The sequence below is a fragment of the Triticum urartu genome, chromosome 3, assembly GCF_003073215.2.
Source record: "Triticum urartu cultivar G1812 chromosome 3, Tu2.1, whole genome shotgun sequence".
NCBI lineage: Eukaryota > Viridiplantae > Streptophyta > Magnoliopsida > Poales > Poaceae > Triticum > Triticum urartu.
The window spans coordinates 154019311-154091399 of NC_053024.1; positions in this window are offsets into that span (position 1 = coordinate 154019311).

Below are 72089 nucleotides of genomic sequence, written 5' to 3' on the forward strand. Positions count from 1 at the left end.
TAAAATTACGATACATAATTAGGCCGTCATGCAATCACGATGTAGGTTGGGCCTGAAACGTGCCGATCAGCTCACAGGCCCGCAGCAGCCCGAAATGAACCCCGACCCATGGTTGTGCGAATCAAATCACGGGCTTTTAACAAGCCAAAAAATTGTCTCGGTCCTTGTTTGGCCCAATCAGATATCGGCTGCGAGCAGGCCGGATGCAAACCGGGCCGTAGTTAGGCCCAACTATATGACGGGCTTTTAACAGGCTGAAATTAATATAGGGCCGAAATGTTAAACGGGCCCTTAACACGCGAAAACTAATATCAGGCCAATTACTAAGTGGGCCTTTAGCAAGTGGGCCCAAAAGCATAGTGTCCAGTTGACGGGCCGAATTTGATATGGTCCATAATTAGGCCCAAAAACTCTTAAAGGGTCGGACCTGATCTGGGCCGTAATTTGGCCCAGAACATGGTAGGCTTTTAACGGGCCGGATCTCATATGGGCCACTATTAGGCCCGGAGCGTGGCAGGCCATTAATAGACCGTATCAAATATGGGCCGGCATTTGGCCCAAAACATGACAGCTAGTTAACGGGCCGGCCTACTAGGCTCCTCAAAATCTTGTGGGCCTACAGCTGGGTCAGCCCATTAATGTCGGCGAAATCTTGTGGGCCTTTAGCTGGGCCGGCCCATTATGATCCGCAAGAATTTTGTGGGCCTTTACCTGGGCCGGCCTATTATGGCACACAAAAATCTTGTGGGCCTGTACCTGGGCCGGCCCATTATGGCCCGCGAAATCTTGTGGGCCTTTAGCTGGGCTAGCCCATTATGGTTCGCAAAATCTTGTGGGCCTTTAGCTGGACCGGCCCATTATGGTCCGCAAAATCTTATGGGCCTTTAGTTGGGCCGGCCCATTTAAACTTGTTGGGCCGTGCCACATGTCGACGTATCATAGGCGCCTTCTGTCCAGTGGGTGGATGACATCTATCCCGACGATGAGCCGACACGTGTTTCCTCTAGCCAATGATGATTTTACACATGGAAAATCCCCATTGGTCGGGGCTGTTAATGGGTTATCGGATCCAAAACCCGACCCGATAGCTTAACGACGTTCCGTTACGGTGGATGCCACGTGTTGGTCACCCTTGACGAAAGCACTTCTGTGATGCGCGATTTATCGTCATGGAAGTGGACACTTCCGTGATGATAATTTTGGTAATGTCATGGAACACTTCTACGACAGCACAGGTATGACTATCTTGATTCTGTCATAAATTTGTCATGGATGTACATGCATGACAAAAAAGCGACCTACTGTGACAAACACGTATCATCACGGAAGTGCATTTTTTTTGTAGTGCCGTTCGGCCCCCCCGCCACAACTGGCGTCATGGGTCAACAAGGGGCTGGACTGGGGGACAGTTAATGACATGCCGACATTGCAGAGTCACATTCGAGATCTCCTCAGGAGGGATGTCAGTCTTGTCAAGGTAATGCAAGTTATGCTAGTTCGCCGGGTCCTGCCATGCCAACGTCGATCTCTCCGTATGTGGGTGTTCAACCTGGAAGGACCGTGAGCTATTCAGCAATTCTTCGGCATGACGCTCGAAGGGATGTATGGATTATTCTTCGGATCACGAATAAAGTGTTCGGACACCACCGAGGATGCGGGTCTAAACTGCAATCATCCAGATACCCATGTAAGTAATTCTGCGGCCGAACACGTCGTTTTTTCATTTGTCATAATATCATTTTGAAAACATTGCTCTTGGCCAAGACTGGGTAAGAAAGGCGAAGATGATCAGGTGTTCCGCCCCCCTTCCCGAAGGCTCACCGGATCCTGTGCTAGCCAGGATGCTCGAGCACGGACTTTATCAAGTGCCATCGGGGGAAGATAAAGGGAGAGATAAAGAAGCCGAAAGAGGGCCTCACACATTACTCATCCAAACTGGGGGAATTAGTGTCTTCGCGAAGGGGATAATCGGGGAGAAGAATCTAGAATCCCCTCTCCCCAAGGAAGGAAAAGGACTGCCTCTGATGACTCGGAAACAAAAGTTTCCAAACGAGGGAAGAAACCTTTGCCAGGGGCCCCTGCCCCGGAGGGCATCCTTACCGCACAGTGCCCGCAAGGGGGCCAGCCCTCCACCGAGCTATAAGTGAATCAAGAGTACTCCTGGTAAATATATCCTACTTTATCTCTGAGGACAATAACCGAGACATATATCTTGCAGTCCGGCTCATAGCCCTTCTCAAAAGACTTTGTCTTCGGGGGATCTTCTTTCGGAGATGATGGAGAGCGAAACGCCTCCCCCTGCCTCCCCGCCTCCCGGGGCGGACGACCCTGAGGTGTCATCACGGAGGGTTTCTCCTGACCCGCCAAGGCCAGAAGGTAACCCTTCGGCCACTCGAAGTCCGGAATAGTCGTCTCGTACAGAGAGCAACAAAAAGAGTCTGGGACTGTTTGGTGCGCAACCGGACGCACTGATGAGTCTTTTGGAGAAAGCGGCTATCTCAGAGACGCATCGTACTTTAATGGGTACGGTGGTTGAGAGGATTTCATCTGCCAAAAGTGGGTTGCATCAAGCTTTTGTGAGTCTGCTAAGAGGCTTTGAGGTACGCAAAGTAATATATAATTTTTTTGATAGTACTGCACATGCTAGGTGTGCTCTATACAGATAGTAGCCCCTGAGACTCTGGTTGCTATCCGGAGGCGGCAAACAGAGGATCGTTGTCCCAGGTAATGATCGCGCTGCCTTCATGTGCAGGCGGCTGACAGTCCGGTGGCTGGCCGGACTGCTAAATTTGCCGGACTTAGCCGGCAACTTGACGCGGCAGATGCTGACATCACGCTTGTGAACAAGCGGCTTGACGAGGCACAGGGTATGTATTTTCGGGTGGTCAACAAATATTAAGAGGAGCATGATGCTAGTATCTATAATATGCTATGATTGTAGATGGAGCTGCCGCTGTGGAGACCCTTCGGGTGGAACTTGCCCAAGCCAAGGAACAAGCCAGGAGGAGTGATGCGGCCGCCCTAAAGGCGACCGAAGAGTTAAGAGCCGAACAGGCCGCTCGTCGCCAGAGCGAGGATAAAATAGCCAAGATGGCCGTTGAGCTGAAGGATGCCGCCGACCGGTAGAAGCTTCTTGAAAAGGAAAGCCAAGCAAAAGTGGAGGACCTGGAGAAAACCATGGTAGCAGCCAAGGAGACCCGCTCTAAAATCAGAGCAGCGAAGGAGGAGCTTCATCAAGCCGGAGATATCACGGCTGGGAAGCCCTTTCTGTTGCGGGCGAAGTTCGGAGATCCGAAGTATGCCCCTCTGGATCAATTATGGAGTGCTGCAGACGCGTATTCGGACCTGGCAATGAGTGCTGCTGATGTGACTGAGTTTTTCAAAGATCAAAAAGATCACGAAGTGGAAAAGTTGTTCTGGTCGCAATTTAGTGCTCCAACACGTCCGCTTCTGTTAAATGAGCAAATGGTCGAGTGGGCTAAGCTCCATAGGTTGTCCGGGCTTGCCATGAGGTCTGTCGTGGATCATCTTTGGCCGGAAGGACCAAGGCCGAATAGTTATTTTGGTTTAGTGCAATGATTCCTTGGTGTTGTGCCGCATATCGACGCTGCAAAGAGGTCGGCATGCATAGAGGGTGCGCGGATGGCTCTTGCCCGTATTAAGACATACTGGACAGAGATGGATGCCACCGCTATTGTCACCCAGGGTCCGGCCGTAGGCCAGGTCTCGGCCGAGCACTATTTTGAAGAAGTCCTAGAAGGCGCTCGTTTAATAGAGGCTCAATGCTCGAAGAGTATGATGTTCGAGTGACATGTATCCCAATTGTAAAAACAATGCTATTTTGATAATAATGGCTGTGTTTATATTTTTGCCTGAAAGTATTGTGATACCTCTTGTGCGGCCGTTTATGTATGTATGTAACCTGAAAGTTTGCAGTCGTCGGCTTCAGCCCCCACACATATAATGCGGGGGTGTTCGAAAAAACACGTATTCACACTTGATCCAACGTCTTGGTCCATTAAGGAGGTGATAGTGCGGCGAACAAGGCAATCAGACTATATTGGTTTAACACTTTCACTTAGCCACAGGAGTTTGACAGTGGGGCTACTATATAGCCCTTGGTACTTCCGCGCTTATCCAAATACGGTGCGCGTACATACATGACCGAAAAACCGGTCCTTCATTAATGCGGAGGAATCGCAAAGATTCCGCTGAGTCCTCAAGTGGTTGACCAGTCTCGCGCTTTATCATGACAGTCAGTTTTCGACTTTCTCTACTAAGGTGCTCATCCAGATGAACCGGGGGACAATCGCAGTAGTTCTCCCGGTGCCACCTTAGCCGATAGAGCGGAACGTAAAGTAGCAAAACACGGGAGCCGGGCAAACCCAACTATTGACCAAAGACATGATTCGGAGCTGACGCATATAAGGCCAAACTCGCGACGCCGAACACTCCCTAAGGTATTCGGTCTTTACAACGTATACTGGGCTGAGTAACGCCCTCGATAATAAGCCCTAAATTTCTAGGTACGTGCATTAGTCTGACGTGACAAAATGTTAATAACGCCAGCATCCCTCCTGGTTATGTTCAGTATCCTGAGGGTGTGAAGCAACAAGAGATAGTAAAAAAGGTTTACACAGGGTCTTAATCTAAAAAGAAACCTTTGAGCGGGGCCCTGTTGCACGTCTGCGCCTGTGTCTCCGTTGTGTCGTATCCTGGAAGGGTGTAGCACGATTATCATCCATAAAAGAGAGAAACCCAGGTGAAAGTTATCGTGTGAAAAATTGGTTATTCTTAATAAACCATTAAAATTCAATCTAAATAATGTCAAGCAGAACTGTAGGCCTTTGTACATGCAAGAAGCCCCTAGCGCCACCTATGGGGTTATATCCCTTGACCCAATCTCAGGTTTATTTGGGCTGTTACAGCTAGGGGTGCGCCAGACTCGTCCAGCCGTGTCCGCGGCATTGACGACCGATCATTTATTCTGGTTGTAGAGGCCGTTCAGTGTTCGGATGCTAAAGCCGCCACACATTCTTCCGTACGTAAGGAACGCTATGTGTTTCTGCTGACTGTGATGATGCCACATGGACCAGGCATCTTAAGCATAAGATAAGCATAATGCGGTATTGCATTAAAACGAGCGAAGGCCGTTCTTCCGAGTAGTGCTTGATAGCTGCCTTGGAATGGAGCGATGTCGAAGGTTAACTTTTCACTTCGGAATTTGCCGGCAGAACCAAATACAACCTCTAGTACTAGAGAGCCCGTGCAGCGGGCCTCTGTGCCAGGTATTACTCCTTTAAAGGTAGTATTTCTTTGGCTGATTCTTGTCGGGTCTATCCCCATTTTGGGGACTATGTCCTGATATATCAGATTAAGACCACTGCCGTCATCCATAAGGACTCAGGTGAGATGGTATCCGTCAATTATTGGGTCTAGTACCAAGGCAGCCGATCCTTCGTGCCGGATACTAATCGGGTGATCCCTGCGATCAAAAGTGATCGGGCAGGCCGACCAAGGGTTGAACTTGGGGGTGACGGGCTCCACTGCGCATACGTCTCGGAGTGCATGTTTGCTCCTCCTCGTTACGTGAATCATGTTCATTATTTTGACCTCTGGTGGGAATTTTTTCTGTCCCCCAGTGTTCGGCTGGCGAGGCTCATCCTCGTCTTCGCTTGGTGTCTCCCCCCCTTATGTTCGGTGTTTAGCTTGCCGGCCTGCTTGAAGACCCAGCATTCTCTATTGGTGTGATTTGCCGGTTTGTCGGAGGTGCCATGAATCTGACATAATCTGTCTAGAATCTTGTTTAGGCTGGACGTTCCATCTCTACTGCCTTTGAATGGCTTTTTCCGTCGACCGGGTCGAGAGCCCCTAAATCCGGCATTTACCGCCGTGTTGTCTGGGTTGTCTTCATTTTTTTGACGCTTGCTTTTATTTTGTCGTGGTTTTCCATTGCCATCCCTGACTTCGGATGTGTCTGGGTCGCTGGTGCCGCTACGGGCCAGCCAGCTGTCTTCACCCACGCAAAAGCGGGTCATAAGGCTTGTTAGGGCTGCCATTGTCCTCGGTTTTTCCTGGGCGAGGTGTCTGGTGAGTCATTCGTCCCGGGCCCTATGTTTGAAGAGCTTGAAGATGCTTTTCGGGCTTTGGCGTCTGGGAAGTCGACAATTTGATTCTTCTTAGTGAGGAATCTGTTCCAAAGCTTTCAGGCTGACTCTCCGGGCTGTTGAATTATATGACTTAAATCGTCTGCATCCAAAGGTCGGACATAGGTCCCTTGAAAATTAGCCCGAAAAGCATCTTCAAGCTCTTCCCAACTTCCAATTGAGTTTTCGGCAAGGCTCTTCAGCCAGTGACGAGTTGGTCCTTTCAACTTGAGGGGTAAGTATTTGATGGCGTGGAGATCATCTCCGCGAGACATGTGGATATGAAGGATAAAGTCCTCAATCCAGACCCCAGGGTCTGTCGTTCCGTCGTATGCTTCTATGTTCATGGGTTTGAATCCTTCTGGAAATTCGTGATCCAGAACCTCATCGGTGAAGCATAGGGGGTGCACGGCACCCCTGTATTTGGATGTGTCATGGCATTCTGAGGTTGTAGTGTTCGGTTTTGATTCTGTGTCTGAGCGCGCTTCCTAGATCCGTAGATGGACCTGGTCATACCGCCTTTTTGGTGCAAGTCCTCACATAAATCGTGTGCTGACTTATGTGCGACATCGTTAGCCGCCCTATCGCGGCCACAGGGTGGTCGATCCGGCTGATCGGTCGTTTATTTTTCGGCCGTATAGGCTCTAAGGCCTCGTCGTCGAATTCGGGCAGCAGCTTGCGCTTTGGATAGCTCTTTGTGTGGCGGCTTCTATCGGTGTCAAAACCGGCAGATCTCGGGTAGGGGGGTCCCGAACTGTGCATCTAAGGCGGATGGTAACAGGAGGCGGGGGACATGATGTTTACCCAGGTTCGGGCCCTCTCGATGGAGGTAATACCCTACTTCCTGCTTGATTGATCTTGATGATATGAGTATTACAAGAGTTGATCTACCACAAGATCGTAGAGGCTAAACCCTAGAAGCTAGCCTATGGTATGATTGTTGTTGTCCTACGGACTAAACCCTCCAGTTTATATAGACACCGGAGGGGGCTAGGGTTACACAGAGTCGGTTACAAGGGAGGAGATCTACATATCCGTATTGCCAAGATTGCCTTCCACGTGAAGGAGAGTCCCATCCGGACATGGAACGAAGTCTTCAATCCTGTATCTTTAGAGTCCAACAGTGCGGCCAAAGGATATAGTCCGGCTGTCCGGAGACCCCCTAATCCATGACTCCCTCAGTAGCCCCTGAACCAGGCTTCAATGATGATGAGTCCGGCGCGCAGATTTGTCTTTGGCATTGCAAGGCGGGTTCTTCCTCCGAATACTCCATATAAGATTTTGAACACAAGGATAGTGTCCGGCTCTGCAAAACAAGTTCCACATACCACCGTAGAGAGAATAATATTTCCACAAATCTAATTTGCTGACACGTTTGACAGCATGACATCATACCACAGCCTGGTCATTATTCGAACCGTTTTTCTCAACCAGCACTGCACATATCGCGAGGCGGTTTTCTTGACACGTCTTGTCGAAGCAGAGATCGTGTCCCCTTATTACGGGATTCTCATCAATATGGGTATGGGTAACCCAACAACGCCATCAATTACGGCATTCGGGGAATAAGCGATTTTACCAGGTAAGTGGGGAGGCGCATCGCCTCTTCCGCCGTTATAAAGGGACAAAGATTCCCCCTTTTTACCCACGCCTTCTTCCTCCTTGCTTATCCATTCTCGCACACTCGAGCTCCAGTGCCCAGGTTCGAGTCCTTCTCCTTAAACCACTCCAAGCATGTCCGGAGAAGGAGGCAAGTGGATGGTCTCCTCCGTCACGGAGGAGAACATCACAAAGCTACGGGAAGCCGGATAACTGGCCGCAGACATCGCGCACCGGCTGCCAGATGCAGGGCAGATCATCCCTACGCCCGAACCCCATGGGAGGGTAGTTTTCCTTACCCACTTTGTTCGCGGACTGGGATTTCCCCTTCACCCATTTGTCCGCGGGCTCATGTTCTACTACGGGCTGGATTTTCTTGATCTGGCCCCCAATTTCATCCTCAACATCTTGGTGTTTATCGTCGTGTGCGAGGCCTTCCTCCGCATCGGGCCCCACTTCGGCCTGTGGCTGAAGACCTTCAATGTTAAACCGAAGGTGGTGGTCGGCCAGCAAGCAGAGTGCGGAGGCGCCATGGTGGGCAAAATGCCTAACGTCACCTGGCTTGAAGGCTCCTGTGTGGAGACCATAAAGGGGTGGCAATCGGGGTGGTTCTACATCACCGAGCCGCGCGACACCAACTGGGTGGCGGCCCCCGAATTTCGATCCGGAATCCCCACGCGGCTCACTTCCTGGAAAGAGAAGGGAATGTCCCGGGGTTCCCCGGTAGAGCTGACCGGACTCCAGACCTGCATCAAGAACATGATGAGCAAGAAAATCAAGCTCGTCAACATGGTCCAGGTCATGCTCTTCCACCGGATCCTCCCGTGTCAACAACGGGTGTCGGTGTCAAAACCGGCGGATCTCGGGTAGGGGGTCCCGAACTGTGCGTCTAGGCTGGATGGTAACAGGAGGCAGGGGACACGAAGTTTTACCCAGGTTCGGGCCCTCTCGATGGAGGTAAAACCCTACGTCCTGCTTGATTAATATTGATGATATGGGTAATACAAGAGTTGATCTACCACGAGATCAGAGAGGCTAAACCCTAGAAGCTAGCCTATGGTATGATTGTAGATGTGTATGTTGTCCTACGGACTAGAACCCTCCGGTTTATATAGACACCGGATAGGGTTAGGGTTACATAGAGTCGGTTTCAATGGTAGGAGATCTGAACATCCGTATCGCCAAGCTTGCCTTCCACGCCAAGGAAAATCCCTTCCGGACACGGGATGGAGTCTTCAATCTTGTATCTTCATAGTCCAGGAGTCCGGCTGAAGGTATAATTCGGCTATCCGAACACCCCCTAATCCAGGACTCCCTCAGTAGCCCCTGAACCAGGCTTCAATGACGACGAGTCCGGCGCGCAAATTGTCTTTGGCATTGCAAGGCGGGTTCCTCCTCCAAGCACTTCATAGAAGATTTTGAACACAAAGATAGTGTCCTTATTTCCACATATTGCCATAGAGAGAATAATAATATTAACACAAATCTAATCTGCTGACATATTTCGTGGTGCGACACGCCACGACCAAGCCTTTATCCAAATCGTTTCATTGTCCCACCTCAGCACATTATGCGAGGCGGTTTCCTTGGCACGTCTTGTGAAAGCAGAGATCGTGTCCCTTTATTCTGGGATTCTCATCAATACGGGCATGGGTAACCCAACCACGCCTTTGATTACGACGCTTGGAGATAAGCAAGTTTTACCAGGCTGGTGGGGGCATGTAGTCGCGCCCACCCATATAAGGGGATAAGGATCCACCTTTTCACCCACGCCTTCTTCCTCCTTTGCCTATCCATTCTTGCACACTCGAGCTCCAGCGCCCAAGTCCGCACTACCACCTCGACCTTCTCCAGTCATGTCCGGAGCGGGAGGCAAGTGGATGGTCTCCTCCGTCACGGAGGGACACATAAAAAAGCTAAGGAAGGCCGGATATCTGGCCAGCGACATCGTGCACCGACTCCCCGAGAAGGGGCAGCTCATCCCCACTCCTAGGCCCCATGAGAGGGTGGTATTTCTCCCCCATTTCCTCCGCGGACTGGGCTTCCCTCTGCATCCATTTGTCCGGGGGCTCATGTTCTACTACGGCCTGGATTTCCACGATCTGGCGCCGAACTTCGTCCTCAACATCTCGGCGTTTATCGTTGTGTGTGAGGCTTTCCTCCGCATCCGCCCTCATTTTAGCTTATGGCTAAAGACCTTCAACATCAAGCCGAAGGTGGTGCGCGGCAGCCAGGCGGAGTGCGGCGCTGCCATGGTTGGCAAGATGGCCAACGTCCTGTGGCTCGAGGGCTCCTTTGTGGAGACCTTGAAGGGGTGGCAATTGGGGTGGTTTTACATCACCGAGCCGTGCGACTCCAAATGGGTCACAGCCCCCGAGTTTCGGTCCGGACCCCCTATGCGGCTCACCTCCTGGAAGGAGACCGGCCTGTCGTGGGATAAAAAAGGAGAGCTGACCGGACTCCAAACATGCATCCAAACCCTGGTGGACAAGAAGCTCAAGCTTGTCAACGTAGTCCAGGTTATGCTCATCCGCCTGATCCTCCCGTACGACACGACGTACGAAGATGCCTGGAGGGTGCTTTTGAAGGGCGCCGAGGCTCCCGCATCCGCTGCCGAGGATTGCAGATTCAGTACTCAGCATCACGCTCATGCGGTAAGCCGTTTTTGTCCTTTTATAGGGTATCAGTTTTTCATAGTTTGACTCTATGCGGGATCTGAGTTCCCTTATCTTTGATATGATTGGGTGGCGACATCCGGACAGATCAACTGTCCGGTTCCTCTGCCCGAAGGCCCAGCGGACGCTCGCTTGGCGAAGCTGCTGGTTCCGGCGCCCTATGTGGTGCCGGAGAAGAAGGCCACGAAAAGGGCCACGGGGACTCGAAAGAGTGCCCGGCGCCAGGAGGTGTCGGATTCGTCATCCGACGGTCCCGAAGCGCCTTCCTCTCATGAAGACGAGGAGGAAGAAGAAGAGACCTCTCCCCCTCCAGCGGGAGGAGAGAAGGAAAGGAAGGTCGCCCTCTCCGAGGAGGCCGGAGGGTCCAAGAAGGGGAAAACCCTTCCTCCGGACTGCTCCATCGACGCCGACGACGACGAAGAGGAGTGGCAGCCCAGGGCCAAGCCCCTGGCGAAATCGTAAGTGTCCGGATACCGGGGTAATTCATAGTATTCATTTTTCGCACAGCTTTTACTTATGTCGAATATGTTTATGCAGCCCACCCAAGGACCGGCTCGACGCATCGTCGAGCGGCTCACTGGACCCGTCGGAGGTGAACTCGCTTACGGCGGCTTCATCCCCCCGCCCTGCAGACAACACCGAAGTGTTGTCCCAACAGGTTCGAAGCCGGGAGGAGGTGGTCCTGGAGGCGCCGCAAGGCGACCTCCCGGACTCCAGGAGTAAAGGGGATGAAACCCCCCAGGGCTCCAAGTCCGGCTTAAGGCCGGACACAGCTCCGGAATCTTCAAGGGTTCCAGAGTCTGGCGGGCGACCTCCTTCCAAGAGGAGCAAGCCTACCGTGCCGGTGACCTCTGTCCAACCGGAGGCGCCGGACAATATGTTGGAGGCGCTCCAAGGTGCCTCCATCGACGAGGGGCACCGCACTATTATGAGTGCGGTGATCCTGAAAGTTCAGTCCTCCAAAAGCAGACTGACTAAAGCTTGTACAAGCCTTTTAACAGGCTTTGAGGTAAGTAAAGAATGTTCAAATAATGTTACTGCATAGACAGTAGCCCCTGATGCTCTGTTGGCCGTTCGGGAAGAAAAGCCGAATAGAGGATCAAGGAATTCGCAGGAGTCTAACAAAAGGAGTCAAATATGCGTATGCAGGATTCTCTGCTAGCGTCCGCCGCATGGACTGTGGAAGTGGACGTGCTGAAGCAGAGTCTCGAGAAGTCCGAGCAAGAGCTCGGGCGTGCCAAGAAGCAGCTCGAGGAGAAGGAAGGTAAGAAATACCCTGTTTGAATATGTATATAAAAAGGTGCAATTGCAAAAAATGACAGGATTGACATGGCTATTGCAGGGGCCACGTCTGAGGTGGCGACCCTTAAGCAAGCGCTGCTCGAGGCCGAGAAGAGTGTGGCCGTGGAGCGCACCGAGCGGGAGAGGTATGAGGCTGAGGTTGGAAAGGTGCGGCAAGAGCTCCGGGTTCTCATGAAGAAACATGAGAGTTTGGAGCTTGACTCGAAGATGCGAGCGTCCGAGCTCGCGGCAGCTATAGAAAATGCCAAGTCTGCCAAGGCCAAGTCCCAGAAGACCCTCCAGGAGTTGGATGAGGTGAAGAAGATTGCGGCGGGTAAGGCATTCTTTATGCAAAGCAAACACATAAACGTGAGTTACCTGTTACTTACCCGAATCCGGAGCTCTCTAGGAGCGTTCGCAGATCTTCCTCGGAGTGTATCTGATGCCACCGCATTCTATCGAGCCGAGGAGGGCAGCTCGACGAAGAAGGTGTTCTGGTCTCAGTACACTGAGGCCGGACACCCCGTGCCCTTGAGCGACCAGTTGAAGCAACTGGTCGAGCTCCACAACGCGGCCGAACAGGCCATGAAGGGCCTCCTAGTTCGGCTGTGGCCTGGAGAGGCTCTGCCTGGGAGCTATTTTGGTCTAGTGCGGCGACTGGTGGAGGCCTGTCCGAGGCTTGAAGACATCAAGCGCTCTGTCTGCATTGAAGGTGCCCGTAGGGCCCTTGCCCGTGCTAAGGTGCACTGGGGCAAGCTGAATGCGGAGAAGCTTGTGGAGGACGGGCCATCGCCAGGGAAAGAGCATCGCAAGCCCGAGAATTATTATAAGGATGTTCTGAAGGGTGCCCGCCTTGTTTCAGATGAATGTACCAAGGATGTATTTTTTGAGTAAAACCCGCTCATGTTATCCTGTGCGTTGAAAACTTGTTCATATGCGCTAAGCAATGCTGCTTGAATTTAAAATATTACCTTCTGTGCGGCTGTTTATCAATACTGAGAGATGGCGAGTCGTCGGCTTCTGCCCCCATGCCGCTAGTGCTGGGGTGTTCAGGGATAAACATGGGCGCTCTTTTTCGCATATTTGGGTCCTTCGAGGGAGGCGCTCAGCCCAACGAACGAGGCAATCGAACTATAATGCGTGAACACTCTCACTTAGCCATAGAATTCTATAATTTTAAATTTCGGCGAAGCCCCTAGTATTCGGAAGACCGATTTCGGGGCGCTATCCACGCCTTGGACGGACAGAGCCGACTCCTCGCCCGAAGCGGCATAAGTCTTTAGGGACTCGAAAAAACCTCTCGAACAGCGACCAGCTCTCGCTTCATCATGACAGTCAGTTTTAGCTTTCTCCACTGAGGTGCTCGGCCCAGCTCAACTGGGGCACAATCGCAGTGGTTCTCCTAGTGCTACCTTAGCCGATATAGCGGAACGTAAGGCACCAAAACATAGGAGCCGGGCAAACCCAACTATTGACCCAAGACATGATTCGGAGCCGATGCATATAATGCTATAAGTTCGGGGTGCCGCACTTGTTAAAGTGTTCGGACTTCTCACACCATGTTGAGGGGTACTGAAGCCCCTGGCGTATTTTGGCCGTACCAAAGTGTACGGGTGCAACATGTCATTAAGGAACATATATATATATATATATTAAAAAGGTAATGCAAAAAATAGACAAAAGCTATGCATTGTTCATTAAAATAGCTGCGATCAAAGCAGAACGATACAAGTGATGCGATAAACGAAAAGTTGGACTATTTAACATGTCTGCTTCAGGGGCAAGCTGCGGGATAGTATGCGAAACAGGTATACTGCTCGTGATTTCCGTAATGCGGCATGGCTTGTCTGCTTCCCTGGTCCTTGCATCGTTTGTGCGGCAATTGAACTGCCGAACAAGCCTTCCGAAGAATAGAGTCCTGGAAGTAAGAGAAAAGTATAAAAAAAAGTCGGCAGCCCCTGGTGCGGTTTAAGCCGTGTTTTGGGCGTGCCGTGATGGTTCCCCTTCCCCTATGCCCATGGTATTTCTAGGGCGTAGTTATGTATGCGAAGTACCGGCGTCACCTTTTTGCGGGGGTTGGGGTTGGGGCCGCATTGCTACGCCTGCTCGGAACATGCCAGGCGGTCTTGTTGTAGGTTACTCTGGGCGCGCTTGACTGTGTCCGGACGTTTAATGGCCGGACTGGAGAACTGCCTGGAGAGGTTGCTTTGTACTTCCGCTGCAAGGGCCGCCGTGTGCTCCTCCGTTCGGAGGGAGCGTTCGGTGTTTCCATTGATCGTAATTACTCCTCGAGGGCCTGGCATCTTGAGCTTAAGGTATGCGTAGTTCGGGACCGCATTGAACTTGGTGAATGCGGTTCGCCCGAGCAGTGCATGGTAGCCACTGCGGAACGGGACTATGTCGAAGATTAACTCCTCACTTCGGAAATTATCCGGAGATCCGAAGACCACTTCAAGTGTGACAGAGCCTGTACAGCTGGCCTCTACACCTGGTATTACGCCTTTAAAGGTCATTTTGGTGGGCTTAATCCTCGATGGATCTATGCCCATTTTCCGCACTGTATCCTGGTAAAGCAGGTTCAGGCTACTGCCGCCGTCCATAAGGACTCTAGTGAGATGAAATCCGTCAATAAGTGGGTCGAGAACCAATGCGGCGAATCCGCCATGACGGATGCTAGTGGGATGGTCTCTTCGATCAAAGGTGATCGGGCAGGAGGATCATGGGTTAAACTTTGGGGCAACTGGCTCTACCGCGTATACGTCCCTTAACGTGCGCTTCCGCTCCCTCTTGGGGACATGGGTGGCGTATATCATGTTCACCGTCCGCACTTGTGGGGGGAAACCCTTCTGTCCATTGTTGTTCGGCGGCCGGGGCTCCTAGTCATCATCGCTATGCAACCCCTTGTCTTCATTGTCGGCGCTTAATCTGCCTGCCTGCTTGAACACCCAACAGTCCCTATTGGTGCGATTGGCCGGCTTTTTGGGGGTGCCATGTATTTGGCACAAGCGGTCGAGTATTCGGTCCAAGCTGGACGGGCCCTTGGGATTCCTTTTGAATGATTTTTTCCGCTGACCGGATTTAGAGCCTCTGAATCCAGCATTAACTGCCGTATCCTTAGCATTGTCGCCATTGATGCGGCGCTTCTATTGGTTGCGACGCAACCTGCCACTAATGTCCCTGGTGTCCGAACGACCAGGGTTCTTGGTCATATTGTTGCTACGAGCCAGCTAGCTGTCTTCTCCCGCGCAAAAGCGGGTCATGACTGCCGTGAGTGCTGCCATAGATTTCGGCTTCTCTTGTCCTAGGTGCCGGGCAAGCCACTCGTCACGGATATTATGCTTGAAGGCTGCTAAGGCCTCTGCGTCCAGACAGTCGAGTATTTGATTTTTCTTTGTTAGGAACCGTGTCCAGAATTGCCTGGCCGATTCGTCTGTCTGCTGAATTACGTGGCTTAGGTCGTCAGTGTATGGGGGTCGCACATAAGTGCCCTGGAAATTGTCGAGGAATGCGGCTTCCAGGTCCTCCCAACAGCTGATTGACCCTGTTGGCAGGCTGTTAAGCCACTGCTGGGCTGGTCCTTTGAGCTTGAGTGGGAGGTATTTGATGGCGTGGAAATCATCGCCGCGGGCCATGTGGATATGAAGGAGATAATCCTCGATCCATACCGCGGGATCTGTTGAGCCATCATATGATTGATGTTTACGGGTTTGAAACCCTCGGGGATTTGATGATCCATTATTTCGTCTGTGAAGCACAATGGGTGTGTAGCGCCTCTGTATTGGGCGATATCATGACATAGCTCCAATGAGCTTTGTCTACTGTGTTCGGCCCTGCCGAATTTGTGACCGGCGTGACGGTTGTCGTCTCGAGCCGTGGGGTGCCTACGCGATCCGTAGATCGATCTTGTTTGCCTTGTCTTGTCCTCCAACATGTCTCGTAAGTCCGGTGCATATTCTCGTGCCTTGGTACGGGGTGCGGCTTGGGTGGAGGGCCATGAGGCCTCTCTGTCGCGGCCACGAGGTGGCCTGTCGGCCGCGTCGAGTGCTTCCTCCTCTAATCGGGGTAGCAATCTGCGCTTCGGGTAGCACTTGGAGGGGTGTTCGGGTTTATGCTCTTCGGCCGCAAGGACTTCAGTCCATCTATCGACTAGCCGATCTTGATCAGCTTTAAGCTGTTGCTGTTTTTTCTCGAGGCTTCTTCCCGTGTCCATAAGCCTGCGTTGAAAACGCTCTTGTTCGACGGGATCCTCTGGCACGGCGAATTTGTCATCGTCGAGGCTTGCCTCGTCTTCGGAGGGAGACATACAATTATTGTCCTCGACCTCTCTATCGGCCGCTCTCTCATGAGGGCTGGTTTCTCCATCCTCCTGTGCTAAATCTTGCTCGGGGGGATGTTCTTCGGCGCTTTCCGGGGTATTATTATCTCCCGTGCTGGAATCGCCGTTTTTGTGTTGGCGGGATTTTGAGCGGCGCCGCTGACGCCGGCGCTTTTGCTGTTTCTTGGAGGGGTCATCCTCCAATGTTCCATCGTCCTCTCCCTCTTTTGGGGTGTCCACCATGTATATCTCATATGACGAGGTGGCTTTCCAGGGCCTAGTGGGCGCTGGTTCTTCATCATCTCCTTCATCGGTGTCCATACCGTCGATGTCTTCGGAGTCGAAGTCGAGCATGTCGGTTAAGTTGTCGACAGTGGCTACAAAGTGGGTGGTGGGTGGATTTTGAATTTCTTCATTGTCCGTACCCCAACCTTGCTGACCGTAGTCCGGCCAGGGCTCTCTTGACAAAGAGAGAGACTTCAGTGATTTCAGGATGTCGCCGAAAGGCGAGTGCTGAAAGACGTCTACGGCCGTGAACTCCATGATCGGCGCCCAATCGGATTCGCTCGGCAGGGGCGCGGAGGGTTCGGAGTCCGGAGAAGAATCCGGCTCCATGGAGTCACGAGTCTTGCAGAGTACGGGGCTAGTGTTCGGCTCAACCGCCGTTGGGATCGCAGCCCCCGAGGTGGCGTCCAACCGCCCATCCTCGATTGGCGCGGTCGGCTCCGAACTAGGGGTCAGAGCCGATGCGGGTGCGGCCTCCAGGGCTCTGTTCGGCGGCAGAGCTAGATCATGCTCGTCCTGACAGAGCGGCGCGCTGGCAGTGGTTCGAATCCGTCGAAGATCAAGTCCCCGCGGATGTCGGATGTGTAGTTTAAACTTCCGAATCTGACCTGACAGCCAGGGGCGTAGCTTTCGATCTGCTCTAGATGGCCAAGTGAATCGGCCCGCAGTGCGAAGCCGCCAAAGACGAAGATCTGTCCGGGGAGGAAGGTCTCACCCTGGACTGCATCGCCATTGATGATCGTAGGATCCATCGGGCCTGACGGCGACGACACAGAGGAACTCTCAATGAAAGCACCAATGTCGGTGTCAAAACCGGCGGATCTCGGGTAGGGGGTCCCGAACTGTGCATCTAGGACGGATGGTAACAGGAGGCAGGGGACACGAAGTTTTACCCAGGTTCGGGTCCTCTCGATGGAGGTAAAACCCTACGTCCTGCTTGATTAATATTGATGATATGGGTAATACAAGAGTTGATCTACCATGAGATCAGAGAGGCTAAACCCTAGAAGCTAGCCTATGGTATGATTGTAGATGTGTATGTTGTCCTACGGACTAGAACCCTCCGGTTTATATAGACACCGGATAGGGTTAGGGTTACATAGAGTCGGTTACAATGGTAGGAGATCTGAACATCCGTATCGCCAAGCTTGCCTTCCACGCCAAGGAAAATCCCTTCCGGACACGGGACGGAGTCTTTAATCTTGTATCTTCATAGTCCAGGAGTCCGGCTGAAGGTATAATTCGGCTATCCGAACACCCCCTAATCCAGGTCTCCCTCAACGGGTATTCAATTTGTGGGAGTTTGACCCGGCCAAGCACCAGACGCTGCGAGAGCTCTTTGACACGACACACAAGGACGGCTGGAAGGTGTTGTTCAAAGGCGCCGAGGTACCTCCTCCCCTTACCGAGGACCGCGAACTCAATGCAAAGCGCCCTGCCAATCCGGTAAGTTTTTATATCTCACAGGATATTTATTTGCCCCAGTTTAATCATGTGCGGGATCTCAGCTTCCATGCCATTAACAGGACTGGGTAGAGAGAGCGGAGCAGATCGATTGCCTAGCCCCCCTGCCTGAAGATCCTATAGATGCTCTCCTAACGGAGATGCTGGTTCCGGCGCCTTACGAGGTGCCGATGAAGAAAGCCAAGAAGAAGGCCACGGGGACCCGAAAGGGTCTCTGGCGCAAGGTTATATCGGACTCATCGTCCGATAACTCTGAAGCACACTCCTCCCATGAAAATGAGGAGGAGGAAGAGGAAAGTTCTCCCCCTAGCCGGGGGAGACAAGAAAAGGAAGGCTGCCCCAACCAGGGAGGCCGAAGGGTCCAAGAAGGGAAGGACCCTCCTTCCAGACTGCTCCACGACGGCCGCCCATAGCAATGATGAGTGGTTACCCAGGGACAAGCCCCTGGCGAAGTCGCAAGTATCCAGATACCATAGTAATTCCTGGTATGCTTTATTGTACTGCTTCTCCTTACGCTAAATATGATTATGCAGTCCGTCCCGAGCCCGTCTGGACGTATCTTTGTCGGACGGTTCTTTGGACTCGTCGGATCTGAATAGCAATTCACTTCCGACCGCCTCCACCCCTTGCCCTACGGACAACGTCAAGGTGTTGTCTCAAAAGGCACCGTGCCGAGGGGAGGTAGTCCTGGGGGCGCCTCGAGGCGACCTTACGGACCCTGGGCACAATGGGAGCAAGACTCCCATGGGTTCCAAGTTCCGCCCCCGACCAAACACTGCGCCGGAACCTTCGGTGGTTCTGGACTCCGGCGGGCGACCCCCCGTGAAGAGGGGCAAGCCGCCTGTGCCAGTGGCCTCTGTCCATCCAGAGGCACCGGACAACTTGCTGGAAGCGCTCCGCGGTGCTTCCATCGATGAAGAGCACCACACTATCATGAGTGCGGTGATCGAGAAAGTTCAGTCTGCCAAAAACCGACTAACCGAAGCTTGTGCCAGCCTCCTAACAGGCTTTCGGGTAAGCAATCAAAATATAGGAAAATATTACCGCATAGACAGTAGCCCCTGATGCTCTATTTGGCGTTCATGAAGAAAGGCCGAATAGAGGATCAAATAATGACTCAGGAGTCTAATCAGAATATGTCTATGTGCATATGCAGGCTTCAGTGCTGGCCGCTGCCGCACGTACTGCGGAGGTCGCTGCACTGAAGCAGGACCTTGAGCGGTCCGAGGAAGAGCTCGGCCGTACCAAGAGGCAGCTCGAGGAGAGCAAAGGTAACCAATACTTGTCTATATATTAAAAAGAAATTCGGTTGTAAAGTAATAGGATCATCATGAATTTGCCAGGGGCGACGACCAAGGTGGCGACCCTGAAGAAGGCGTTGTCTGAGGTCGAAGACAAAGCGTCCAAGGAGTGCATTGAGCGGGAAAAGCAAGAAGCTCGGGTAGGCGAGGTGCAGCAAGAGCTCGAGGCTCTCGCCAAAAAACACGAGTCGTTGGAGCTTGACTCTAAGACGCGAGGGTCTGAGCTTGCAAAGGCGCTCGAAAGCACACGGAGCGCCAAGGCTAAAGCCCACAAGGCCCTCCAGGAGATTGATGTGGTGAAGAAGATAGCAGCGGGTAAGGCATTCATTATGCAAAGCAAGCATGTGAAGGAAACTTTCCTTTTACTTACCCGAGTTCGGAGCTCTCCCGGAGCTTTCACTAATCTTCCTCGCAGTGTACTGGATGCCGCGGAGTTTTACCGAGCTGAAGAGGGGAGCTCGACGAAAAAAGTTGTTCTGGTCTCAGTATACTGGGACCGAACACCCAATGCCCTTGAGCGACCAGCTGAAGGAACTGGTCGAGCTTCACAAGGCGGCCGAACAGGCCATGAAGGGTCTTATAGTCCGGATGTGGCCTGGTGATCCCCTGCCTAGCAGCTACTTCGGTCTGGTGAGGCAGCTTGTGGATGCCTGCCCACGGCTTGAAGTCATAAAGCGGTCTGTTTGCATCGAGGGTGCGCGCAGGGCTTTTGCCCGGGCGAAGGTGCAGTGGGCGAAGCTGGACGCCGTAAAGCTGTTGAAGGAGGGGCCGCCGGAGGGCAAGGAGCATCACTGCCCCGAAATGTATTATGATAGTGTCCTGAAGGGTTCCCTCCTTGTGGCGGAGGAATGTGCTAGAGATGTAATTTTTGAATGAACATGCTCATGTGATCCTGTAATGTGAAACGAGTTCATTTGCGCTATGCAATGCTTTTTGAATTTAAAATATTACCTTCTGTGCGGCCGTTTATAAAATCTGAGAGTTGGCCAGTCATCGGCTTCTGCCCCCATGTAACTAGTACTAGGGTGTTTGGGATAAACCTTAGCACTCTTTATCCCAATTTTGGGTCCTTCGAGGGAGGTGTTTAGCACAACCAACCAGACAATCGGACTATAAGGCTTTATCACTCTCACTTAGCCATAGAAGTCTACAATTTTAAATTTTGGCGAAGCCCCTAGTATTTGGAAGGCCGAATTTGGGGCGCTATATACGCCTAAGTCGGGGAAGGCCGACTCCTCGCCTGAAGTGGAAAAAGTCTTTAAGGACTTGAGACATCTCGAACAATGACCAGCTCTCGCCTTATCATGACAGTCAGTTTTCGGCTTTCTCTACTGAGGTGCTCGTCCGGAAGAATCAGGACACAATCGCAGTAGTTCTCCCAGCGCTACCTTAGCCGATATAGCGGAACGTAAGGTACCAAAACATGGGAGCCGGGCAAGCCCAACTATTGACCCAAGACATGATTCGGAGCTGATGCATATAATGCTATAAGTTCGGGGTGCCGCACTGTCAAAAGTGTTAGGACTTCTCACGCTGTATTATGGGGTAAACGAAAGCCCCTGGCGTACTGACCGTACCAAAATGTACGGGTGCAAGTTGTCGTAAATGAACATATAAGAGAAGAAAAAGGATGGATAATGCAATAATAGACTAATGCTATGCATTGTTATTTAAATAATACGTCGAAGCGTACTGATACAAGTAGTGCAATAAGCAAAAAAATAGGACTATTTGACATGTCCTATCCAAGGGCAAGCTGCGTATGGGTAGTAAAATGCGGGTATATCGATTGTTATTAGAGACCACCTGGGGGTTCCCTTGTACGTCTTAGCTTCTTTCCTCCTTGGTTGTTCCTTCCTGTAATGTGTCCGGCAATCATACTGCAGGAAAGGGCTTCCAGAGAGCAAGGTCCTGAAAGAGAAAAAATGATAAAGGTATGCAGCCCCTAGGGCGGTTAAGCCGCATTGCGGGATGTGCCCTGATCGTGCCCCCACCTATGCCCATGGTATTTTCAGTGCGTAATTATGTACCCGCGGCATAGATTTCATCGCTTGACTGGGACTGGGACGGGGGCCAAATTGCTAGGCGAGCTCTGAACGTGCCAAGCGATCCTGTTGCAGGTTACTTCGGACTCGCTTGACGGTGTCCCGGGGCTGTGTCACCGAATTGGCGGTTTGCCTTAAAAGGCTGCTTTGTGCTTCTGCTGCGAGGGTCGCAGTGTGCTCTTCCGTGCGGAGCGAGCGTTCTGTGTTTCCATTGACTGTTATGACCCCCTAGGTCCTGGCATCTTCATCTTGAGGTATGCGTAATGCGGTACCGCATTGAATTTTGCAAATGCGGTTCGCCCGAGCAGTGCGTGATAGCCACTGCAGAACAGGACGATATCCAAGATTAACTCCTCGCTTCGGAAGTTGTCCGGAGATCCGAAGACCACTTCCAGTGTGATTGAGCCCGTGCAATGGGCCTCTACACCTGGGATGATGCCCTTAAAGGTGGTTTTGGTGGGTTTGATCCTCGAGGGATCTATACCCATTTTGCGCACTGTATCCTGATAGAGCAGGTTCAGGCTGCTACCGCCGTCCATAAGGACTCAAGTGAGGTGAAATCCGTCGATGATGGGGTCTAGGACCAATGCGGCAGATCCGCCATGGCGGATACTAGTGGGGTGGTCCCTATGATCGAAGGTGATCGGACAAGAGGACCATGGGTTGAACTTTGGGGTGACGGGCTCCATCGCATAGACGTCCCTTAGTGCGCGCTTCCGTTCCCTCTTGGGAATGTGGGTTGCGTATATCATGTTCACCGTCTTCACTTGTGGGGGGAACCTCTTCTGTCCTCCCGTGTTCGGCGACCGGGGCTCCTCTTCGTCATCACTATGCAGCCCCTTGTCCTTGTTTTCAGCATTCAACTTTCCGGCCTGCTTGAACACCCAACATTCTCTGTTGGTGTGATTGGCTGGCTTATCGGGGGTGCCCTGGATTTGGCACGAGCAATCAAGTATGCGATCCAAACTGGATGGGCCCGGAGTACTTCTTTTGAATGGCTTTTTCCGCTGACCGGATCTAGAGCCTCTGAATCCGGCATTGACTGCCGTATCATCGGTGTTATCGCCGTTGTTGCGGCGCTTGTGTCTGTTATAGCGTGGTCTGCCGTTGGCATCTTTGGTATCCGAAGTGCCCGGATTCCTTGATGTGTGGTTGCTGCTATCCTCACCCGCGCAAAAGCGGGTCATGAGTGTCGTGAGGGCTGCCATAGACTTCGGCTTCTCCTCGCCGAGGTGCTGAGCGAGCCATTCGTCACAGATGTTATGCTTGAATGCCGCTAAGGCCTCTGCATCTGGACAGTTGACAATTTGTTTTTTCTTAGTTAGGAACCGTGTCCAAAATTGTCTGGCCAATTCCCCTGGCTGCTGAGTTATATGGCTCAAGTCATCAGCATCCGGTGGTCGCACATAAGTGCCCTGGAAGTTGTCAAGGAACGCGTCTTCCAAATCCTCCCAACTACCGACGGAGTCTGCTGGCAAGCTATTCAGCCAATGCCGAGCTGGTCCTTTGAGTTTTAGTGGGAGGTACTTGATGGCATGCAGATCATCACCGCGAGCCATGTGGATGTGGAGGAGGAAATCCTCAATCCATACAGCGGGATCTGTTGTACCATCATACGATTCGATATTTACGGGTTTAAAACCCTCCGGGAATTCGTGATCCATAACTTCATCAGTGAAGCATAGGGGGTGTGCGGCGCCTCTGTGTCGGGCTATATCACGACGCAGTTCATATGAGTCTTGTCTTCTATATTCGGCCCGGCCGGATTTACTTTTAGTGTATCCGGCGTGACGATCATCATCCCGCGTTGGCGCGCGCCCCCGTGACCCGTATATCGACCTTGCATGTTTTGCCCTGCTTTCCAATATGTCTCGCAGGTCCCGTGTGTTGCCCCGGGCCTTGGTATTTTTGTTTGAGTGGCGGCAGGGTGCAGGCTGAACTTTAGGCTGAAACGCCTCTCTGGCTCGGCCACAAGGTGGCTGGTCAGCTGCATTGTACACTGGTGATGTAGGTTTCAATGCTTCCTCCTCGAGTCAGGCTAGCGACCTGCACTTTGGGTAACTCTTGGAGGGCACTCGAGTTCGTATTCCTCGGCCGCAAGTCCATATGTCTGCTAGCAAATCTTGATCAGCTCGAAGTTGTTGTTGCTTTTTCTTCAAGCTATTTGCTGTGGCTATAAGCCGGCGCTTGAAGCGCTCCTGCTCGACGAGATCCTCAGGCACGTTAAATTCTTCGTCGCCGAGGCTCACCTCGTCTTCGGAGAGAGGTATGTAATTGTCCTCCTCCTATTCTCTATCTGCTGACCGCTCTGGAGGGCTAGCTTGTTCACCCTCCCGCTCTAAATCGTGCTGGAGGGGATTGTTTTCGTCTTCGGCACTATCCAGAGTGTTATTGTCTCTTGTGCCGGTATCACTACTTTTGCTATGGCGGGACTTAGAGCGGCGCTGCTGACGTCGGCGCTTTGGTTGCTTCTTGGAGGGGTCATCCCCCGCTGTCTCGTCGCCATTGCCTTATTTGGGGGTGTCCACCATGTATATATCATATGATGAGGTGGCGGTCCAGCGCCCTGTGCGAGGTGGTTCCTGTTCGTCTCCTGCATCGTCGTCCATACCGTCGATGTCTTCAGAGTCGAAGTCGAGCATGTCGGTTAAATCGTCGACAGTGGCTACTAAGTGGGTGGTGGGTGGGCAGCGAATTTCTTCGTCGTCTGCATCCCATTCTAGCCGGACATAGTTCGGCCAAGGTTCTCCTGACAAGGAGAGAGACCTTAATGAATTTAGCATGTCGCCAAAAGGTGAATGCTGAAAGATATCCACGGAGGTGAACTCCATGATCAGCGCCCAATCGGATTCGATAAGCATAGACATAGGCGGCTCAGAGTCCGTGGCCGGAGACGAATCCAGTGGTTCGGCAACACGGCTCTCATAAGGGGTGAAGTCAGTATCCGGCTCTATCGCCACTAAGAGTGCAGCCTCCATGGCGGGGTCTATCCACCCATCCTCGGATGGCGCAATTTGCTCTGGATTGAAGGCCAGAGGAGTTGCAGGTGTGATCTCCCGAACACTGTCCGACGGCAGAGCTAAATCATGCTCGTCGTGATCGTGTGGCGCACCTGACATGGGCCCGAATCCATCAAAGATCAAGTCTCCACGGATGTTGACAGTGTAGTTTAAGTTTCCGAACCTGACCTGATGGCCAAGGGCGTAGATCTCGGTTTGCTCCAGATGGCCAAGCGAGTTGGCCCGCAGTGCGAAGCCACCGAATATGAAGATCTGTCCGGGGAGGAAAACCTCACCCTAGACCACATCGTTACCGATGATCGAAGGAGCCATCAAGCCTTATGGTGACGACAAAGTGGAACTCTCAATAAAAGCACCAATGTCAGTGTCAAAACCGGCGGATCTCGGGTAGGGGGTCCCGAACTGTGCGTCTATGGCGGATGGTAACAGGAGGCGGGGGACACGATGTTTACCCAGGTTCGGGCCCTCTCGATGGAGGTAATACCCTACTTCCTGCTTGATTGATCTTGATGATATGAGTATTACAAGAGTTGATCTACCATGAGACCGTAGAGGCTAAACCCTAGAAGCTAGCCTATGGTCTGATTGTTGTCGTACTACGGACTAAACCCTCCGGTTTATATAGAAACCGGAGGGGGCTAGGGTTACACAGAGTCAGTTACAAGGGAGGAGATCTACATATCCATATTGCCAAGCTTGCCTTCCACGCCAAGGAGAGTCCCATCCGGACATGGGACAAAGTCTTCAATCTTGTATCTTCATAGTCCAACAGTCCGGCCAAAGGATATAGTCCGGCTGTCCGGAGACCCCCTAATCCAGGACTCCCTCAGCTGCCCCCGTACTTTTCTTCAGTGTCGAGCACTTTGTTCCATCTACTATTGAGTGTATTTTGCGCGGCCTAAAGCCTTTGCTTCTGCTTCTTCCGACTCCTCGCGGTGGCAATAAGCCTTCTATGGAGGTCCTCTTGCTCTGAGTTCCTTTCCGGGATGATGTGTGCATCGTCATCCGAACTGTTCTTCTCTCCGGAGACAGGTTGATGAGCTTTACCCTCGGCGTCGCCGTGATCGGATAACAGCTCGGTACTATGTTCGATGTCCGCTGGTTCATCCTGCTCTGTCACTGGGTCCATGTGGTCGTCGCTTGCTTTGGAGTCTGATAACCCACAAGTATAGGGGATCGCAACAGTTTTTGAGGGTAGAGTATTCAACCCAAATTTATTGATTCGACACAAGGGGAGCCAAAGAATATTCTCAAGTATTAGCAGCTGAGTTGTCAATTCAACCACACCTGGAAACTTAATATCTACAGCAAAGTGTTTAGTAGCAAAGTAATATGATAGTAGTGGTAACTGTAGCAAAAGGTAATGGTAGCAAAAGTAATGTTTTTGGTATTTTGTAGTGATGATAACAATAGCAACGGAAAAGTAAATAAGCGAAGAAAAATATATGAAAAGCTCGTAGGCAATGGATCACCGATGGAGAATTATGGCGGATGCGGTTCATCATGTAACAGTCATAACCTAGGGTGACACAGAACTAGCTCCAGTTCATCGATATAATGTAGGCATGTATTCCGAATATAGTCATACGTGCTTATGGAAAAGAACTTGCATGGCATCTTTTGTCCTACCCTCCCGTGGCAGCGGGGTCCTTACGGAAAAATGAACTCCTCAAACTACGGTCATCACCGGTAAGTATCCTGATTATTGTCACTTCAGGGTTAACGGATCATAACACATATTAGGTGACTATAGACTTGCAAGATAGGATCAAGAACTCTCATATATTGATGAAAACATAATAGGTTTAGATCTGAAATCATGGCACTCGGGCCCTAGTGACAAGCATTAAGCATAGCAAAGTCATAGCAACATCAATCTCCGAACATAGTGGATACTAGGGATCAAACCCTAACAAAACTAACTCGATCACATGATAGATCCCATCCATCCCATCACCATCTAGCAAGGCTACGATGGAATTACTCACCCACGGCGCTGAGCATCATGAAATTGGTGATTGATGATGGTTGATGATGACGATGGCGGCGGATTCCCCTCTCCGGAGCCCCGAACGGACTCCAGATATGCACTCCCTAGAGGTTTTAGGGCTTGACGGCGGCTCCGTATCGTAAAACGCCATGAATCCTTCTCTCTGATTTTTTTCTCCTCGAAACCAAATATATAGAGTTGGAGTTGAGGTCGGAGGAGCTCCAGGGGGGCCACGAGGTAGGGGGGCAGGCGCGCGCCCCACCCTCGTGGACAGGTGGTGGGCCCCTTGGCCTTCATCTTTTGCAAAGATTTTTTATATTTTCCAAAAAGTTTTCCCGTGAAGTTTCAGGTCATTCCGAGAACTTTTGTTTCTGCACATAAATAACACCATGGTAATTCTGCTGAAAACAGCATCCGTCCGGGTTAGTTCCATTCAAATCATGCAAGTTAGAGTCCAAAACAAGGGCAAAAGTGTTTGGAAAAGTAGATACGATGGAGATGTATCATCTCCCCGAAGCTTAAACCTTTGCTTTTCCTCAAGCAATTCAGTTGACAAACTGAAAGTGATAAAGAAAAACTTTTACAAACTCTGTTTGCTCTTGTTGTTGTAAATATGTAAAGCCAGCATTCAAGTTTTCAGCAAAGATTATAACTAACCACATTCACAATAACACTTAGGTGTCAAGTTTACTCATATCAATGGCATAATCAACTAGCGAGCAATAATCATAAATCTCGGATGACAACACTTTCTCAAAACAATCATAATATGATATAACAAGATGGTATCTCACTAGCCCTTTCTGAGACCGCAAAACATAAATGCAGAGCACCTTTAAAGATCAAGGACTGACTAGACATTGTAATTCTAGTAAAAGAGATCCAGTCAAGTCATACTCAATGTAAACTAACAATAATGAATGCAAATGAAAGTGGTGCTCTCCAACTGGTGTTTTTTAATAAGAAGATGATGACTCAACATGAAAGTAAATAGATAGCCCCTTTGCGGAGGGAAGTAGGTATTTGTAGAGGTGCTGAAGCTCGATTTTGAAATAGAGGTGAATAATATTTTGAGCGGTATGCTTTCATTGTCAACATAACAACCAAGAGATGGCAATATCTTCCATGCTACACACATTATAGGTGGTTCCCAAATAGAATGGTAAATTTTATACCCCCCTTCCACCAACAAGCATCAATCCATGGCTTGCTCGAAACAACGAGTGCCTCCAACTAACAAGAGTCCCAGGGGGAGTTTTGTTTGCAATTATTTTGATTTAGTTTGCATAAAGCATGGGACTGGGCATCCTGATGACCAGCCACTTTCTCGTGAGTGAGGAGCGGAGTCCACTCCTCTTAAGAATAACCCGCCTAACATGGAAGATACGAACAGCCCTAGTTGATACATGAGCTATTCGAGCATACAAAACATGATATTTATTTGAAGGTTTAGAGTTTGGAACATACAAATTTACTTGGAACGGTAGGTAGATATCCCATATAGGAAGGTATAGTGGACTCACGTGGAATAACTTTGGGCTTTAAGGGACTGGATGCACAAGTAGTATTCCTGCTTAGTACAGGTGAAGGCTAGCAAAAGACTGGGAAGCGACCAGCTAGAGAGCGACAACAGTCATGAACATGCATTAAAATTAATCAACACCGAATGCAAGCATGAGTAGGATATAATCCACCACGAACATAAATATCGTGAAGGCTATGTTGATTTTGTTTCAACTAGATGCATGAACATGCGCCAAGTCAAGTCACTTAAATCATTCAGAGGAGGATACCGCCCTATCATACCACATCACAACCATTTTAATAGCATGTTGGCACGCAAGGTAAACCATTATAAGTCATAGCTAATCAAGCACGTCACAAGAAACTATGATCTCTAGTTGTCATTGCAAACATGTTTATTCATAATAGGCTGAATTAGGAACAATGAACTAATCATATTTACAAAAACAAAAGAGGTCGAGTGAATACCAGCTTTTCTCATCTCAGTCAGTCCGTCATATATCGTCATAATTGCCTTTCACTTGCACGACCGAACGATGTGAATAATAATAATAGTGCGCGTGCATTGGACTAAGCTGGAATCTGCAAGCATTCAATAAATAGGATAAGACAAGGCAATATGGGCTCTTTTGTCAGATCAACAATAATGCATATAAGAGCCACTTCAACAATTTAATTATGGTCTTCTCCTATCGACCCCCAAAGAAAAGAAAAGAAATAAAACTATTTCCATGGGAAAGCTCCCAACAAGCAGAAGAAGAACATGAAATCTTTTTGGGTTTTGTTTTTAATTACTACTACAAGCATGGAAAGTAAACTAATTAAAATCTACAATTAATATTTTTGGTTTTTCTTAAAGTTTATTAAACACACAAGAAGAAAGCATAAAAAGGAAATAAACTAGCATGGACAATACAATGAAAAAGTATGAGCACCGACATCTAGCAATGAGTGTGTGAACATAAATGCAATGTCGGTGAGAAATACGTACTCTCCCAAGCTTAGGCTTTTGGCCTAAGTTGGTCGATGGCCACGGCTGGCCTGGCGGATATCCATAATAGTAGTTGGGGTCGTACTGAGATGCAGCGGCTATCGCCTCCTGAGCTGCAGCGTGGCGACGAGCGGCCTCCGCTCTCCTCTCGTACTCATCTGCCTCCTCTCTAGTAATAACATATCTTCCTTTTGCCTGATGATCAAAGAAGGCAGGAGCAGGGAGAGTAATATGGACAACACGGCGTCTGTCAAAGATTAGTCGATACTGGAGAGGTGATTCATTCCTCTCGACAAACTGGTGGTGAACCATAGCATTAAAGTCTAGGTAAGTAGGGGGTAATTCAATATCATCTTCGCGTATGGCTATACCAAGAAAATTAGCTATGCGAGTCACATAAATTCCACCAAAGAAATCTCCATTAAATCTATTAAGATGCAACCTACGTGCAACAATGGCTCCCAAATTATAATATTTATCTCCTAACACAGCACTCCTAAGAATACTGAGGTCAGGGACACACATGTGACATGCTCATCTTTACCATTAATGCATCTACCTATGAAGAGAGCAAAATAATGTATAGCAGGAAAATGAATGCTCCCTATAGTAGCTTGTGTTATATCTCTGGATTCCCCCACAGTTATATTGGCAAGAAAATCTCTAAATTCAGATTTGCGAGGGTCCCTGATACTACCCCATTGTGGAAGTTTGCAAGCAGTGGTAAAATCCTCTAAGTCCATAGTGTAAGAATTTTCATAAAGATCAAACAGGACAGTTGGAGAATTATGTGAAGATGAAAATTCAAACCTCCTCACAAAGGAACTAGTGAGATGGTGATACTGGCTGCACTTCTCTTCCTCGAAGCTCACAAGATCAGCGTTACGCAAAATACGCGTTAAATTCTTCCATAATTCCCGCTCGATCCATAAAGTTTTCCGAAGGCCATTCACAAGGACGCACTGGAGCGTTTCTTGGTGGCTCATCATCAGCATCACGCATTGCAAGCCTGGGTCCTTGCTTCCTTGAAGAACCACCTTGGAACATTTTCCTAAGTATATTTCTTCCTCTGAAAAATTTCTGAAATTTTTAGTAACTTCAAAATAATTGGACCAATGGAGGAGTCACATACCAAGGAACAATCTCCCCAAGCAGTTTTGTGAGAGGTGCTTTGAGCAAGGAGATCGAAAATGGCAGCAAAATGAGCTAGAACTCGTGCTTGAGCTGGATATTCGTGTTTGGGGGAGGAAGAAGGAGTGTGTGGGTGCAGGAATAAGTGGAGGAGGGCCACCGTGGGCCCATGAGGCAGGGGGCGCGCCGAGGGGGTAGGGTGCGCCCTCTACCCTCATGGGCAGGTGGTTAACCCCCTGCTGTGTTCTCAATGCCAAATATTCTCAAATATTCCAGAAAAAATATATTTATATTTTAGGGCATTTGGAGAACTTTTATTTTCGGGGTATTTTTATATTGCACGGATAATCAGATAACAGATAGAAAAATACTATTTTTATTTTATTTAATATAAATAACAGAAAGTAAAAGTAGGGTATAGGAGGCTGTGCCTTCTAGTTTCATCCATCTCATGCTCATCAAAAGGAATCCACTAACAAGGTTGATCAAGTCTTGTTAACGAACTCATTCCGAATAACATGGAACCGGAGAAATTTCGAATAACACTATGTTACCTCAACAGGGATATGCACATCCCCAATAATAAGAATACCGTATTTCTTCTTGACAGTAGGAAGAGGAAATTCAAAACCTCCAAATACAATCGATGGGATTTTTCCAATATATTTGATACTATGAACTTGAGGTTGTTTCCTCGGAAAGTATACCATATGCTCATTACCATTAACATGAAAAGTGACATTGCCTTTAGTGCAATCAATAACAGCCCCTGCAGTGTTCAAGAAAGGTCTTCCAAGAATAATAGACATACTATCGTCCTCGGGAATATCAAGAATAACAAAGTCCGTTAAAATAGTAATGTTTGCAACTACAACAGGCACATCCTCACAAATACCGACAGGTATAGCAGTTGATTTATCAGCTATTTGCAAAGATATTTTAGTAGGTGTCAACTTATTCAAATCAAGTCTACGATATAAAGAGAGAGGCATAACACTAACACCGGCTCCAAGATCACATAAAGCAGTTTAAACATAGTTTCTTTTAATGGAGCATGGTATAGTGGGTACTCCTGGATCTCCAAGTTTCTTAGGTATTCCACCCTTAAAAGTATAATTAGCAAGCATGGTGGAAATTTCAGCTTCCGGTATCTTTCTTTTATTATTAGCAATATCTTTCATATACTTAGCATAAGGATTCATTTTGAGCATATAAGTTAATCGCATACGCAAAAAGATAGGTCTAATCATTTCAGCAAAGCGCTCAAAATCCTCATCATCCTTTTTCTTGGATGGTTTGGGAGGAAAACGCATGGGTTTCTGAACCCATGGTTCTCTTTCCTTACCATGTTTCCTAGCAACAAAGTCTTTCTTATCATAATGTTGATTCTTTGATTGTGGGTTATCAATATCAACAGCAGGTTCAATTTCTACATCATTATCATTACTAGGTTGAGCATCATCATGAACATTATCATTAACATTATCACTAGTTTCAGGTTCATTACCAGATTGTGTTTCAGCATCAGAGATAGAAATATCATTTGGATTCTCATGTGTTCCAGTGACAGGTTTACTAGAAGCATGCAAAGTCCTATCATTTTTGTTTTTCTTCCTATTAGAAGGACTAGGTGCATCTACATTATTTTTCTGAGAATCTTGCTCAGTTCTCTTAGGATGGCCTTCAGGATACAAAGGTTCCTGAGTCATTCTACCAGTTCTAGTACCCACTCTAACAGCATAATCATTATTCTTACTATTCAATTCATTAAGCAAATCATTTTGAGCTTTAAGTACTTGTTCTACTTGAGTGGTAACCATAGAAGCTTGTTTAATAATAAGTTTAAGTTCACCTTTGACATTAGCCATATAATCACCCAAGTGTTCAAGCATATTTGAATTGTATTTCAATTGTCTACCAAAATAAGCATTAAAATCTTCTTGCTTAGCCATAAATTTATCAAACTCATCTAAGCATAGGCTAGCAAATTTAGTAAATGGGATTTTAGCTTTATCATATCTATAGAGAGAATTTACCTTTACTACCTGTGTCGGGTTATCAAGACCATGAGTTTCTTCAATAGGTAATGGATTAGGATCATATGTTTCTTCAACAGGCGGTAAATTAAGACCATGTATTTCTTCAATAGGAGGCAAATTCTTAACATCTTCAGCTTTAATACTTTTTTCTTTCATAGATTACTTTGCCTCTTGCATATCTTCAGGACTGAGAAATAGAATACCTCTCTACTTCGGAGTTGGTTTAGCAATAGGCTCAGGAGGTGTCCAATTATTTTCATTTGTCAACATATTATTCAATAGAATTTCAGCTTCATCCAATGTTCTTTCCCTGAAAACAGAACCAACACAACTATCCAGGTAATCTCTGGAAGCATCGGTTAGTCCATTATAATAGATATCAAGTATTTCATTTTTCTTAAGAGGATGATCAGGCAAAGCATTAAGTAACTTGAGAAGCCTCCCCCAAGCTTGTGGGAGACTCTCTTCTTCAATTTGCACAAAATTATATCTATCCCTTAAAGCAGCTTGTTTCTTATGAGCAGGGAAATATTTAGCAGAGAAGTAATAAATCATATCCTGGGGACTACGCACACAACTAGGATCAAGAGAATTAAACCATATCTTAGCACGACCCTTTAATGAGAACGGAAATATTTTAAGGATATAAAAGTAACGAGTTCTCTCATCTTTAGTGAACAGGGTGGCTATATCATTTAATTTAGTAAGATGTGCCACAACAGTTTCAGATTCATAGCCATGAAAAGGATCAGATTCAACCAAAGTAATTATATCAGGATCAACAGAGAATTCATAATCCTTATCAGTAACACAGATAGGTGAAGTAGCAAAAGCAGGGTCAGGTTTCATTCTAGCATTTAGAGATTGCTGATTCCATTTAGCTAATAACCTCTTGAGTTCGTATCTATCTTTGCAAGCTAAAATAGCTAAAGAAGCTTCTTTATCAAAAACATAACCCTCAGGAATAACAGGCAAGTCTTCATCATCACTTTCATCAGTATTACCAGATTCAATATTTTCACTCTCTCTAGCCCTAGCAAGTTGTTCATCAAGAAATTCACTATGTGGCACAGTAGTATCAAGCATAGAAGTAGTTTCATCATAAGTATCGTGCATAGCAGAAGTGGCATCATCAATAACAAGCGACTTATCAGAATGAATAGCAGAAGCAGGTTTAGGTGTCGCAAGCTTACTCAAAACAGAAGGTGAATCAAGTGCAGAGCTAGATGGCAGTTCCTTACCTCCCCTCGTAGTTGAGGGATAGATCTTGGTTTTAGGATCTCTCAATTTCTTCATAATGATAAGCAAATATATATCCCAAGTGACTCAAAGAATAGAGCTATGCTCCCCGGCAATGGCACCTGAAAATAGTCTTGATAACCCACAAGTATAGGGGATCCCAACAGTTTTCGAGGGTAGAGTATTCAACCCAAATTTATTGATTCGACACAAGGGGAGCCAAAGAATTTTCTCAAGTATTAGCAGCTGAGTTGTCAATTCAACCACACCTGGAAACTTAATATCTGCAGCAAAGTGTTTAGTAGCAAAGTAATATCATAGTAGTGGTAACGGTAACAAAAGGTAACGATAGCAAAAGTAATGTTTTTGGTATTTTGTAGTGATGATAGCAATAGAAACTGAAAAGTAAATAAGCGAAGAACAATATATGAAAAGCTCGTAGGCAATGGATCAGTGATGGAGAACTATGCCGGATGCGGTTCATCATGTAATAGTCATAACCTAGGGTGACACAGAACTAGCTCCAGTTCATCGATATAATGTAGGCATGTATTCCGAATATAGTCATACGTGCTTATGGAAAAGAACTTGCATGACATCTTTTGTCCTACCCTCCCGTGGCAGCGGGGTCCTTACGTAAACTAAGGGATATTAAGGCCTCCTTTTAATAGAGTACCGGAACAACGCATTAACACATAGTGAATAAATGAACTCCTCAAACTACGGTCATCACCGGTAAGTATCCCGATTATTGTCACTTCGGGGTTAACGGATCATAACCCATAATAGGTGACTATAGACTTGCAAGATAGGATCAAGAACTCTCATATATTGATGAAAACATAATAGGTTCAGATCTGAAATCATGGCACTCGGGCCCTAGTGACAAGCATTAAGCATAGCAAAGTCATAGCAACATCAATCTCAGAACATAGTGGATACTAAGGATCAAACCCTAACAAAACTAACTCGATTACATGATAGATCCCATCCAACCCATCACCGTCTAGCAAGCCTACGATGGAATTACTCACGCACGGCGGTGAGCATCATGAAATTGGTGATGGAGGATGGTTGATGATGATGATGGCGACGGATTCCCCTCTCTGGAGCCCCGAACGGACTCCAGATCAGCCCTCTCGATAGGTTTTAGGGCTTAGCGGCGGCTTCGTATTGTAAAACGCGATGAATCCTTCTCTCTGATTTTTTTCTCCCCGAAACCAAATATATAGAGTTGGAGTTGAGGTCGGAGGAGCTCCAGGAGGGCCCACGAGGTTGGGGGCGCGCCCCCCACCATCGTGGACAGGTGGTGGGCCCCCTAGCCTTCATCTTTTGGATGGATTTTTTATATTTTCTGAAAAGTTGTCCAGTGAAGTTTCAGGTCATTTCGAGAACTTTTGTTTCTACACATAAATAACACCATGGTAATTCTGCTGAAAACAGCGTCAGTCCGGGTTAGTTCCATTCAAATCATGCAAGTTAGAGTCTAAAACAAGGGCAAACGTGTTTGGAAAAGTAGATACGACGGAGACGTATTAGAGTCTACTGGGGTATTAATCTCTTGCGCTGTTATCGCTGTTTTTGCCATGGTGGGATTTGGAGTGGCGCCTACGTTGTTGCTTTGGTTGATTCTCGAGGGAATTATCCTCCGCTGCATCCTTCCGTTCCTCGTCATTGTTTTCTTTGGGTGTATCCACCATGTATATATCATGTGATGAAGTGGCTGTCTAGCGCCCTGTGGTTGGTGGTTATTGTTCCTCTCCCGCATCGTCGTCCATACCGTCGATGTCTTCGGAGTCGAAATCAAGCATGTCGGTTAGGTCGTCGACAATGGCTATTAAGTGGGTGGTGGGTGGGGAATGAATTTCTTCGTCGTCCGCTCCCCACTCAAGCCGGACATAGTTCAGTCAAGGGTCTCCTGACAAGGAGAGAGACCTCAATGAATTTAGCACGTCACCCAAGGGCGAGTGCTGAAAGATATTCGCGGAGGTAAACTCCATGATCGGTGCCCAATCAGATTCGATGGGCACGGACGCAGGCGGTTCGGAGCCTGTGGTTGGGGACGAATCCAAGGATCTGGCAACACAGGTCTCGTAGGAAGTGAGGTCAGTATTTGGCTCTATCGCCGCTGAGTGTGTGGCCTCCGTGGCAGGGTCCACCCACCCGTCCTCGGATGACACAATATGCTCCAGATTGAGGGCCGGAGTAGCCACAAGTGCGATCTCCCGAACACCGTCCGGCGGCAGAGCTAAGTCATGCTCGTCGTGGTTGTGCGGCGCACCTGACATGGGCTCAAATCCTTCGAAGATCAAGTCTCCGCGGATGTCAGCAGTATAGTTCAAGCTTCCAAACCTGACCTGATGGCCAGGGGCATAGCTATTGATCTACTCCAGATGGCCAAGCGAGTTGGCCCGCAGTACGAAGCCGCCGAATACAAAGATCTGTCCGGGAAGAAAAACCTCACCCTAGACCGCATCATTGCTGATGATCAAAGGAGCCATCAAGCCTTATGGTGTCGACACAGTGGAACTCTCAATGAAAGCACCAATGTCGGTGTCAAAACTGGCGGATCTCGGGTAGGGGTCCCGAACTGTGCGTCTAAGGCGGATGGTAACAGAAGGCGGGGGACACAATGTTTACCCAGGTTCGGCCCCCCTCGATGGAGGTAATACCCTACGTCCTGCTTGATTGATCTTGATGATATGAGTATTACAAGAGTTGATATACCACGAGATCCTAGAGGCTAAACCCTAGAAGCTAGCCTATGATTATGATTGTTGTTGTCCTACGGACTAAACCCTCCATTTTATATAGACACCGGAGGGGGCTAGGGTTACACAGAGTCGGTTACAAGGGAGGACATCTACATATCTGAACTGCCAAGCTTGCCTTCCACGCAAAGGAGAGTCCCACCCGGACACGGGACGAAGTCATCAATCTTGTATCTTCATAGTCCAACTGTCCGGCCAAAGTATATAGTCCGGCTGTCCGAGGACACCCTAATCCAGGACTCCCTCGGAGGGGCCATCATCACCATGAAGGCCAAGGACCAGAGGGAGAACCTCTCCCCATCCAGGCGGAGGCTATGGAGGAGGAAGCACAAGGGGGAGAATCTCTCCTCCTCTCTCTCGGTGGCACCGGAGAGCCATCAGGAGGGGAATCATCGCCGCGGTGATTGTCTTCATCAACATCACCATCCTCATCTCTTTTACGCGGTCCACTCTCCCGCACCCCGCTGTAATCCCTACTTGAACATGGTGCTTTATGCCACATATTATGATCCAATGATGTGTTGCCATCATATGATGTTTTGAGTAGATATCATTTGTCTTGGGGTTGATTGATGATCTAGATTGGTATGAGTTGTATGTTTTTATTTTGGTGCTGTCCTATTGCGCCCTCCGTGTCGCGCAAGTGTGAGGGATTCCCGCTGTAGATTGTTGCAATACGTTCATGATTCTCTTATAGTGGGTTGCTTGAGTGATAGAAGCATAAACCCAAGTAAGGGGGTTGTTGCGTATGGGCTAAAGGGGAATTGATGCTTTAATGCTATGGTTGGATTTTACCTTAATGATCTTTAGTAGTTGCGGATTCTTGCTAGAGTTCCAATCATAAGTGCATATGATCCAAGAAGAGAAAGTATGTTAGCTTATGCCTCTCCCTCATATGAAATTGCAATGACGACTATCGGTCTTGTTAACAATTTCCTAGGACAGTCCCGCACACCGATCCATCATTATTCCACACTCGCTATTTATAATACTTAAGTAATATATTCTAACTTTATGATAACAACACCTACTTTTATATTTCAGCTCTCCGATATCATGCAAAGTTATCCTCTTCATACCCACAACGTACTTTTATTTCTCGTTTCTAATTGGAAGCAAATGTTCGGTGTACGTAGAGTCGTATAGGCAGATAGGACTTGAGAGAATATTGATCTTACCTTTAGCTCCTTGTGGGTTCGACACCCCATACATATCACTTCCACCTTTGGGAATTGCTACGATGATTCGCTGCACTTGGGGATTATCAGAGACAGAGGCATAACCAGACTGTGGTCCACAATACGGCTCGACCTTCCTGGGACACACATACTTTTACTTTACTTTTTATCCTTTTCAGGTTTCTTTTCCACAGGCCCCTCTCGACGGCCTGATAATCGGTCCTTCTGAAGGAAGGATATACCAAGGTGGCATGTAGCACGAACGTGTGGGGGAATCTCTAGATGCTCTTCATAACGATCATTCTACCTGTTTTTAGGACCCGTACGCAGCTCCCCCTTGGTCTTGGCAGGTTAAATAGCCACTATTTCTTATCGCACTATTTGTACAAATACGCTTTGACGTATTAATCAAAATTATAATGGAAACAGTTTGCGGCCCAACTTATGTGGCACTAGCTTACTACTTCATTTTATTTCGCTATTCTTATCGATTGCATCCATACACTTTGGTACGATGTAGTTCGCCAGGGGCTTTATTGCGCTCCATACTACGACAACTAGTCCGAATACTTTTACAGCATAGTTTGGCCCCCGAATTTAGCATTATATGCATCGGCTCCGAATCATGTCTTTGGTCAATAGTTGGGTTGCCCGGCTCCTGTGCTTACTACCTTACGTTCCGCTCTATCGGCTAGGGTCGTAAAAGTAGAACTACTACGATTGTGTCCTGGTTTATCCAGATGAGCACCTCAGTAGAGAAAGCCAAAAACTGACTATCATGATGCGGCGTGAGACGGTCAACTCTTCGGAGGTTAAAAGTCTTTTGCGATTTTTTCCGCATTGTGTGATGAATCGTCCTTCATCCGATCAGGTGTTTACAGCACCCTAGTCCGGATTAAATGCTAACTAGGGGCTGCACCTACATTTTTATTGTCAAACTCCTATGGCTAAGTGAGGGTGATAAAGCCACATAGTCCGATTGCATGGTTCGTTGCGCTAAACACCTCCTTCAAGGACCAAATTCTTGGATCAAGAGTGTTTAGATTCCATCCCGAACACCCTCGTACTACCTACATGGGGGCTGAAGCCGATGACTGACCAACTCTCAGATTTAATAAAAACGACTGCATAGGAGGAAATTTTTTAAATAATAAATAAGCATTATATTACATAACGTCTTTCTTCCATCATACAAGACAAGATAACATGAATGTATTCATTCGAAGATAATATCTTTTGAACAATGGCCCTCTACAATGCGGGACCCCTTGAGCATCGTCAAAATATTGCTCCGGTGTGCGGTGCTCCTTGCCAGCGGGCGGTCCCTCGGTCGCGAGCTTGACGACATCCATCTTCGCCCACTGTACCTTGACATGGGCGAAGGCCATCCACGCACCCTCAATGCAGACTGATCACTTGATGATGTCAAGCCGGGGGCAGGCATTGACCAGCCGCTTCACGAGCCCAAAGTAACTGGTGGGTATGACTTCGGTAGGCCATAGCCGGATTATTAAATACTTCATGGCTAGTTCGGCCACCCTATGCAGTTCAACCATCTATTTTAGCTGATCGCTAAAGGGCACCGGATGTTCTGGCGCAAGGTATTGTGACCAGAACAGCTTCTCCATTGAGCTCCCCTCTTCGGCTCAGAAGAACTCTGCAGCGTCGACAACACTGCATGGTAAATCTGCAAACGCTCCTAGAGAACTCCAAATCCGGGTTAGTAAGAGATACCTATTCCTCACATATTTTCTCTACATAATGAAGGCCTTACCCGCCGCGATTTTTCTGGCCTCTTGGATCTGCTCGAGGGTTCCCTGGGCTTCGACCCTGTCATCTTGTGTGCTTTGGCGGGCCTTGGCGAGTTCGGACTCTTCATCCGCAACGTGGCGCTCCAAGGACTCGTATTTCTTCACAGCGTCATGGAGCTCCTGATGGACCTCACCGACCCTGACCTCATCCTTTTCGCGGGCGGCTTGTTCCTTTGCCGCTCTCTCCTCGGCCTCGGCCAGCGCCTTCTTGAGGATTTCCATCTCGGTTGCCGCTCCTAACAAATATCATGGCACTATGGTCAGCACAAATCATTCATCCTTTCTGGATTTACAAAAGGTCATCGCATACCTTGCTTGTCTTCTAGCTGCTTTTTAACACAGCCGAGTTCTTCCTTGGCCCGCTCCAGACTCTGCTTTAGTCCGGAGACTTCGGCAAAATGAGAGGTCGCAGCCAGCAATGACGCCTGCTTATTCACATAAGACATATTTGGTTAGTCTCGTGCGAAAATTACTTGACCCTCTGTCTGGCTTTTTCTTTCCGAACACTGAACAGAGTCTCAGGGGCTACTGTCTATACTATGACATTCTTTTTATACAATTGCGTCACTTACCTCAAAGCATGTTAGAAGGCTTGTGCAGGCTTCGATCAGCCCGCTCTTTGCGGACTGAATCCTCTCAACCACCGTACCCATGAGGGTACGGTGTTCCTCAACAATGGAAGCACTTCGCAGCGCTTCCAGTAGAATATCCGGTGCCTCTGGATGGATAGAGGTCACTAGTGAAATTGGTGCAACTCCTTCTTTTGAAGGAGGCTGCTTGCCAGATTCCGGAGCCGTGTAGGTCTCCGGGGTCATATTCGGATGAGGACCGAATTGGATATGGCCCCCATCGCCAGTCTCCATGGGGATCTGCTCCCCCATGTGGCCGGCGGCCGAGGTATCATCCTCTGGCGCCACCGTGACGGCCTCCTATGCCTTCCCAAGAGCCATGAGGGTCCTTCGAGACAGCACTTCAGCATCCTCCATAGTCTTGAGAGAGGATGCCGCCGGAAGGGACCCACTGTCCATCACCTTTGGATCCAGCGAGTTTCCTGAAGATGAGGATCGCTCGAGGTCAGAACGAGCCGGACTGCAAATGCATGATTCAACATGTTAAAATTATGAAGTAAAGACGTTGGGTATATGAACGCGTCAGTGCCCTTGAGTACTCACGATTCGGCTAGGGGCTTATCTCTAGCGTGCCACTCCGAGCTGCTATCAATGTCCCTCGCGGAGTTGTCCACGGTAGAGGCCTTCCCCTTTTTGGACGCCTCTGCCTCCAGATGCGTGGAGGCCGCCCTTTTCTTTCCCCCCCCCCTTGAGGGGGGATAATTGCTTTCCTCCTCTTTCTCGTCGTCGGTGACGGGAGGGGAGGGGTTTCGGCATCTTCGAACATCACGTCCGAAGTGCCCTTATAGCGGAGGCCACCTCTGGTCCCCTTGGCCTTCTTATTTGCCTTCTTCTTCGATGCTTGATAGGGCGCCGGAACCAGCATCTTCATCAGAAGCGGGATTGTTGGTTCTACGGGCAGCGGAGCCGGACACTAAATCCGCTCTGCCTTCTTTGTCCAGCCCTGGAAAAACAAATAGGGAAGCTTAGACATCTTCCTGGAGTATGCAAGTAAAGGGTACAGCTTGAAATACGAAAAACTTACCGCACTAGCGGGATGGGCCAGGTCGTCGCCGGCCACGTCTTGTTGGCCTTGAAGAGCACCTTCCAGATGTCTTCGTTCATAGTGTCGAAGAACCGTTGCAAGGTCTGGTGCTTGGCCGGATCGAACTCCCACAAATGGCAAGTCCGGCTTTGGCATAGAAAGATCCGGCAAGCGAGCATCACCTGGATCACATTGACAAGCTTGACGTTCTTGCCCACCATGCTCCTGATGTGCGTCTGAAGTGATGTCAGCTCATCTTACGAAGACCAATCCAGGCCCTTCTCTAGCCAGGACGTGAGCCACATCGGGGCGCCGGACTGGAATTCAGGGGCCGCGCTCCAGGTGGCGTAGTGAGATTCTGTGACGTAGAACCACTACTGTTGCCACCCTTTGACGGTTTCCACGAAGGTACCCTTGGGCCATATGCCGTTGGGCATCTTGCTCACCATGGCGCCTCCGCACTCTGCGTGTTGGCCATCCACCACCTTCGGCTACACGTTGAATATCTTCAACCACAGTCCAAAGTGGGGTGGGATACAGAGGAAGGCCTCGCACACGACAATAAATGTCGAGATGTTGAGGAAGGAGTTGGGGGCCAGATCATGGAAATCCAGCCCGTAGTAGAACATGAGCCCGCGAACGAATGGCTGGAGTGGGAATCCCAATATGTGGACGAAGTGGGGGGTAAACACAACCCTCTCATGGCGCTCCGGGATGGGGACGATCTGTCCCTTGACCGGAAGCCGGTGGGAGATTTCCTTGGCTAAGTACCCGGCCTCCCGGAGCTTGGTGATGTCCTTCTCCTTGATGGAGGAAACCATCCACTTGCCTTGCGCTCCAGATCCGGACATGGCTAGAGTGCTTTTTTGAGGTGGAATGGATGGAAGCTTGGGCGCTGGAGCTCGAGAATGGATGGGCAGAGAGAAGGAAGACGTGGGTGAAAGAGGTGAATCCTTATCCCTTTATAAAGGCAGTGAATATCAAGCGCCTCCCCACTCTCCTATTCCCCAAGGGTCATGCCGGCGGCGTGGTTGGATTACCCATGCCCGTATTGATGAGAATCCCATAATAAGAGGACACGATCTCTGTTTGACAGGACCTTCCAATAAAACCGCATCTTGAAACATGGAGCGGGAGGTTAAAAATGGTTCGAAATAATGACCGAGCTGTGATGTGATGTCACGCTACAAAAGTTGTTAGTGGATTGGACTCATAAAATATTATACTCTCTGCGTGTGGTACTCGTTTTGCAGAGTCGGACACGTTTTCTGTGTTCGAATGCTGTTTTGGAGTATTCGGAGAAGGAACCCGCCTTGCAAAGCCAACGACAATCTGCGTGCCGAACACCTCGTCATTGAAGCCTGGTTCAGGGGCTACTGAGGGAGTCCTGGATTAAGGGGTCCTCGAGCATCCGACCTGTTGGACATGGGCCGGACTGATGGGCCGTGAAGATACAAGACAGAAGACTCTCTCCCGTGCCTGGATGGGACTCTCCTTGGCATGGATGGCAAGCCTGGCATTCGGATATGAAGATTCCTTTCTCTATAACCGACTTTGTGCAACCCTAGCCCCCTCCGGTGTCTATATAAACCGAAGGGTTTAGTCCGTAGGGGCGATCATAATCATAATCATACAGGCTAGACTTCTAGGGTTTTAGCCATTACGATCTCATGGTAGATCAACTCTTGTAATCCTTATACTCATCAATATCAATCAAGCAGGACGTAGGGTATTACCTTCATCAAGAGGGCCCGAACCTGGGTAAAACATCGTGTCCCCTGCCTCCTGCTACCATCAACCTCAGACGCACAGTTCGGGACCCCCTACCCGAGATCCGCCGGTTTTGACACCAACACCCCCTCCTTCCTTCTCTCATATTCCTCCTTCCTTTCTTCTTCTACTTGGAATAGGAAAGGGGGGACCGAATCTTACTTGGACCGGGAGTCCAAGTAGGACCCCCCCATGGCGCGCCCCCTAGGGTCGGCCACCTCTCCTCCCCCCTTTATATACGTGGGAGGGGGCATCCCAAAGACACACCAAATCTTCTCTTAGCTGTGTGTGGTGCGCCCCTCCACAGTTACACACCTCGGTCATATCATCGTAGTGCTTAGGTGAAGCCTTGTGCCGGTAACTTCATCATCACCGTCATCACGTCATCGTGCTGAAGGAACTCTCCCTCGTCCACAACTGGATCAAGAGATCGAGGGATGTCATCGAGCTCAACGTGTGCTGAACATGGAGGTGCCGTATATTCGGTGCTTGGATCGGTTGGATCATGAAGACGTTCGACTACATCAACCGCGTTACTAAACGCTTCCGCTTTCGGTCTACGAGGGTACGTGGACACACTCTCCCCTCTCGTTGCTATGCATCTCCTAGATAGATCTGGCGTAATCGTACGAAATTTTTTGAAATACTTCGTTCCCCAACAACTGGGCCAAGGCCCAGCAGGCCTGCCCACCAACTGCCCCTGGCTATAACCCCACCCTGGGGGCACCAAACCCTAGCCCAACCCCACAACCCCCCACGTTCCCCCACTCTCTCCTTCCTCCCCTCCCCCTCGATCGGATCGGGGCAACCCCGACCGGCCCCGCCAATCGCCGCTGCCGCACGGGGATCCGCCCCGTCGACCGCGCCCCGCGGCCCCCCAACGCAGGCACCACCGCACCAGCGCCGCCTGGTCGCTGCCGCCCCAACCACGTCGCCTCCCCCGTTCTCTCCCCGAGCTGGGCGCCATCCGCCCCGCCGTGCACCAACCCCAACGTCCCCGACGCCGGCGCCTTTGACATCGCCACCCCTTCCGCCTCCCCGAGCGCAATGCCGCACCCTACGCTCCGCTGTGAGCCCCCACTGATTCCCCCTCCTTCCCCCCTCGTCTTTGTCATCGTAGGTGGCCGCGCACGCCATTGGCCACCATGGCCGCACTCTGGCCATCCCCCATCCATGCGCTGGCCTCGCCTTCTCCAGCTGCGGCCTTCAGCCTCGCCCGCGCTCTTCGCTCGTGTCGCCTCTCACTCGCGACAGCCGACCCTCCCTCCGCCGGCGCCACCTGCCGCCACCGGCCTCACCCTGCTCACCAGCGCCGTCCACGAGCGAGCCTCGCCGAGCCCGCTCGCTGGCCGCGTCCTCCCAGCGCCAGCCTCATCGCCCGCCTCTGTCCCCGCTTCACCGCACCACCGCGCCCACCCCGTGCTATTGCTCATCGTCCGCCCGCGCCCCGCAGCCCTGATCTGGCCGGCCACCCTCGTCCGTGCCCAGCGCCACTCCGTCGCGCCGCGTGCTCCGGCGTCCAACGCACGGTGCCCACGCCCGTGCCCCCTGGGGCTCCGCCCCTATCTGTTCGCCCGTAACCGTACACCCGCCCCGTATGGACCTGGGCCTATGGCGAATGGGGCCCACGCCCCGGTCTAAAAAACGAAAAAAAATGTTAATAAAACTAAAATAAATATTAAAATTAATCAATTAATTAGTGGTTTAGTTCATTAACTTAATTAATTTAAATTAATTAACTAGATAAATAGTTAACTAACTTACTAAACCTTAGACAATGACATGTGGACCCCCGCACACTATTTACTTTTGACCTAGTCAACTCTAACCTTGTTGACTTTGACTGGACGCACTTGTCATGCACTCAGGGTAGTATTCCATGGGTACACCTAGCAAATTCAGCTTATTTTCGAATTAAAATATGATTCAAGAATTTCCGGAATATTGCTAAAACTTTAATAATTCATAGAAAAATAATCGTGGCTCAAATTAAAATACTTTGTACATGAAAGTTGCTCAGAATGACGAGACGAATCCGAATACGCTGCCCATTCGTATGCCACACATTCCTAGCATAGCGAACCTGCAACCTTCCCCCACCATTTCGTCTGTCCGAAAATGCCTAGCTTCGGGAAAACATTCTCGGATGTTTCCCCCTTCGTCGGTATCATGTAGCCCTGCGTTAGAACACCCCTAGCACTGCTTATTGCTTGTCATGCATCTGTTTGCTCTGTATTTACTGTTTCTTGCCCCTCTTCTCGCTGGTAGACCTCGAGACCGATGCTGCACTACTAGGAAAAGGGCTATAGATGATATGGACATTAATGGTGCACCGTGTATGTGGTGCGCCACTGCTATATAGCAGTGGCCCACCAGATACAGGTGCGCCATTAGTAATATATTACTAATGGCGCACCTGGTGTGTGGTGCGCGTAGTTTTGAAAAAAAAATAAAAAAAATTGTTAGTAATGGCGCACCATGGGATAGTGCGCCATTACTAGTTGAGATAGTAAAGGCGCACCACACCCACCGTGCGCCATTAGTAGTTTAATAAAAAAATTTAAAAAAATTGTTAGTAATGGCGCACGAGTGGACGGTGCGCCATTACTAACCCTGGTGCTAAATGCACCCCCCCGGTGGACCGCCTTTTCAGTTTTAAAAAAATAAAAGAAAATGATGAAAATGTCAAAAAAAAATAAGTTTCCCATGTGATATGTGGTCTAGTTGTTGGGAAAATTTACAAATATGAATTTCGACTGTATTTGCAAAATTTCTCTGGAATTTAGTAAAATGGGCATAACTTTTGCATACGAACTCGGATTAAAAACTTTTTTATATGAAAAATCATCTACTCGAAAAGTTACATCCGAGTTGAACTGGGAGAACCTTGTTCGACATCTTCAAAATCCCCAAAAACCTAACAAAACGAAAGATACGGGGCTTTTAAGATCTAGAGGGGGGAAATGAAAAAAAAATTCAAACTTACTAGTGGCGCACCATTTGCTAGGTGCGCCACTAGTAACAGAAAAAAAATTGGTTTCAAAAAAAATTTGGATTTTTTTTCAAAATATGATACGTAATATGACTGGGAAGTTTGAAATATTTTTTCAAAAATTCATCATACTCATGAATATGAACAAAGTCCTAGACATCAACAAGGTTTAATAGGATTGATATGATAGATATATCAACAAGTGCCTGTGAAGTGAGCTGGTGCTGGGGTTGGATAGAACTGCAAAGTTAAGCATGCTCGGCCTAGAGTAGTGTGAGGATGGGTGACCTTCTGGGAAGTTTGACCATAGAGTGTGATTTGACTTGAGATTAAGCCATAGTAACCCGAGATTAAGAAATAAATGAAAAAAAAATTAATAGTTTTTTTAAAAAAGATTGAAAAAATTGATTTTTTATAATTTTTTTAGAAAAATGATACTAATGGCGCACTTCTATGTGTTGCACCATTAGTACACTAGATACTAATGGTGCGCCTGTGGGATACTAATGGCGCGCACCACAGGTGCGCCATTAGTAAAAAATACTAATGGCGTGCTACTAGTGGCGCACCTGTAGTGCGCCATTAGTAGGCAAAACAGGTGCGCCACTAGTAGGCCTTTTCATAGTAGTGCTAATTCCGATGTGATCGACTACATCGTTGACGAACCTTCTTCCCTTTCAACAGAGCTTCCAAGCAAGCCCCCCTTTGATCATCCCGATATCCCCCACTCCATTCTCTCATGATTGCATTAGATTTGGCTGCTGTAATTGATTGATCCTATTCTGATGCATAGCCTGCTTTTGTAACCTGCTCATTGTACCTTACTTGCTTATCCTAAACTGCTTAGTATAGGTTGGTTAATGATCCATCAGTGACCCCCACCTTGTCCTTGTTGCCCCTGCTTCATCATCGATGACTCGATCAACGTGATCGACGACCAGAGCCCGACACCTCACATCACATCACGCCCCTTTTGTTGCTCGACTCTACAGAGCTACTATCGAGTGTCGGGGGTGATACCTCATAACGCACTCCTGATGATGACTCTGTAGTGTAGCTATTCGGTCATGGTCATCGAGGGTGATTCCTCCTTGACCACTCCCATTACGACTCTGTCGTGCGACCCCTCAAGTGTGAACCTCGAGGGTGGTTCCTCTTATGTTCACCTTGATGATTACATCGAGTGGTATTCACCGAGGGTGATTCCTCGGGGTTTCCCCTTGATGTTTGGACACACGGTTACCCGGACTTTACTTGAGACCATTGTTGAAGTCGGGTCGGCCCTGAGGGGACCCGCGATTTCATGTGAAAGTCGGGCGGGCCCATAGAGCACCCTCGAGTTTTCTGTGAGGCACGGCCAGGCATTCTGGGCCCTTGTCGTAAGTCCACGAGACGGGGCGATGGGGTCACATTATCGTGAGTCTCTGCTCGTCTCCGCGAGACCCCAATGCACTAACAGGTTTGGGTATTTGTTCTGAGTTGGCCTTGGACCTTTGTGCACTAACCACCACGTGAGAATAGTTATGGGCCTCAACATCGTAGTATTAACCGAAGCTTGGTCAGACGTCCAGTTCAGCATTGTGGGCCTGTCGGGCCAGTGCCATCTAGTATGAGGTGGTGCTCGTCCTGGCTCGTCACACAATGACCCAGAGTGCAACGGGCAATGGGCCTTGACCCCGGAGTGCTTAGGATGTAGACCGGCGGGGACCTCTCTGCTGAGTTTGGGTAGGGCTACGACGTGTTGATCTTCCGAGGCCGGGCATTGACTATAACCACTTGGGAAAGCCACAGGGGTATGCTGCCTGCAGAGACTATAACCACTTGGCAGGAATTTTAGTTAGCCTTCCGTGCACGGCACATTCCTCAAGGTCTGATGGACCAGAAGAAGGAGTTTCACAAACTCTCACAGGGTACACTGACTGTCGATGAATATCAGAGGAAATTCCTTTAATTATCTTGCTATGCTGTGGATGACGTCTACACTGACACTCGCAAGAAGGAGAAATTCCGTGAAGGACTGCATCCCGATATAAAGCTCGCACTTGTTGCTCATGATTGCGTGGACTTTGCGACGCTTCTCAGCCAAGCTTTCCGAACTAAAAATGGTCTAACTCAGTACCAGGATTCGCTCAAGCGTACCAGAGATGTTGGCCCATCCTCGGGTCAGCCTGCTCAGAAATGTCGAGTCTGGATCCCACACAATGTTCCTCACCGACCTGCTCCAACATCAAGGCCGTCTTATGTTGCACCTCGTATGCCTCCGTCGCCGACACAGCTAACGATCTAGGCTGGACAACCCAATATTATGGCTCCTCCTCATAATGATGGTTTATGCCGCAAGTGTGGACAGCCAGGGCACCGTGCTGCCAGCTGCTGCCCGACACTGAATAAAAAGGCACGAGCTCATCAACCCAGAAACCCAAATGCCAGGCCGCATGCACTCATTCATGGTCATGTTAATCATGTAAAGGTTGAAGAAGCTCGACGGGACCCCAAGATTGTGATGGGTACCCTTCTAGTGAATTCAGTCCCAGCGTCTGTTCTTTTTTGATTTGAGAGCATCACATTCTTTCTCTTCTGAAGCATTTGCACGCAAGCAAGAATTATCATTCGAAAACATGTACCCTCCGCTGGTGGTTAGCTCTCCAGGATCTAGGTGGGATACCTCCATGATAGCCCACAATAACCACATTGAAATCGGGGGGTTAGTATTCACTGCTTCACTTATGGACCTCAAGGTTTCTACCATAGATGTCATTTTGGGCATGAATTGGTTGGGTCCTCACCAAACCCTGATAAACTGTGCAGGTGAGAAATTCCAGCTCACTCACCCTTCTGGCCAGACAAACCAATACTCAGCTCGAACGGCTCAGAATGCCGAGAGTCAGATATATGTTCTGAATGCCTTGAATGCTTCACCTCTTGAGGGAATAGAGAACATTCCATTCGTTCATGATTTTGAAGATGTCTTTCCATAAGAACTTCTAGGAATACCCCCTGCTAGAGCTATTGAATTCGTCATAAACTTGAAGCCGGGCACTACTCCTATTGCCAAGCGGCCATACAATATGCCACCACATGAACTCCTTGAGCTCAAGGAGGAAATCGACACTTCACTCCCTCAGGGTTTTATCCGTCCAAGTTCCTATGCTTGGATAGCACCTTCTCTCTTTGTCAAGAAGAAGGATGGAACTAATCAGTTGGTCCAAGATTACCGTCCTATCAACCAGGCAACAATTCGGAACAAGTATCCGCTTCCGAGAATCCACGATCTCTATGACCAACTTCCTGGTTCCTCGGTATTCTCTAAACTTGATTTGAGGTTGGGTTACCACCAGATCCGGGTTCGTGAAGAGGATATTCCCAAGACGGATTTCCTTACTCGCTATGGTTCATACGAGTACACCGTCATGTCCTTTGGCTTGACCAATGCTCCAGCCACCTTCTCTCGTCTTATGAACTATATATTCATGGAATACCTCGACAAGTTCATCGTGGTTTATCTGGATGATATCCTTGTGTACTCCAAGAACAAAGAAGAACATGCTGAACATCTTCGACTTGTTCTGGAAAAACTTCAAGAGCATCAACTATATGCCAAGTATTCTAAGTGTGAATTCTGGCTATCCGAAGTGACCTATCTTGGGCATGTCATCTCCAAGGATGGTATTGCTGCCAACCCCGAGCGAGTTCAGGCTATTCTCGATTGGACTCCCCCGAAGAATGTCAAACAAGTGAGAAGTTTTCTCGGACTCGCCAGCTATTGCCGTTGATTTGCCGAGAACTTCTCCAAGATCTCCAAGCCCTTGACTGGTCTGCTTCACAAAGGCGTCAAGTTCGAGTGGACAGAAAAGTGTCAGGAAAGTTTCCAAGCACTCAAAGACAAGCTGACTTTTGCCCCAGTGCTTGCTCCTCCAGATACTAAGGAGGATTTCGTCATTTACTACGACGCTTCACGTCAAGGATTAGGCTATGTCCTAATGCAAGAGAGCAGAGTGATTGCTTATTGATACATATGCAACATATCTATTATTTTTGATTGTTCCATGCTGTTATTTTTATCAATCTTGGATGTTTTATAATCATTTTATAGTTATTTTATATCATTTTTGTACTAACCTATTGACATAGTGCCAAGTGCCAGTTCCTGTTTTTTCCGTGTTTATTACATCGCAGAAAATCAATATTAGACGGAGTCCAAATGCCACGAAACTTTATAGAGATTTTTTATGGATCAGAAGGAACATGTTGGGCCCTGTTTGCACCTGGGGGGAGTCCCGAGGAGGGGACAACCTACCAGGGCACGCTAGGAGGCCATGGCGTGCCCTGGTGGGTTATGCCCACCTCGGGTGCCCCCCAAACCACCTCTTGCTCTATAAATACCCCAATATTCCAGAACCCCTAGAGGCATCAACGTAATATTCATTCAGTCGCTGCAGAGTCTAGAACCACAAGATCCAACCTAGACACCATCTCGGATGGGGTTCACGACCTCCATTGGTACAACTCCGATGATGCATGAGTAGTTCTTTGTAGACCTTCGGGTCTGTAGTTAGTAGCTAGATGGATTCATCTCTCTAACTCGCTTGATTCTCAATACAATGTTCTCTTGGAGATCCATATGATGTAACTCTTTGGCGGTGTGTTTGTTGGGATCGATGAACTTTGAGTTTATGATTAGATCTATCTTTTTATATCCATGAAAGTATTTGAGTTTCTTTGATCTCTTTTATGCATGATCTCTTATAGCCTCGTATTTGTTCTCCAATATTTGGGTTTTGTTTGGCCAACTTGATCTATTTATCTTGCAATGGGAAGAGGTGCCCGGTAGTGGGTTCGATCTTACGGTGCTTGATCCCAGTGACAGAAGGGGAACCGACACGTATGTATCATTGCTACTAAAGGATAAAACGATGGGGTCTATCTCTACATAGATAGATCATGTCTACATCATGTCATCGTTCTTATTTCATTACTCCGTTTCGCCATGAACTTAATACACTAGATGCATGCTGGATAGCGGTCGATGTGTGGAGTAACAGTAGTAGATGCAGGAAGGAGTCGGTCCACTAATCTTGGACGTGATGCCTATGTAATGATCATTGCCTGGATATCATCGTAATTATTTGAGGTTCTATCAATTGCCCAACAGTAATTTGTTTACCCACCATTTGCTATCTTTCTCGAGAGAAGCCACTAGTGAAACCTGCGGCCCCCGGGTCTTCTTTCTCATATATTTGCTTGCGATCTACTTTTCCTTTGCATTTTTATTCAGATCTATTAAACCAAAAATTCAAAAATACTTTGCTGCACTTTATTTTATTTATGATCTATTATTTCAATCTACTACAAACTTTTGGCATCGTTACCCAAAAGGGATTGACAACCCCTTTAACACGTCTGGTTGCTAGGTGTTGTTATTTGTGTGCAGGTGTTGTTTACGTTGTGTTGCTTGGTTCTCCTACTAGTTAGATAACCTTGGTTTCATCACTGAGGGAAATACCTACCTTCGTTGTGCTACATCATCCCTTCCTATTTGGGGAAATACCAACGTAGTCCAAGCAGACAGGAGTTTCCTGGCGTTATAGTCAGGGAGCAATCAAAAGGAATTTCTAGCACCATTGTCGGGGAGGATCTTCAACATATACCAGGTTCCTAATCACAAATATCATCTCCTCGCAATTTACATTATTTGCCATTTGCCTCTCGTTTTCCTCTCCCCCACTTCACAAAAATTTGTCGTTTTATTCGCCTCTCTTTTTCCATTTGTCGTTTTCTTGCCAGATCTATCATTTGCTTGCAATCATGAGTGATTTCGGTATGGCACCAACAGATGATGGCCTAACTCCTAAAATAGGACGTACGGGCAATCTGGATGGTAGAACTTTTATCTTGGGTCAAGGGAACGTTATGGGAAAAGAACGTATCAAAGAATTTTTCAATTGTGTTGGGAAGCTAAATCTTGATGATGCTCCTATACTCAAAACTACTAGAACTTATGCGGATGCTATTTCAGCACTAGTTTTGAAACTTGAAAGTAAATTTATTCGTACCCATCCTACCTTGCAAAGAATGTTTTTTGAGCTCCCCATTATAAAGAATCCTAGAGCTAAAAAGTTGGCCACTCTTGTTCTAATGAATGAGTTTGACTACATAATACGCGAAGCTAGGGAAATCTTTGACTTTTATGGTATAAATCATGAAAAATCTGTGATAGATGAAATTCTTTACAATAGTTACTATGCTTTAAGACATTTGCTTGGGGAAAACAAAATCTTTGATGAGAATCTTAAAAAGGAAGTCCCAGTTCTAGATATAATCCAACAAGTTTTCAATAATGTTAATCAACATTACTCTTGGATTGTTGCAGGCAAGCAAAAGGGGTATGATGAAAACCAACTTAGGATTGCTAAGACCTCTATGGATAACATGTTTTATGTTGTGTTTACAAAGCCTCATGATGAAAATACCTCTAAGAAAGTTAAGAACAAAGATGAAAAAACTTAGATCCTTGCCTTATGCCTAGCTAAGGGCATAAAACTGTAGCGCTTGTTGGGAGGCAACCAAATGATCCTGTTCTTGAGTGTTAGCACAATTATGCTACTATTATGATTGTGTTTTAGTTAGTTTTTGTTCCAAGTAAAGCCTTTAGGATCTTCTTGGGTGATAGTTGTTTGATCTTGCTGAAAAAACAGAAACTTTTACGCTCGCGAAATTAATTTTCATTTTTTACCAGAGAGCGATAAAATATCCATTCCACTTGAAGTAGATCAATATACAAATTTCTCAGGTCTTCCTAAATTTTCAGAATTTTTGGAGTTACAGAAGTATTCGAAATAGTCAGATTGCTACAGACTGTTCTGTTTTGACAGATTCTGTTTTCTTTGTGTTGTGTGCTTATTTTGATGGCTCTACGGTTTTCTTTGATGAGTTTTTGCCATATAAAAGTTGGGATACAGTAGATATAATACAAAAATAAAATATGAATTGGTTTGATACAACACCTATTGTCGTGATTTATTATTCTTATACTAACGGATCTCACGAAGGTTTTGTTGAGTTCTGTGTGATTGAAGCTTTCAAGTTTTGGGTTATCTTACTATGGATGGAGGAAGGATGGAAGATCCTAAGCTTGGGGATGCCCCGACATCCCAAGCTATTATCCAAGAATGAGCAACCAACTAAGCTTGGGGATGCCCCCGAGTGGCATCCCCGCTTTCTTCCAACGATCATCGGTATTTTACTCGAAACTATATTTTTATTCGTCACATGATATGTGTTTTGCTTGGAGCGTCTTGTATGATATGGGTCTTTGCTTTTTTTATTTTGTGTTTTAAGTCATCAATCCTTGCTGGACACACCTATTTGAGAGAACCAAAATTATGTCATGACTTGTTAGAATTGCCTCTATGCTTCACTTAAATCTTTTATGAGCAATGGACTTGCTCTAGTGCTTCACTTATATCTTTTTGAGCACGGTGTGCTTAGTATTTTTGAAGAGAAAAAAATAAGAGAGAAGGATTCATCGTGTTTTACGATACGGAGCCGCCGCGAAGCCCTAATCTCTCTCGGGAGGGCTGATCTGGAGTCCGTTAGGGGCTCCGGAGAGGGGAATCCGTCGCCATCATCATCATCAACCTTCCTCCATCACAAATTTCATGATTCTCACAGCCGCGCGTGAGTAATTCAACCGTAGGTTTGCTGGACGGTGATGGGTTGGATGAGATTTATCATGTAATCGAGTTAGTTTTGTTAGGGTTTGATCCCTAGTATCCATTATGTTCTGAGATTGATGTTGCTATGACTTTGCTATGCTTAATGCTTGTCATTAGGGCCTGAGTGCCATGATTTCAGATCTGAACCTATTATGTTTTCATGAATATATGTGAGTTCTTGATCCTATCTTGCACGTCTATAGTCACCTATTATGTGTTATGATCCGTTAACCCCAAAGTGACAATAATCGGGATACTTATCGGTGATGACCATAGTTTGAGGAGTTCATGTATTCACTAAGTGTTAATGCTTTGTTCTGGTACTCTATTAAAAGGAGGCCTTAATATCCCTTAGTTTCCAATAGGACCCCGCTGCCATGGGAGGGTAGGACAAAAGATGTCATGCAAGTTCTTTTCCATAAGCACGTATGACTATATTCGGAATACATGCCTACATTACATTAATGAACTGGAGCTAGTTCTGTGTCACCCTATGTTATAACTACTGCATGAGGAATCGCATCCGACATAATCATCCATCACCGATCCATTGCCTATGAGCTTTTCACATATTGATCTTTGCTTAGTTACTTTTCCGTTGCCACTGTTACAATCACTACAAAACCAATACTGTTACTTTTGCTACCGTTATCATTACTTCCATATTACTTTGCTACTAAATACTTTGCTACAGATGTTAAGTCTTTCAAGTGTGGTTGAATTGACAACTCAATTTTTAATACTTGAGAATATTCTTTGGCTCCCCTTGTGTCGAATCAATAAATTTGGGTTGAATACTCTACCCTCGAAAACTGTTGCGATCCTCTATACTTGTGGGTTATCAAGACTATTTTCTGGCGCCGTTGCCGGGGAGCATAGCTCTGTTCTTTGAGTCACTTGGGATTTATATCTGTTGATCACTATGAAGAACTTGAAAGATGAAAGAACCAAGATTTTTCCCTCAACTACGAGGGGAGGTAAGAAACTGCCATCTAGCTCTGCACTTGATTCACCTTCTATTATGAGTAAACTTGTGACACCTACCCCTGCTATTCATTCTGATATGTCGCATGCTATCGATGATGCCACTTCTTCTTTGCATGATACTTATGACGAAACTACTTCTATGCTTGATAATACTGTGCCACTAGGTGAATTTCTTGATGAACAACTTGCTAGGGTTAGAGAGAATGAAATTATTGAAACTGATAATATTGATGAAAGTGATGATGGAGATTCTCCCCCTAGATATGAATTGCCTATTATGCCTGAGGGTTATGTTATGGATGAAGAAACTGCTAGAGACTTTTTAGCTTGCAATGATAGATATGATCTTAAGAAACTGTTAGCTAAGTTGAAAGAAAAATCTTTGAATGCTAGAATGAAATATGACCCTGATTTTGCTACTTCACCTATCTGTATCTCTGATAAGGATTATGATTTCTCTGTCGATCCTGAGTTAATTACTTTGGTTGAGTCTGGTCCTTTTTATGGCTATGAATCTGAAACAGTTGTGGGACATCTTACTAAATTAAATGATATAGCCACCCTGTTCACTAATGATGAGAAAACTCGCTATTACTATAAGTTATTTCCGTTCTCATTAAAGGGTGATGCTAAAACATGGTTTAATTCTCTTGATCCTGGTTGTGTGTGTAGTCCCCAGGATATGATTTATTACTTCTCTGCTAAATATTTCCCTGCTCATAAGAAACAAGCTTCTTTAATTACTTAATGCTTGGGAGAGGCTTCTCCAATTACTTAATGCTTTGCCTCATCATCCTCTCAAGAAAAATGAAATGCTTGATATCTTTTATAATGGACTAACCGATGCTTCCAGAGACCACCTGGATAGTTGTGCTAGTTGTGTTTTCAAGGAAACAATTGTTGATCAAGCTGAATTGCTATTGAATAATATATTGAGTAATGAAAATGATTCGACACTTCCTGAACCAACTCCTAAGCCAACTCCGAAGAAAAGGGGTATTCTATTTCTCAGTCCTGAAGATATGCAAGAGGAAAAGAAATCTATGAAAGAAAAGGGTATTAAAGCTGAAGATGTTAAGAATTTACCACCTATTGAAGAAATTTATGGTCTTGATAACCCGACACAGGTAGTAAAGGTAAATTATCTATAGATTTGATGAAGGTGATATTCCTCATAATAAGTTTGCTAGCCAATGCTTGGATGAGTTTGATAATTTTATGGTTAAACAAGAAAACTTCAATGCTTATATTAGTAGACAATTGAAACACAATGCTTATATGATTGGACACTTGAGTGATTATATGTCTAGAGTTAAAGGTGAACTTAAACTTATTAGTAAACATGCTTCTATGGTTACCACTCAAGTAGAACAAGTACTTAAAGCTCAGAATGATTTGCTCAATGAATTAAATAATAAGAAAAATGAAAACTATGTTAGAGTTGTGACTAAAGGGGGTAAAATGACTCAGGAACCTTTGTATCATGAGGGCAACCCTAAGAGCATTGAGCAAGATTCTCACAGAGCTAATGTTGATGCACCTAGCCCTTCTAAGAAGAAGAAAAAGAAAAATTATAGGACTTTGCATGCTTCTAGTGAACCTGTTGTTGACACACCTGAGAATCCCAATGATATTTCTATTTCTGATGCTGAAACACAATCTGGTAATGAACATGAACCTAGTGATAATATCAATGATGATGTTCATGTTGATGCTCAACCTAGCAATTGTTGGGGAACGTTGCAGAAAACAAAAATTTTCCTACTCGTTTCACCAAGATCCATCTAGGAGTTCATCTAGCAATGAGCCATCAGATGCATCTACATACCTTTGTAGATCGCGTGCGGAAGCATTCAAAGAACGGTGATGATGTAGTCGAACACGACGTGATCCAAATCACCGATGACCAAGCGCCGAACGGACGGCACCTCCGCGTTCAACACACGTACGGGACGGGAGACGTCTCCTCCTTCTTGATCCAGCAAGGGGGAAGGAGAGGTTGACGAAGATCCAGCAGCACGACGGCGTGGTGGTGGATGCAGGGCGTCACAGTAGCAGGGCTTCGCCTATACTACGAGGAAGAGAGACGTAATGAGGAGAGAGGGAGGCGCCAGGGGCTGGGTTTGAAGTCCCTCCTCTCCCCACTATATATAGGGGTGCCATGGGGGGGCGCCGGCCCTAGTAGATGGATCTACTAGGGGGGGCGGCGGCCTAGGGTGGGGGGCTTGCCCCCCAAGCAAGGGGCGCCCCCTCTAGGGTTTCCCCCCCAACCCTAGCCGCATGGGCCCTTGGGGGCGGCGCCCCAGCCCACTATGGGCTGGGTTCCCTCCCACTTCAGCCCATGGGGCCCCCCGGGATAGGTGGCCCCACCCGGTGGACCCCCGGGACCCTTTCGGTGGTCCCGGTACAATATCGGTGACCCCGAAACTTGTCCCGATGGCTGAAACAGCACTACCTATATATAATTCTTTACCTCCGGACCATTCCGGAACTCCTCGTGACGTCCGGGATCTCATCCGGGACCCCGAACAACATTCGGGTTACTGCATATACATATCTTCACAACCCTAGCGTCACCGAACCTTAAGTGTGTAGACCCTACGGGTTCGGGAGACAAGCAGACATGACCGAGACGACTCTCCGGTCAATAACCAACAGCGGGATCTGGATACCCATGTTGGCTCCCACATGCTCCACGATGATCTCATCGGATGAACCACGATGTCAAGGATTCAATCAACCCCGTATGCAATTCCCTTTGTCAATCGATATGTTACTTGCCCGAGATTCGATCGTCGGTATCCCAATACCCCGTTCAATCTCGTTACCGGCAAGTCACTTTACTCGTACCGTAATGCATGATCCCGTGACCAGACACTTGGTCACTTTGAGCTCATTATGATGATGCATTACCGAGTGGGCCCAGTGATACCTCTCCGTCATACGGAGTGACAAATCCCAGTCTTGGTCCATGTCAACCCAACAGACACTTTCGGAGATACCCGTAGTCTACCTTTATAGTCACCCAGTTACGTTGTGACGTTTGGTATACCCAAAGCACTCCTACGGTATCCGGGAGTTACACGATCTCATGGTCTAAGGAAAAGATACTTTGACATTGGAAAACTCTAGCAAACGAACTATACGATCTTGTGCTATGTTTAGAATTGGGTCTTGTCCATCACATCATTCTCCTAATGATGTGATCTCGTTATCAATGACATCCAATGTCCATAGTCAGGAAACCATGACTATCTGTTGATCAACGAGCTAGTCAACTAGAGGCTTACTAGGGACATGTTGGTGTCTATTATTCACACATGTATTACGATTTCCGGATAACATAATTATAGCATGAATAAAGACAATTATCATGAACAAGGAAATATAATAATAATGCTTTTATTATTGCCTCTAGGGAATATTTCCAACAGCAATGACAATGATGTAGAGATTGAACCTGCTGTTGATCTTGATAACCCACAATCAAAGAATCAACATTATGATAAGAGAGACTTTGTTGCTAGGAAACATGGTAAAGAAAGAGAACCATGGGTTCAGAAACCCATGCCTTTTCCTCCTAAACCATCCAAGAAAAAGGATGATGAGGATTTTGAGCGCTTTGCTGAAATGATTAGACCTATCTTTTTGCGTATGCGTTTGACTGATATGCTTAAAATGAGTCCTTATGCTAAGTACATAAAAGATATTGTTACAAATAAAAGAAAGATAACAAAAGCTGAAAATTCCACCATGCTTGCTAATTATACTTTTAAAGGTGGAATACCAAAGAAACTTGGAGATCCCGGAGTACCAACTATACCATGCTCCATTAAAAGAAACTCTGTTAAAACTGCTTTATGTGATCTTGGAGCCGGTGTTAGTGTTATGCCTCTCTCTTTATATCGTAGAGTTGATTTGAATAAGTTGACACATACTGAAATATCTTTGAAAATGGATGATAAATCAACTGCTATACCTGTCGGTATTTGTGAGGATGTGCCTGTTGTGGTTGCAAACATTACTATTTCAACGAACTTTGTTATTCTTGATATTCCCGAGGACGATAGTATGTCTATTATTCTTGGCAGACCCTTTTTGAATATTGCAGGGGCTGTTATTGATTGCAACAAAGGCAATCTCACTTTTCATGTTAACGGTAATGAGCATACGGAACACTTTCCGAGGAAACAACCTCAAGTCCATAGTATCAATTCTATTGGAAAAACTTCAACGATTACTATTGGAGGTTTTGAATTTCCTCTTCCTACTGTCAAGAAGAAATATGATATTCTTATTGTTGGGGACATGCATATCCCCGTTGAGGTAACTTAGTGTTATTCAAAAATTCTCCAATTTCATGTTATTCGAAAAGAGTTTGTTAACAAGACTTGATCAACCTTGTTAGTGGATTCCTTTTGATAAGCATGAGATGGATGAAGTTAGAAAGCACAACTCTTTGTACCCTCCTTGTACTTTCTGTTATTTAGATTAAATAAAGCAAAAATAGTATTTTCAGTCTATTTTCTAAATTATCCTTGCAATAAAAAACACCCTAAAAATAAAAGTTCTCCAAATGTCCTGAAAATTTTTATATGATATTTTTAGAATATTTAAGAATTATTGGCACTGAGAACACACCAGGGGGCCCACCATGTGCCCATGAGGTGGAGGGCACGCCCCCTCCCTCGTGGACCCCACGTGGGCCTCCTCCACTTATTGTTGCACTGACACACTTCGTGTTCCTCCAGAAAAAATCATCCACCAGCTCAAACCCGAGTTCTAGCAGATCTTGCTGCCATTTTTGATCTCCTTGCTCAAAGCTCCATTCACAAAACTGCTTTGGGGGATTGTTCTTCGGTATGTGACTCCTCCAATGGTCTAATTAGTTTTTGTTCTAGTGCTTTATTTATTGCAAATTTTTGCTGCTTAGGTGACCCTGTTATTGATCTTGCATGTCAAATTTATGTGGTCAAAAGTAGTTTTAATGCATTATATAGTCTCTATGCACTTGTGGGAGTAGTTGCTATCAATCTTGTTGAGTTTCGTTCACTTTTATTTTGAGTCACTAAAAATTTCAGAAATTTTTCAGAGGAAGAAATATGTTTAGGAAAATGTACCAAGGTGGTTCCTCAAGGAAGCAAGGCCCAAGGCCCGTGATATGTGAGCCGGACAATGAACTACCAAGGGAAGCTCAAGTATGACCTTGTGAATGGCTGTCAGAGGAGTTTATGATCCGTGCAGGCATCAAGGAAGAATTTGACGCGTATGTGCGTAACGCTGATCTTGAGGGCTTCGTGTCAGATAAGTGCCCGCAATACCGCTACCTAACTGATTCATTTGTGAGAAGGTTTAAATGTACATCCTCGCGCAATTCTCACACTGTCCTATATGATCTATATGATAAATCATATACCATGGACCTAGAAGATTTTAATACTGCTTGTAAACTCCCGCATTGGGGCAATGTTAGTGAACCTCGCAAATCTGAATATGAAGACTTTCTTGCTAATATCACTGTGGGGGAATCTAGAGAAATCACACAAGCTACCATAGGGAGCATTCATTTTCCTTCCATACATTATTTTGCTCTTTTCGTGGGTAGATGCATTAACGGTACATATGAGGCTTGTCACATGTGCGTTCCAGATCTTAGTATCCTCAAGAGTGCGGTATTGGGTGATAAACAATATAACTTGGGGGCTATTGTTGCACGTAGGTTGCATCTTAATAGTTTAAGTGGAGACTTGTTTGGTGGAATTTATGCAACTCATGTAGCTAACTTTCTTGAGATACCCATACATGAAAATGATATAGAATTGCCTCCTGCTTATCTAGATTATAATGCTATGGTTCGTCATCAGTTTATTGAGACGAATGAACAATTTGTCCTTTACCGACTAATCTTTGACAGACGGCGCACCGTCCATGTTGCTCTCCCTGCTCCTGCCTTCTTTGACTTTTAGACAAAAGGGAGATATGTTATATCCAGGGAGGAGGTGAGCGAGTACGAGAGGAGGACGGAGGCAGCTCGCCTTTAAGCTGCAGCTCGTGAGGCAATAGCTGTTGTATCTCAATACGACCCCAGTTAAAATTTTGGATTTCCACCAGGTCAGCCATGGCCATAAACCAACTTAGGCCAAAAGCCTAAGCTTGGGGGAGTACGTATTCCTCACCGACATTACATTCTTGTTCACACACTCATGCCAGTTGTCGGTGCTCATACTTTTTCATTGTACTATCCATGCTAGTTTAATTTCTTTTTAAGCTTTCTTCTTGTGTGTTTGAAAAACCTTAATAAAAACCAAAAAAAATAGTTGTATCTTTTAGCTAGTTTACTTTCCATGCTTGTAGTAGCAATAATTAAAAAGAAAACCCAAAAATATTTCTCGTTCTTCTTTTGCTTGTTGGGAGCTTTCCTGTGTAAATAGTTTCGTTTCTTTTCTTTTCTTTGGGGGTCGAGGGGAGAAGAACATAATGAAAATGTTGAGTGGCTCTCATATGCATTATTTTTTATCTAACAAAGAGCCCATATTACCTTGTCTTCTCCCTTGTATTGAATGCTTGCAGATTCCAGCTTAGTCCAATGCACGTGCACTATTATTATTATTCACACCGTTCGGTTGTGCAAGTGAAAGGCAATAATGACGATATATGACGAACTGATTGAGATGAGAAAAGGTGGTATGAACTCGACCTATCTTGTTTTTGTAAATATGATTAGTTCATCGTTCGTGATTCAGCCTATTATGAATGAAACATGTTTGCAATGATAATTAGAGATTATAGTTGCTCATGCCATGCTTAATTAGCTAGGAGTTTATAATGGTTTACCTCGCGTGCCAACATGCTATTAAAATGGTTGTGATGTGGTATGATAGGGTGGTATCCTCCTTTGAACGATTCGAGTGGCTTGACTTGGCACATGTTCACGCATGTAGTTGAAACAAAGTCAACATAGCCTCCATGATATTTATGTTCATGGTGAATTATATCCTACTCATTCTTGCACTCAGTGTTGATTAATTTTAACGCATGTTCATGACTGTTGTCTCTCTCTAGTTGGCCGCTTCCCAGTCTCTTTCTAGCCTTCACTTGTACTAAGCAGGAATACTGCTTGTGCATCCACTTCCATAAACCCCAAAGTTATTCCATATGAGTCCACCATACCTTCCTATATGCGGTATCTACTTGCAGTTCCAAGTAAATTTGTATGTGCCAAACTCTAAACCTTCAAATGAAATTCTGCTTTGTATGCTCGAATAGCTCAAGTATCAACTAGGGCTGTCTATATCTTCCATGCTAGGCGGGTTATTCTCAAGAGGAGTGGACTCCGCTCCTCACTCACGAGAAAATGGCTGGTAACCGGGATGCCCAGTCCCATGCTTAAATTAAAATAATTGCAAACAAAACTCCCCCAGGATTGTTGTTAGTTGGAGGCACCCGTTGTTTCGGACAAGCCATGGATTGATGTTTGTTGGTGGTAGGGGGAGTATAAACTTTACCATTCTGCTTGGGAACCGCCTATAATGTGTGTAGCATGGAAGATATAGAGATCTCTCGGTTGTTATGTTGACAATGAAAGTATACCACTCAAAATATTATTCATTTCTGTTTCAAAAATCGAGTTCTGGCACCTCTACAAATCCCTGCTTCCCTCTTTGAAGGGCCTATCTATTTACTTTTATGTTGAGGCATCACCCTCTTATTAAAAGCACAGTTGGAGAGCACCACTGTCATTTGCATGCATTAATATTAGTTTATATTGAGTATGACTGTGACTGGATCTCTTTTATCATGAATTACAATTTCCAGTTAGTCCTTGATCATCAGAGGTGCTCTGCATTTATGTTTTGCGGTCTCAAAAAGGGCTAGCGAGATACCATCTTGTTATATCATATTATGATTGTTTTGAGAAAGTGTTGTCATCCGAGATTTATTATTATTTCTCGCTAGTTGATTATGTCATTGATATGAGTAAACAGGAGACCTGAGTGTTATTGTGAGTATGGTTAGTTCATAATCTTTGTTGAAAACTTGAATGTTGGCTTTACATATTTACAACAACAAGAGCAAACAGAATTTGTAAAAGTTTTTCTTTATCACTTTCAGTTTGTCAACTGAATTGCTTGAGGACAAGCAAAGGTTTAAGCTTGGGGGAGTTAATACGTCTCCAACGTATCTACTTTTCCAAACAGTTTTGCCCTTGTTTTGGACCCTAACTTGCATGATTTGAATGGAACACACCGGACTGACGTTGTTTTCAGCAGAATTGCCATGGTGTTATTTTTGTGCAGAAATAAAAGTTCTCGGAATGACCTAAAACTTCATGGAGAATATTCTTGGAATATATAAAAATACTGGCGAAAGAATCAAGACCAGGGGGCCCACACCCTGTCCATGAGGGTGGGGGCGCGCCTACCCCCCTGGGTGGGCCCCTGCATCATGGGCCCCCTAGAGCTCCACCGACCTCAACTCCAACTCTATATATTCACGTTCGGGGAGAAAAAATAAGAGAGAAGGATTCATCGCGTTTTACGATACGGAGCCGCTGCCAAGCCCTAACATCTCTCGGGAGGGCTGATCTGGAGTCTGTTCGGAGCTCCGGAGAGGGGAATCCGTCGCCATCGTCATCATCAACCTTCCTCGATCACCAATTTCATGATGCTCACCGCCGTGCGTAAGTAATTCCATCGTAGGCTTGCTGGACGGTGATGGGTTGGATGAGATTTATCATGTTATGTTCTTAGGGTTTGTTCCCTAGTATCCATTATGTTCTGAGATTGATGTTGCTATGACTTTGCTATGATTAATGCTTGTCACTAGGGCCTGAGTGCCATGATTTCAGATATGGACCTATTATGTTTTCATAAATATATGTGAGTTCTTGATCCTATCTTGCAAGTCTATAGTCACCTATTATGTGTTATGATCCGTTAACCCCGAAGTGACAATAATCAGGATACTTACCGGTGATGACCGTAGTTTGAGGAGTTCATGTATTCACTAAGTGTTAATGCTTTGTTTCGGTACTCTATTAAAAGGAGGCCTTAGTATCCCTTAGTTTCGAATAGGACCCTGCTGCCACGGGAGGGTAGGACAAAAGATGTCATGCAAGTCTTTTCCATAAGCACATATGACTATATTCGGAATACATGCCTAGATTACATTGATGAACTAGAGCTAGTTCTGTGTCACCCTATGTTATAACTGTTGCATGAGGAATCGCATCTGACATAATTATCCATCACTGATCCATTGCCTACGACCTTTTCACATATTGATCTTTGCTTAGTTACTTTTCCGTTGCCACTGTTACAATCACTACAAAACCAAAACTATTACTTTTTCCACCGTTACCGTTACTTCCATATTACTTTGCTACTAAATACTTTGCTCCAGATATTAAGTCTTTCAGGTGTGGTTGAATTGACAACTCAACTGTTAATACTTGAGAATATTCTTTGGCTCCCCTTGTGTCGAATCAATAAATTTGGGTTGACTACTCTACCCTCAAAAACTGTTGCGATCCCCTGTACTTGTGGGTTATCACTTCACTTAGATTTATTTGAGAGTTAGTTAAACTTTGAAGATATTCTCTCTTTCTTCACTTAAATTAATTTGAGAGAAATAAAATTTGTTACGCTCATGATCTTCACTTATATTTGTTTGAGCTTATGAAAAGCAACATGAAAATTAGCCCCAAAGTAATAGATATCGAAGAAGGATAAAGAAAAAAAGGAAAAAATATGTGTTATGAAGATCATTGGACAAAATAAACTTGATTCTTAGTAATAGTTTTGAGATATGATGATGTGATATGTGAGTTATGTTGATGAGTAATTGTGCTCTAGTAAGAATATTGGTGTTAAGGTTTGTGATTCCCCATGCAAGTACAAAAGTCAACAGTCATGCAATGAAATTATATCCTACTTATGGTGCATTATTTGGTGTTATTTATGGTTAATGCTTGCTTATGAGATTATCTATTTCTTAGTTGGTCGCTTCCCAATCTTTTGCTAGCCTTCATTTTGCACTAAGTATGATCACTACTTGTGCATCCAAAAACCTTTAACCCAGCTTTGCCACATGAGTCCACTATATCTACCTATATGCGGTATACTTTTGTCGTTCTAAGAAAATTTGCATGTGCCATCTCTAATTTTCAAAATAAAATTCTCTTTTGTGTGTTTGTTTTTCTCACGGAGCGGTGAAGGGTGGCTAATATTTTCCATGCTAGATGTGTTATTCTCAAGATGAGTGTTTATTCAATTGTCATTGCACGAGAGTAAGGCAAATGTCTTAGGGATGCCCAGTCCCAAAATGCAAAAAACTGAATTTACTTTATGTTGTCAAATAATAAATTCCTTGGAAAGTGTTGGTATGGAGGGCACCCATGGATACGGCTAGCCATGGAAAGTGAAAGTTATGGTGGAAAAAGGAATAAACTTTATTTTCTGTTTGGGAACCGCCTATGATATATCTATGCATGGAAAGCATTGGGAACTCTAAGTCGTTTTCGTTGGTGGGATGGATACACCTCCCAAAATGTTTTTCTCTCTAATTTTTCGATTTGAGCTCTGGCACCTCTACAAATCCCTACTTCCCTCTGCGAAGGGCCTTTCTTTTACTTTATGCAATTACTCATTTGATTCTCCATCTTCTCTTATAAAAAGCACCAACTAGGAGGCAATATGATCGTACTTAAGTATTGGGTGTAGCTAATATTCGAGTGTGTTTCATGAATGGATCAATGTTTGAGCATGATGGGCTAGGGATAACTTATTTTAGCATTGATATTTTGAAAGACATGGTCGCTTGTTGATATGCTTGAGTATCTAAATTATTATGTCAAAACTAGACTATTGCTTTGAATCACATAAAAAGTCCAGATGTCCACGCTATAAAGAAAATAATATGATATGACATGTTAAAAGGCACTCCACATCAAAAATTCTGTTCTTATCACTTACCTACTCGAGGACAAGTAGGAGTTAAGCTTGGGGATGATGATACGTCTCCAACGTATATATACTTTTTGATTGTTCCATGCTATTATTTTATCAATCTTGGATGTTTAAAATCATTTTATAGTCATTTTATATCATTTTTGGTACTAACCTATTAACATAGTGCCAAGTGCCAGTTCCTGTTTTTTCCGTGTTTTTTACATCGCAGAAAATTGATATCAGACGGAGATTTTTTTTGGACCAAAAGGAACATGGTGGGCCCTGGTTGCACCTGGGGGGAGTCCCGAGGAGGGGACAACCCACCAGGGCGCGCCAGGAGGCTCAGGCGCGCCCTGGTGGGTTGTGCCCACCTCGGGTGCCCCCCGGACCGCCTCTTTGCTCTATAAATACCCCAATATTCCAAAAACCCTAGAGGCATCGACGAAATATTCATCCAGCCGTTGCAGAGTCCAGAACCACCAGATCGAATCTGGACACCATCTCAGATGGGGCTCACCATCTCCATTGGTGCATCTCCGATGATGCGTGAGTAGTTCTTCGTAGTCCTTCGGGTCCGTAGTTAGTAGCTAGATGGCTTCATCTCTCTCTCTCTCTCTCTTGATTCTCAATACAATGGTCTCCTGGAGATCCATATGATGTAACTCTTTTGCAGTGTGTTTGTTGGGATCGATGAACTTTGAGTTTATGATCAAATCTATATTTTTATATCCATGAAAGTATTTGAGTTTCTTTGATATCTTTTATGCATGATCGCTTATAGCCTCCTATTTATTCTCTGATATTTGGGTTTTGTTTGGCTAACTTGATCTATTTATCTTGCAATGGGAAGAGGTGCCCGGTAGTGGGTTCGATCTTACGGTGCTTGATCCCAGTGACAGAAGGGGAACCGACACGTATGTATCGTTGCTACTAAGGATAAAATGATGGGGTCTATCTCTACATAGATATATCTTGTCTACATCATGTCATCGTTCTTATTGCATTACTCCGTTTCTCCATGAACTTAATACACTAGATGCATGTTGGATAGCAGTCGATGTGTGGAGTAATAATAGTAGATGCAGGCGGGAGTCGGTCTACCAATCTTGGACATGATGCCTATGTAATGATCATTTCATGGATATTGTCATAATTATTTGAGGTTCTATCAATTGCCCAATAGTAATTTGTTTACCTACCGTTTGCTACCTTTCTCTAGAGAAGCCACTAGTGAAACCTACGACCCCAGATCTTCTTTCTCATATATTTGCTTGCGATCTACTTTTCCTTTGCATTTTTATTCAGATCTATTAAACCAAAAATACAAAAAATACTTTGCTGCACTTTATTTTATTTACGATCTATTATTTCAATCTACTAAAAACTTTTGACATCATTACCCGAAAGGGATTGACAACCCCTTTAACACGTGGGTTGCGAGATGTTGTTATTTGTGTGCAGGTGCTACTTACGTTGTGTTGCTTGGTTCTCCTACTAGTTCGATGACCTTGGTTTCATCACTGAGGGAAATACCTACCTTCGTTGTGCTACATCATCCCTTCTTCTTTGGGGAAATACCGACATAGTCCTAGTACACAGGAGTTTTCTGGCGTTATAGTCAGGGAGCAATCACCTATGCATCTCCCCAGTTGCACCCTCACGAAAAGAACTACCCAGTTCACGACCTCGAGTTTGTTGCTGTCATACATGCACTGAAATAGTGGCATCATTACCTCCTCAGTAATCGTGGTGATATCTTCGCCGATGTAACATCCCAAAATTCTAAATTTTGGAATGTTATATTAAATAAATAATTGTGATTGTTTGTTTGATTTTTGTGTGATTGATTGTGTGAAACTAAGTGGAAATTGAAACTTTTTGAAAGTTGAATGAGTGGGAATAAAAGGACTTTCCCAAAACTTTCATCTTGCATTTTGATCTCGAAGAATTCAAATTCATTTCATCACAAGATCCTAGAGTGAAGATAATATGACTTCTTCCATTTAAAGAAATGAAAAGGGGTTTGAAAATTATTTGAATTCCATTTGAAATATTTCAAACTTAGAAACTTTAAGCAACCCAATGAGTTCATAAAATGACTTCTTCATATTTGAAGAAAGGGAGCTGGAAGTTTCAAAGAGATAAATTGGAAGTCACTTTGAAGTTATTTGAAACTCGTTTTCCATTCGAAGTTGTTTGAAATTCCAAATTCAAATCCTCTTGGGAGTTATTTAGTATTATATTCAAATTATTTTTTTCTCCTAAAAGTAAATAAATAGAAATAAGGGTAAAATGATTCCCTTCAATAGAAAATTAGGAGAAAATAAATTTGAAATCATTTTGCTATTTTAGAAATGATTTTTATTGATTTTAAATGCAATGGTAGCGCTCTTTGACTTTTAGGGATTTTTTATGGAATTTAGTTGAACCTGAAAAATAGTTCATCTTATTGCTGCTATTTTTTTGAGCATTTTGGTATATAATATGCTTATGTAGATTTTTTTTATTTACTTTCTCTCTGTTGCAGTTCTTTCTGTAAAAAAAAGGACACACGCACGCACGCGCCGGCCAGCCGGCCCAGCCACAGGCCAGCGAGGCCATGGGCCAGCCGTAGCGCTAGGGCACAAGTGGCCTGCCAGGCCAACGCCGCCGCACGAGCCACGTGCTCCTCCCGGGCTCGCTACCCGCTGCTGCCGCTGACGCATGGGGCCCGCCCTTCGTCTCCAACCTCTGCTCGATCCGCTCGGATAGAGCACGCACTCGCGCTCCCGCAACCACCGGCGCCATCGCCTTGGAGATAAGCCTTATCCCTCGCTCCCCGAGCTCCTGACCGCGCCTATAAAATCCCCAAGACCTCCTCTCTCCATTCAGTCAACTCGCACACCCCCTCTCCCCTCGCAGCACTTGCCATCGCCATGTGGATCTCGTCGGTCGAAGCTCCGTTGCCGGAGTTTGCCGTCATCCGTAAGGCCACCTCGACCACGTTATTTCTTCACCAAGATACTGCCCGAGTATGTGTGCATCCGGTTGACATGTTTTCGCCGCCTAGGTCTCGCCGGAATCGCCGCCCCGACGACCTGCGTCCTTGCCGAAGCACAGAGCCATCGTCCCCGCGCATCACCACCCCGACGCCCTCGAGGACACCTGCCTCCACCACCGGACTTCCCACGCCCGCCCGACCTCCCTGACTCCTTCCCCGTCGCCGAGGAGCGCCGGAGTCGCCGCCCCATCACCGGCCAACGCCAGCGCCGCCGTCCCTGTTCGTCATCGTTCCACCATGAGCCACTGCCCCGTTCGCTTAGTTTAGGTTGTTTTATATTTGAATTAGATTGGTTAACCGAGGTTTCCTTAAACCGCGGGTTTTATTAAAAAAAACCGATCGGTTTTATTCTTAATTAGCCGACGCTACTGTTTTACTTATATAGCGACTGTTCGCCGTATAGGCTTCCACAGCGAATGCTGCTCAGCCACCCGCAAGCCGCCACGTGGCCAGGGCATGTTCATAGTTATTTCTTTCACGGTTAGGTCCCTGTAAATTTCAGTTTAGCCCGTAAACTTAGATTAGCCACAACTTTTTAGCCGTAACTCCAAATTCGACGAAACCAGCGGCAAAATGTTCGTCTCGAATAGCTTTATCCAGAAAACCAACTTTGAAAACTTTTGGCCAAATTCAAATTTGAACTTTATTCAGATTTGAATTCAAATTTCAATTGGCCATATCTCCTAAACCGTAGCTCCAAATAGGTTGATTCTTTTTGCACTGTGTCACCATAGCCAAACCCTATCACCTGGACCTTTGTCACACTAATTTTTCACACACATTAGATTCTGTCCATGATAGTTTTACTATTAAGCCATGTATGCACTTCAGTACACATCACATCTTTGCACCCTATGTCACATGTTGTTTTGCATTTAGGATATTTCCATGCTAGTTAAGTGTGTTGAATGTTCATTTGGTTTTCCAAGACTTTTGCTTTGCATGTTCTTCTTGGTTCTCTGAAATGATTGCTTATGTGTGTGCAATGTTTGACCTTATATATTTTCATCGGAGAGTGACGAATAGCTCTATTAAGTAAATTTCTGAGAGCGATATAATCTTCATCAACTATTACCAGGCAAGTTCACATTTGACCATTCCTTCAATTACCTATGTTTTTATTATGCACTTAGTCCTTTGAGGTAGGATTGCATGGTAAGATTTATTGTTGCCAGATGGCTATGCCGTTACCTAGTAGTTCATTTGAGGTAGGTCTGATCTATACATCCTTGTCACCACCGTGTAAGTTTATTTTTTCCTTGCTAAATATAGACGTGGTTTGGGAAGCGAACATGGCGAGACATGAGTGACAAAGTAGTAATCAGGACCAAGACTTGTAAATGAACTACCTGGGTGGTATTTTGTTTGAATGGTGGCGAAGTACAGTGGCAGCATGCATGGTTAATCCATGGTGGTGCACCACTAGTGGTCGGCCGCCCAGGCTCAAAGAGATTAATCATATTCTCATGTCTAGAAGCTTACGTGTGCAGCCACAAGCCAATATGGGCTCTGGCATAGTTGAGTAGTTAGTGTGACCCCTTCCGGGATGGGCTAGCAGATTTAGAATGATGTAGGTGTACCAGCCTATCCGTGGGTTAAGGGGGACATTTTCGAAAGACTATGTCTCGGTCATCCTGTTCTCAAATGCCAGGCAGTGCGAGAACTTCAAGGGAGGCGATCGAGTCTTGTGGGGAAAAGTGCGCAAACCTCTGCAGAGTGTTAAAACCTAATCGATTAGCCGTGTCCCCGGTTACGGACAACTTGAGCATCTAGTAATGGAAATGTTGGGAGATCTCATCACTCTTAATTAAACATTTGGGTTTGAAATGAAACTTTGGGAATGGATTGAGTTGGGTTTGCCAACTCATCCGATGCTATTTTGTAGTAGTAGAATAATACCTTTTTAATCTAGGGAAAAACTAGCTTCATGCAAAAACTAAACTTAGAGATTTCCACCAGCCAAATTGCATGTACAAGTAGGTTCATTATTCTTATGATGTGACTTGCCAGTACATTCAATGTACTGACCTATAGGGCTGCAACGTCTTATGTTGCAGGAATTTTCTACGACAAGTAAGAGTTACGTTGTAGGGTTACGGTCTACACTCAACTTGCCGTTGGCGTTGATGGGACTCCACACCCATTCGATTGTTTCCGCTGAGATTTATGAGGTATATATCAGTTTTACGTTATTTATACATGTGATTGCACTTTGATATAGACATTGATGTACTGTGTGTGACAGCATACCGATCCAGGGATGGCACGGATACACAGAGGCTTGACCGTTTGAGGTCGGGTCGCTACAGCCGACCACCAAAGTCTGAAGTATCTGTTTACTTAGCCATATTTGAACCTCCGAAGTTGCTCTTTATGGGAGTTCAATCCGAAGAAGCACCAAACCCTGAAGAGGCTCTTTCACGAAGATGCCTGGAAGTTTCTCTTCAAGGGCAACGAGACACCGCCAGCTACAGACTCAGACCGCGGGCACGACATTAACCACCTCGCCAATGAGGTAAGCCTTTAACACATCCTCTACTTGCTTGTTACAAGGAGGATATCTGAACTTTTATAATCATTGCTTCTTCAGGAATGGATGGAGAGGGCGAAGCGGATTCGGTGTCCGGCTCTGCTACCCGAGGAACCAATCATCCCGCGCCTGGCGAAGATGCTGGTGCCGGCGCCCTATATGACGCCGGAGAAGAAGGCCAATGCGAAGGCCAAGGGGGTCTGGAGTGGCCCCCGCCGCAAGGGCGCTTCGGACGTGACGTCCGAAGACAAGACCCGCTCCTCCGCTGCCGAAGACAACGACGATGAGGAGGAGGAGGAGAGCGACCCTCCCCCTTACGGGGGGAGGAAGAAGAGGGCAGCCTCCACAAATCTGGAGGCGGAGGCGCCCAAGAAGGGGAAAGTCCCTGTCACGGACTGCTCCGCGTGAGATGTCGACAGCAGTCCAGAGCGACGCCCCCGGAACAAGCCCCTGGCCGCATCGTGAGTACAAAGAACCCGCACACGTCCATTTATCCGGCCTCTCCACCTTATGGTATTTTACATGGTTTAATAATGTTATTACAGGCCGGCCCACGACAGCTCCCAGCGATCCTCATCAAGAGGCTCGTTGGACTCAAAGGAAAAGGCCAACGAGACACAGCCGGCTGCTTACTCTCCCAAGGCCAAGGGAGACAACGAGGTGCTGTCCCAAAGGACCTTCCCAGGCCAGGAGAGGTTCAGGAGGCCGTCATGGCGGCACCGGAGAGAGACACCTTGACCGCCGGACACATGGGGGAACATACCCCCATGGAGACTGACAATGGGGGCCGTGCCCAATTCGGACCACATCCGAGCATGGATCCGGAGACCCATATGACCACGGAGTCCGACAAGCATCCTCCTTCAAGAGAAGGAGGCGTGCCTGTCCCGCCGCGACCTCTGTCCAACCAGAGGCGCCGGATAATCTATTGGAAGCGCTACGGGGCGCTTCCATTGTGGAAGAACACCGTATCCTTATGGGTACGGTGGTTGAGAAGGTTCAGTCCTTCAAGAGCGGACTGACCGAAGCCTGCAGCGGCCTGCTGACAGGTTTCGAGGTAAGCAGCGTTAACCGAGAAAATCCCAATATATATAGTAGCCCCTGAGACACTGGCCGGTGTTCGGAAAGAAAAGTCGAACAGAGGATCAATTAAATTTTGCAGGAAACTAACCAAACTGTGTCTGATGTGCATAAGCAGGCGTCGCTGCTGGCCGCGACCTCTCACACTGCCGAAGTCTCCGGACTAAAGTAGAGATGGAGCGGGCCGAAGAGGAGCACGACCAGGCGAGGAAGCAGCTGGAAGACCAGCAAGGTATGTAGTGACTCGCTATGTATTCGGAAAGAATAAATGATGCATACTGATCGTAGTGTCATGATATGTGTGTTGGAAATATGCCCTAGAGGCAATAATAAATTGGTTATTATTATATTTCCTTGTTCATGATAATCGTTTATTATCCATTCTAGAATTGTATTGATAGGAAACTCAGATACATGTGTGGATACATAGACAACACCATGTCCCTAGTAAGCCTCTAGTTGACTAGCTTGTTGATCAATAGATGGTTACGGTTTCCTGACCATGGACATTGGATGTCGTTGATAATGGGATCACATCATTAGGAGAATGATGTGATGGACAAGACCC